At 43.6% G+C, this 72,089-nt stretch overlaps 1 protein-coding gene across 1 annotated transcript; it reads left to right on the forward strand.

The window, feature by feature from the left end:
- The first annotated feature begins 14,415 nt into the window (after nucleotides 1–14,415).
- Nucleotides 14,416–48,858, forward strand: LOC146178926 (uncharacterized). The gene is made up of 10 exons (XM_084580072.1): nucleotides 14,416–14,522; nucleotides 26,901–26,992; nucleotides 31,478–31,663; nucleotides 35,384–35,606; nucleotides 37,483–37,639; nucleotides 39,076–39,188; nucleotides 40,707–40,836; nucleotides 42,239–42,442; nucleotides 45,916–46,038; nucleotides 48,669–48,858. Exons 1-10 carry the CDS (start codon nucleotides 14,416–14,418, stop codon nucleotides 48,855–48,857), a joined length of 1,524 nt encoding a protein of 507 aa, XP_084436198.1. The 3' UTR covers nucleotide 48,858.
- Nucleotides 48,859–72,089: the final 23,231 nt, after the last annotated feature.

The raw sequence follows: 72,089 nt of genomic DNA on the forward strand, positions 1-72,089 counted from the left end.
CATAAAATGAGTTTTGTAGGGTTGTATTTTAGCAACTCTGTTATTTATTCTTTATGTAAATGATCATATCACTACCACACAGCACAGTAGAAGTTTTCAATATACAGATGAATCCCTCCTAATTACTCACCATCATAACCATGAAAAAGCCATCTCGGATCTCCAACACAACATACACAGGTCATGAAATGACTTCATTATAGCTTAATGCTAACAGCGCAAAAACCAAGTTTATATGTTTTTATATTGCTTATAAGTAAATCCCTGTTAAACTTGTTTTTCTAAACTTACCTGCCTGTGATAATCGCACTTCTTCCTCTATAGAATCTGAGTTATCTATTAAATAGCTCGTGATTCATCTGGATGATGATGTGTCCTGGAATACGTATTTAGCACATGTATGCACAGAGCTACGTAAGGTAGCATGCTTGTTATAGTCTATTAACTATTTTTGTCCCCTGCAAATCAGTAAACATTTTGTCAATGCACGAGCTTACAGTATGCGATATGGTATATACCTGCTTTCACCACTGTGCAAGTATCTGGCGTGATAAAATTAACAGTATTTTAAAACGTTTATTGAAATCTCTGTTATGGCATGTCTTTGCCGCATACAAGGCGGCTGTTCACCTCCCTCACCGGACACCCCCTAAAACTACTAGCATTAGGGGTCCATAACACTGTAACGGACCTCGTGGAAGCTCATCTCATCTCTCAGTACGAGCGCCTCGCCCACATCACCACGGGACCTCATGTACTCGACATGGTGGGAATAGGCTTCGGAGCGACCGTCGCTAACAAGGCCCAGCTTCCACCTCGCATCCACAGTAACCTCATCGTTACCCCTCTCCCTAAAAACATGCACCCAGTATCTGCTACGTCAACAGGTGATGACGTAGCAAAGCGCGGGATACCGCGGAATCTTGCGAAGACCAAGATACTTTGTTGGGCGAGTTGCTACATATTCATTATTAATTTAAACAGCGCGAACATGAAGACAAAGGACAAGATAAAAAAAACCAAAGTACAAGAGCTTGTACTGTGGCTTTTTTTTCTCTTGTCTTTTGTCTTCATGTTCGCGCTCTTTAAAATAATAATGAATATTACGAAGAATCGTGACGTTTCTCGTCGCCAGGCGGACAAGGTATAAGTCATTAGTCTTTACGCCTTAATATGAAAAGATGGGAGGCTCGAATACCGACAAAAATCGGCAGCCGCGCTTCCAAATATGCATGGCACCTCCTTGATATGAAATTTTGATGCCGATCGAGGGGCTGTCGCTGCACCCAGTTATATTTTGTTGCTCTCCTCTTCCTTCCTGGGCTGCTCGATTTCACTGGGACTCTATAGGCAAAAAGAACACGTAATTTGTTTACTAGGCCTTACAGCTGAGTTTGGGTTTATTTTATTCCCCATTACTTGCTAGAGCCTAGTGCCGCTGTTTTAACTTATCATTTTTCTCCCGTGGTCGCTCAACCGTGCTGGTAGCTTCGATCTTGCAGTTATCCAACACTAGCCTTCAGCTGGCGTTTCCCTCTAGTTGAAGATTTAAGACAACCTTTCCTTGGAAGACCATTTCTTTATATATATTATTACCTGGAAACTCGATGTATTTACAGTATATTTAAAACAGCCTCATCTGGCATAGCAGCGAGCAGCAACACTGAACCAGTCCCACTTCGTCGTCATCTCCTTGTCCCTTACGCGAGGCAAGAGAAGGAACCACTTCGTGGTCATTATCTTATAACAATATGGTCGCTGCTACGCACGTTGGTCCCCTAGTGAAATTCAATCCAGAGTAGTACAGACTAAACAATCTCTCACCCTTAAAGGTACAGAGCTCTCTCCGAGATATCACCCCATGCGAAGAACCGGTGTGGAAACGTCTTTTTTTCGCGTCAATAGATTCTTTGCTCAGGGAACTGTTGAAGCTGTTTTAGAGCACAGCTCTTTGGCGCCTGTTCCTGTATTCCACGGCGTCACCGTCGGCGTTGTCCTTCGTAATCATGTTCTGCGCATGCGCCCCCCACCGTGAAGGGCTGCCCGAGTGGAGCAGGAAAGCCTCAGCCGGTATCGCATGGTGCCGGCATAAAAGTGGATTCTGTCTACGACTCCGGTGAAATTTGATTCGTTCAACAGAACGGTGATTGTGTTCGCTGCAACACTGTCGCCCATACCGCCCGAGTCGAACCGCAGAGCCGCCGCCAATCCCCACTGCGAACCGCCTACCTGTATAAATAGTTTACTCTCTGCCAGTTATTTCTAAGCCATGAGTGAGGCAGAATGCGGCAGTCCTTGGTCTGCCGCTGCGCGCACAATTATTCCGCCTAGTGCCACCATCGCCTTTCCTGTTGTAGCGCAGGCCACAATGCGTTTAGATCAAAAACTGCTAGTGGAGGGTTTCTTGAAGACGGAATATATGTGAAAAATAAAAAGTTGTCAGTATTGGTACACACATGTCTTTCTCGAATTCGTTGCCTCAGTCTATCGAAAAGCTGAAAACGTTGATGAGGTGAGCTCAAATTTCCCATTAGTAAGCAACGTAATCGTCGGCAATTTTCTGGCTTTCTGACAGTTTTCCTTTTTTTCGCTTTTTCTTATACGCCCCTCTTCCATTTTACGTAACGCAGGGTAGCCAACTGGAAACCCTGTTTGTTAACTGCTATGCATTACCACTGCCTTGTCGTTTTTCACGTATGCTGGTAGCCCGTGGAAAGTGTTACACTTTTAGAGGTGAGAATTTTTTTAGTTTGCAGTATAGAGCAGCACAGTGGGTGCTTTCATCAGTAAAGTCTTCTTGTTCTCTGTGTGTAGTGGAGGTGAAGACGAAAATGTTTCTGAAACAGTGTACTTTTCACTCCTTTCACTTTTATTTTTGCGATGTACTTTTTCGAGGCCACGTCTAACTCAGCGGCTTAATTAGGACACTAGAAGACGCAGTGTGCGGCGCCAAAACTGCAACGCTATATTCCAACAATGCCGTTGGAATCGAATGCCGCCTAGAACCATCCGCATCTGTGAACTGCTGTGCCACACAGTGCTCCTAAAGCCAGCGAACTTGAGCCTTAACGACGGAAATGTGTTGTTGTTGTTTGGTGATACTGGCGAGGCGTGATTTCCTGTCGTTGTGACAGCCTACGCTTGTCGGGCATTGTTTCTGATATAAAGCGTTTGTGCCCGTTCGACCGTTGTAGTTGCAGATGTCGTAAATATCGCCTGCAGGTAACTTGATCTTTGCAACCCCACCCCCGTTGAATCCCTCCCTGCTGAACGTTGCTACCATAATGCATTTTCTTCACCTCGCAGAATTCTTTCCTCGGAAAAATATCAAATGCTGAAATAAGTACTGTTTTACTTACATGTATCTACCGGAGGTGGCGGAAATGTTAAAGGGGGCTCTGCAAAAAAGAGGGAACATCGTTTAATGAATTTTTTGGCCGAGAAAGCTTATTATACTGTCGAAAAAAACAATGAATCAATAAGGCCAGACCACAATCCACATTCTACTCGCTATAAGAAGTGTACACTGGTTGCAGGATCGCAAAAACTGTTTTAAAATTACCATTGGTACCGCTATGCTAAGGATGCTAAAATTCTATCACTGCCCTATCCGCTATTTGTTTCTATTCAGATTAGGCACGAACAATCAACCTGTTTATATTTTTTCTTTTGCCATCAAAACTGAAATATTGCAAAAACAGGAATTCCCAAGGGAGAAGTACGTAGAACACATCGCATAACATGTTGTTTCTGCCTGTCATAAGGAAATAAAATTTCAGCGGTAATTCTGGCCCTCATATATCCCATTTTTCGTCCTACTCTCCACAAAATATAATATAGTATTTTTCAGGAGTTGCAGCGTTTAGCATTCTGTAATAAGCATTAAATATTTGAATTCGAAGCTCTTAAAGTGGCTCGACATCCCAGACAACATCGATGTTTTAGCACTAGCTTATCCAAGAGTTCTCAAACAGTGCATAAGTGTGCTATGAGTAATATCGATGAGTATATTATTCATCATTCAATATTTACGGAAGGTGCGCCCACGAAAATGTGGCTGGAGTGTAGCGACAGTACAAGTTGCACCAACACGCGGCTCATTAACGTGCATGGAAAACATATAAAGCGTGTTGCGGTGGCGTTGTTTTCACCGACAATTTCCACTTCATTGATACCTCGTGATTAAATACACCAGAAAAGGGGCGCCATCTCACCAGTATCGTGGTCTTCCTCCATCTCTTGTTTATTGTCCAGGCGGCCTTGTTTGGCCTCTCCTGCAAACAGACCAGATGATTTAATAAGCCAGCGCGATGTCCACGAACTAGTCAATTAAGTAATTTTTCTTGGTTACTTCAGAAGACGACAGTGCTCACTTACATCTTCCATTATTCTAAAAGTTTCTGGATGAGGCACTTTGCCTTTCTCCATCCGTTGATCAGAAACGGAAAGAATATACCTGTATACATACATTCCTAGACCGCCTCCAACATACTTCCAAAAGGTGCTCAACATATATTTTGTTGCGACCACCGTGTAAAATACATTATGTGAACGTATTTGTACGGAGCCAAGAGGCTGACGAAACACATGAGTGTCGTACGGTGCTTGCTTCGAATTCGGACGCTTTCATTAAGAATTTCATCAGCAGGAGTTCGAAGGGAACAAAATGTAGCGCACCAAGACAAGGACAAAGAAAGAAGACACACACATCACTGTGTGTGTCTTCTTTCTCTTTCCTTGTCTAGGTGCGCTACATTTTCTTCCCTTCGATCATGTACTAACAAGCCCAAGTATCTACCCTTAGGAGTTCTAAATTTGTAAGAAACGTTCCGCACATTAAGTTTCGTCTTCATTAAAGGAACATCGTTTTTTACCACTGTACTTTTTTACGCAGAAAAGAGGAGGCATATTAAATTTTGATGAATCGGAGAATGGAACTTCAAATATATTTTTTGAAAATATTTCAGCGTTACATTTGGCCTCATTCTAGAAATGTAAGCTCTCTTTATGGACGGTGGATATGTGTTGAAGGCACTCGACTGCTGAATACAACGGCAGAAGAAAAAATCGCGGATGCGGCGGCCACTTTTCGGCTTAAACGAAACATTGGCAGGGGTTACCTCTGTGAAACCGATTACAGTGCGACAGAGTGGGAAGCCGAAGTTTTAGCAGTACATATGGCACTACCAAAGAGCAGCTACCTCAAATGACAGTGGTTCAAACATTGCCACCGGGATGATCTCTGCGAAAATGGCCTGTGTGATCGTGGACGAGCGACATTTTGGGGCGGCCGCCTCAAATGGCTTAAGTTTTACAACCTTAAACCTTGTTATAGCGAGCGAAAGCACGCGCAGTGGTGGATGAGTAGTTAAGACGCTCTATTGGTCCTCAGTGCTTTACTTCGAACACGACCGGTTCCACTCGGCTTCAATATTTTAGTCTGAGAACACATGAGAACAGGCAGTCACTGTTCAGTCATAGGCTCCATCTCTCTCTTTATATATATATTTGCTGGCGAACATAAAGGACCCCTCGAGGAGATGAGTTTTGCATTTTCTGTCATAACGTTTATGGTCCTAAAAAGATTCTGGCTATCAGTGCTGCAGTGGTATAGACCTCATGAAATTACGACCATTAGGATTCTTTGCCGGACACTACACGGGCGCCTTTCTACCGCCATTGAAAAGCGACCGCCGCCATCGGAGAGTATTTCGCAACCTAGAAATCAGCAGTCGTGCGCCCTAACCATATAGCCACCGTTCCAGCGAAGGGTGTCCAGTAGCTGGGCGATTTTCGAAAACCGCGCATCACACTAACTCCAGCTTGTCCACTTCACTCCGTGGCCGCTTGCTTTCCTGCATTCTCTCTCCTAGACCACACTACCCTGACATAACAAAAAGAATTAGCTGCAGGTTTGATTGTACCAGCTTCCTAACATGTGAAATCTATAGTCCCCCATAACATTACCAGGCTTACCGCCAGCAGTAAATGTGCGAAGGTGCACGAAGGGGATGCTAGGCATGCATACGATACGCCGGATGTTACCTAGACCTGACGAAGCAACGGAAGAAACGTTTTTGAAGGTTGCATGCGACGACTCTGTTAGCAACATAGCGTGGAGTGGGCTTAGCTACTACTTTTCTCGGAAACAGTAGCTACAGCACCTCCTTTAGCCATTCGCAATAGATTCATGCTGCAGAATGGCGCTCGCTACATTTTATCCAATAATACAACGTGGTTAAGATTGAGGTAGTTCGCTATATAGTAATTTCAATCGAAGTGTCAGCAGCATTTTCTTCGCCAGCAGCTGAGAACAAAGCAAGTGCCACTGAGTTTGCGTTATCACGCTATGTACGAATAGCAACACGCCCGAAGAGATCGGTTTGAAGTCCTCACCTAATGGTTGATCGACGAGGTTAAATACAGAGGAGGATTAAGGAGCGAACAGTGCGAATTTTCTACTGCTTCTGTGCCTAAATGAGACATAAACCTATTTATTACCCTTTGTATCAGCAGCGCGCACACAATCAGAAGAAAAAAAAAGAAGAAGAAAGGAGATCTTTTTTCCTGATTGTGTGCGCGCTGCTGATACAAATGGATCACAACCAACTGGCATGGTAGTAGGTTTTATTTATTACTTGTCGGATAGTTATTCTGTTATCAGTCAGTCTGCGTTACGGCTCACATTAGGTGCACAAATACTTCAAAAAGAGAAAGAACTGCTTGAGCAGCCCGGTAGAAAACAGCAAAGGGAGGCGGATGCATGTACTAGCAGCTGAAATTTTACTCAGGAACGAAACGTATATATGGTTAACAGTATGGTTAACACAAAGGAGGGGAAGCCGAAGCGTTGCTGCAGGATCTTGAAGACACAGGGTAGCCACTTAAAACGAGATAATTATTCAAAGAATCCAAACGAGCCGGATCAATGTGGAAACTAAATGCTTAATGGGTCAGTACTAGTTTTGAGTTTCATGAAGCCCTGAGCTTCAGTTATAAGCTTAGCTGTGGAAGTCTTTTTCTTAATCTTCATCTTCTTACGTGTCTATTCGATGTATTATAGATAATGCAGCAATGCCTCGACTCTTCTTTATGTTAACATATATACATTTCTCACTGAAATGCAATTTATTTATTAACGCCGTGGTAAATTTGGTTTAAATCTCTGTTCTTGGCACTGTTTTGTCTAGACATGTAGCCCCAACTAGCAAAAGTGTTGCTGTTGCGATAGTGTCTGTTTTATTCATGAGTTTAAGCTGGCTTTGTGGCGTTGTCCAGAAAGCACAGTTGCGCATATGCGCTTTACACAGTTGGGTGCATGCGAAAGCCATGCTTTCAGAGTGAACATCAGCATTTCATGATCTCTTGTAGTGGTCGTAGGAAGAATACCTTTCGCGTGACAATTTTTAAGGTACCATTTTAAGGCTCAATCGCAAATAATAAAATGAAACGCACAGTCTCGTATTCTATTTGCGACTTCTGTCACTGCAGGAATTTCTCACACGTGTATAAAAGCCTCAGGTACTTCGCCCATTTGTGCTCAATTCAAATAAAAGAGGTCGGTTAGGGTATACACGACGTGATTGGCAAATTGAAAGCAACAACGTCATATTAATGTTCAGCGAGGAAAAAGTTTGTAACCCATTTGCAACAAGTACAGCTGCCTCGGTTCTCACTCAGAATTTCTCAGCAGTTCTGTTATTGGTGCTACTAGCACGCGCGCATAGCATCCGTGCATCAACGTTCACTTTCTGTTGAGGAGCAGAAGCCTTATAATTGAGGCTGTCATTGATACATAAAGAAGGGGATGGATTTATTTGCTTGATAAACGAGGCAGTGGAAGAAAAAAAATGATGTACACCGTCAGACTGGCTGCAGCCCAAATGCTTGCGTCCCAGCCTAGTTCTTCAATTCATCCGTGGTTTTGTGCCAGAACAATGATTACCTATCGACACAATCACAGCACGGAACATTCCCAAATTGTAGTCGAATATAGAGCACAATTCTGAAAATATAAGTCATACATTTTCTCTGAGTCAGGTTATGAATTTATCGCCATAAAGAATCAAGTTAAGCATTTTCATCCCGGCACAAAATTTCACAAGTGGTTGCTGTTTTCCGGCTGCAGACATCTAGATTGCTTACATTGCTGCAAATATTCTTAACTTACGTGTTTCGGTTAGCTAATTATTTTATGTAATGTTGCACTCTGCCATCTAGAGCTTCACACAATTAGGTTTGTGTACATTATAAAGCGAAAATTCATGCATCCTTTAATTTATGCCCCGGCCCTGTAACGGCCTTAAGCAAAAGGCAATCAGTATGTATAACTTTAATATAAAAGTGCAGGAACGTTTTCCCTCAGCTGTCCCCCTCATTGCGTGATCACGCGGCATTTCGCTCGTTTAGCACCACATTAAGATCACCACCCACAGAATGGCTCCAAAGCACTGGTGAACGCTAAAAAGGTAAGCTACAAGAAAAAAAATATGTATGCTCGAAAGTGAGATTCAAACTGTAGCTAATTTGGCAAAGACCCCCATGTGACATGGGTACATTGCTGTCTCGAATTTCGCCCTCGGCATGCCGCCGACTTTTTATACTCTGCGTTGCATTATATTTATTCTGAAATTATCTCACTTGCGTATGTTCAAGTTGACCTATAAGAGTTATGACAGAAAAGCGCATTCTTCTAGCTTTTCCTTGTTATACTGACTGTGGATTTTTCATGTACGGCAATAGCGATCGAAACTTTAGCTCTTTCAAACGTCATTTCTTGTTTCGACAATGAGTGTTTTCTTTTTTTTTTGCCTAAAACAACAGAGAAAATTTGGCAGTTCCCCAGCGTGATATAGTGGTTTATTTTTCTCAAGGATGTGAAACATACGGTATTAACTTCAAAGTATGAGAATAATAATAGCGAGATCGAAAGGCACCCAACTTATCAAGTAGTCCCCGGATGGATCGTATTCCTACTATATAGATTACATTTATGAGAGGCCGTTACCTTAGCGATGAGACTACGGGGAGCTTGCGGTCAAAGCGATTCCCCATTCAAACTCCAAGTCGCGTGTAGAGGCAATGCGACATATTTTCGGTATAGCACGAGACGATTTCTCGTTTGATAAGGAAATATTTGCCACACATTTCTTGCTACTGAATCGTGACAACCAGCGCGTATAATATTGTGCCCAGTTTATCCAGATGACGCTGGAAATGCGGCGCAAGCCCCGTCATTCAGACTGAACCGATTGCATTGTGTGCTAATTCGATTTCCAATACTATTGTGATAAGGCAATGCACAAAGAAACCAGCCGGAGGTTAAATGCAAGAGAAGCATTCGCTCATATCGCGGACTAGCGTCTATAGTTTAGGCGCTTTAGAGTGCTGCCCAAACAGCACAAAGCATCGCCTCATCATTGAAGTCTGCTGGAAACGTACTGCTCCCATCGAGGGCAGTGCATTGTCAACACAAGTCCAATGTAAGGCCCATAGGTACTGCACCGCAGATTTGTGCAGCAATGTCTATTCATTGCCAACTAAGGAAAGGAAGTGAAGGAAGTCGGAAAAAATGTAGGAGGATACCTCACCTGATTGCAGCACGGAGAGCGTGATGGCGGCAGCGGCGATGAGAGAAAGGACCACGAGCAAAGCCGCGGTGCAAAACCTCGTTGGGCTGAGAGGAAGGCAAGAAACCACAATCTAAAGCAAAGCTGATTATTTATTCCAAAGCATTAACTTGCTCTGTAGGTGAGGCGAAATCAAGGACGCTAAAGTTAAAGTTAAATTGGTTCACAGGAAGGGAAAGGCGCAGTAACTGTCACACTTGCTCTGTGGACACCCGAACCGCGCCGTAAGGGAAGGGAGGAAGGTGGGAATGAAAGTGTAAAGAGAGAAAGAGAAAACATTTTCTGTAGCACTGCGATGTCAGCGCACGTTAAAGATCCCCAGGTGGTCGAAATTACTCCGTAGCCCTCCACTACGGCCCCCCTTTCTCTCTATCCACTTTCACTCCCACCTTCATCCCTTCCCTTACGGCGCGGTTCAGGTGTCCACAGAGCAAGTGTGACAGATACTGCTCCTTTCCCTTCCTATGAACCAACCAACCAACCAACAACCAAAATCTGCAGTGAAGAAATGAGAAAGCCTCAGCTTTGCTTCAGCTCAAGGTACATCGCGCACCCCTTGTCGAACACAACTAGCATACCGTTGGACACAACAAAGATCACCGGCATTCTGTAATCTGTTTACAGGAGAGGAAAGGCGTATTATTTGACACGCTCGGAATCTCGCTAACTCAAGCCGCGCGCAGGAAAGGACAGGTAGAATACCTGTTACACTTGTCATGTGGACACCCGATGCGGGATTTTCACCATGAGCTTAGACCTTAATAGTTAGTTCCCTGAAAGGGAAAAGCGCAGGTCACACTTGTGTCTGTGGACGTCTAAACTCTTTTGGGGGTGCCATCGAGTACAGACGCAGGCGACCAGCTTTTCGCATAACGGCCCCGTCCTCGTCGTCTCGTCTTTGTCCCCGTCTTTTTGCACTGACTTTTGCGGAGTTCAGGTTTCGCTTTAAACGTAAAGCCGCGACAGTGTGTGCGAACCGCAGTGCAGTGTAAAAGACGTGCATACAAAGAATATTTGGCGGATCACCCCCCCCCCCCCCCCCCGCGCTTGTTATTGGAGGCCGTGGCCGTGTGCGGTGCGATCTCGCCGTACATTAAAGGACATCAGGCGGTCGAAATTTCCGGAGCCTTCCTCCAGAGCCAGAGTCGATTAAGGCTTCAAACATCATCAGGTAATTAGTTTCAAAGAAAGAAATCTAATAATAGCCGCGAGTGAAAAGAATAAATTTATAAGCATGTGGCGGCAGCACCATTGCTTTCGCATTCTCCAGATGCCGTTCCTACAGTGACCTCAAAGTTTTAAGGTGAAAGTCTTAAATCGCTCATAGGTGTCCATCCACCGTAGGCAGGAGACCAGGCAGTAGGTGACTATGGCATTGGTTCTAGGAATAGCAGGGGGGAGTTACTAGTTGAGTTTTCAGAGCGAAATAACTTAAGAATCATGAATATCTTCTTCGGCAAACGGAAGAACCGAAAATGGACATGGAAAGGTCCTAACGGGGAGACTAAAAATGAAATTGACTTCATAATGTGTTCAACCCCCGCCATTGTGCAAGATGTAGAGGTAATCGGGGAAGTGCGATGCAGCGACCACAGGATGGTGAGGTCCCGAATTAGCCTAAATCTGAAGAAGGAACGCAACAGATTAGTAAGAAACAAACCCATCAACGAATTAGTGGTGAGGGGCAGGGCAGAAGAATTCAGGATCTCACTACAGAATAGATATTCAGCTCTAACCGAGGATGACGACATTACCCTAGAAGCAATAAACAATAATTTCAGAGATATTATTACTGAGTGTGCGGTAGAAGTAGGCGGTAGGATAGTTAGAGAGGATACCGGTAAGCTGTCTAAGGAGACGAAAGATTTGATTAAGAAACGCCAGAGTATGAAAGCTTCCAATCCAACAGACCAGATCGAATTGGCCGTGATATCAAAGCTAATCATAAGCGCAAGGTGGCTGATATAAGGAAGTATAACATGGAGAAAATTGAGCATGCTGTAAAGAACGGGGGAAGCCTTAAAGCGGTAAAGCAGAAATTGGGCATAGGCAAAAACCAGATGTATGCGATAAGGGAAAAGGCGAGCAACGTCATCAGGAATATGGACAAGATAGTCAAAGTAGCCGAGGAGTTCTATACAGATCTCTACAGCAGCCAAAGTAGTCAGGACCGTAACGAGATTGGCGGCAGGGAGAAACAGTCAGACGTTCCACCAGTGATGAAGGACGAGGTCAAGAAAGCATTAGAAAGTATGAAAAGGGGGAAATCAGCTGGAGAGGATCGGATAACTACAGATTTGCTAAAAGACGGGGGGATATCGTGCTAGAAAAACTGGCCACCCTGTATACGCAGTGCCTGGTGTTATCGATGGTACAGGAACCATGGAAGAATGCAAACATTATCCTCATTCATAAGAAAGGGGACTCTAAGGACCTTAAAAATTACAGACAAATCAGCTTACTGTCTGTTACGTATAAGGTATTTACTAAGGTAATCGCTAATAGAATCAGGACAACCTTAGACTGCAATCATGCAAAGGATCAAGCAGGTTTTCGGAAACGGTACTCTACTATCGTTCATATCCATACCATCAATCCGGTGATAGAAAAATGCTCGGAATATAACCAGCCCTTACACATAGCATTCATCGATTACGAAAAAGAATTTGACTCTGTAGAAACCTCGGCGGTGAGGCAGAAATTGCGAATTCAGGGGGTTGGCGAGCCGTACGTGAAAGTTTTAAAATATACATATAGTGGCTGCACAGCAACCGTAGTTCTGCATAAAGCAAGTAACAAAATTCCCATAAAGAAAGGTGTTAGGCAAGGAGACACAATCTCCCCAGTACTATTCACAGCTTGTTTAGAGGAAGTATTCAGAGACTTGGAATGGGAGCAGTTAGGGATAAGGGTAGATGGAGAATACCTAACTAATCTGCGATTTGCTGATGACATTGCCTTGCTAAGCAACTCAGGGGATGAACTGCAAATAATGATTGACGACCTAGACAGGAAAAGTAGAAAGGTAGGCTTGAAAATCATTATGTAAAAGACTAAGGTAATGTTCAACAGCCTCGGGAAGGAACAGCAGTTTACATTAGGTAGCGAAGTACTGGAAGTAGCAGGCGATTATTTCTACTTAGGACAGGTAGTAACCGCAGATCCGGACCATGAAGAGGAAATAACAAGAAGAACAAGATTGGGATGGAGCGCATTTGGCAAGCACTCGCAGATTATGACTAGCAGCTTACCGGTATCGTTCAAAAGGAAAGTATACAACAGTTGCATCTTACCTGTACTCACCTATGGGGCTGAAACGTGGTGGATAACCAAGAGAGTTCTACTTAAGTTGAGGAGAGCCCAGTGGGCTATGGAACGAAAAATGGTAGGGGTAACATTAAGAGATAGGAAGCGTGCAGAGTGGGTCAGAGAAATAACTCAAGTTACCGACATTCTGGTGGAAATTAAGAAGAAATGGGCGTGGGCAGGACATGTAGTGCGAAGAGAGGATTACCGATGGTCGCTTAGGGTAACAAACTGGATTCCAAGAGAAGGAAAGCGTAGCAGGGGGCGGCAGAAAGTTAGGTGGGCGGATGAGGTTAAGAAGTTCGCGGGGGTCAAGTGGATGCAGCTAGCATAGATCCGGCGTTAAGGGGAGAAAGATGGGAGAGGTCTTCGCCCTGCCGTGGGTATAGGCAGGCTGATGATGATGATGATGATGATGATGATGATGATTTTACTAACACAAAATCAATTAAAATCACACAAAACGCTAACGCTCTCTACATCAGCTATTCCCATATGACACGTCGTGATCAAGCAGCATAGGACGGGCTTCATTAAACTAAAATTCAAACATACATAACAAAGGCTCTAGTCTTGAGAGACTCGGGAGGTTTCGCAGCAGCTTTCTGAATTGCAAAGAACCTGACCACACTTTCCCGAAAATAAATTCGGGCAGGTCGTGCATCATCTTCATCACAGTGGTAAGCAGCCATTCTTGAGCGCCATATACAGTCGAGGCCCAAGAGCATAACTAAATTAAATGATAGCCCAATCATCACTTTCTACAGATAAGTACCTTGACCCGTACGGTATCTGGTACGGGCCAAGCGGAAAATCTTTCATTAACGTTTTTCGTAATACATCACAAAAATAAACCCCTTCTATACAGGAAATAACAAGAAGAATACGATTGGGATGGAGCGCATTTGGCAAGCACTCGCAGATTATGACTAGCAGCTTACCGGTATCGCTCAAGAGGAAAGTATACAACAGTTGCATCTTGCCTGTACTCACCTATGGGGCTGAAACGTGGAGGCTAACCAAGAGAGTTCTACTTAAGTTGAGGACAACCCAGAGGGCTATGGAACGAAAAATGGTAGGGGTAACATTAAGAGATAGAAAGCGTGCAGAGTGGGTCAGAGAAATAACTCAAGTTACCGACATTCTAGTAGAAATTAAGAAGAAGAAATGGACATGGGCAGGACATGTAGTGCGAAGAGAGTATAACCGATGGTCGCTGAGGGTAGCAAACTGGATTCCAAGGGAAAGAAAGCGCAGCAGGGGGCGGCAGAAATTTAGATGGGCGGATGAGATTAAGAAGTTCGCAGGGGTAAAGTGGATGCAGCTAGCACAGAACCGGGTTAAGTGGAGAAATATGGGAGTGGGTATAATCAGGCTGATGATGCTGCTGCTTATGATGATGATGATGATGATGATGATGATGATGATGATACAGTAAACAAAACGTGGTCTAATACGTGATAGCGCGAACCACGTCATAATGCTCCTTGTCTACCATGAGAATGATAGCAGTGATGGCAATGACCCTGCATTATTTGATAAAGACAGTGGTGACAGTGGCGATGATAATGATGGTGAATTTAGTTGGTAAGTATAACGAGAACAAACGGACTGCACCCAGTTCAGCAGCAACGCTCAGGTTTTCGCATTTCTGCAGTGTACATTCCACAGTGCTGTCGGAATATTTATTTCGAAAATTCCCTGAGATGGGTTTGCTAAAAAGACTACCAACCCAAGTGTGTTCGTGGTTTGAAATCCTGAAGTAAATATTATCCGGTGATTTTTTAGTTGTTTCAAATTCTTTATACAATAAAGATCAATTCGTTTATTTACTTTAAGCTTGCCCTGTCTGACTGTGACCGCCAATGACTAGTATTTACTACCGATTAGATTTTGTGTGATGGATATTTGGATTGAATAGAGAAGACTATTTCCGATGAACTCTATTGTAATTTTCTGAACTGAAATAAGAAGTTGCAAACTCCATAATTCACTATTAGTTGTTTGCCTCCAATGTTGTTGCACGCGTCAGAGCACAATGATGGTGTTTTGCATGCCTGAAGGACACGGTTAGACTGCCTGGGTTTCTAGGTATAAACTCTAAGGTGTACATTCTTCTCCTTGATCTGTGTTTACTATTCTTTACTGATATAACGTATACAAAAGTTTTTTTTTTTTCTACCTAAAGCTCCTTTTCATAGCTCTCTGCTTTCTGACATATACACAAGCGCGGCCATAAGGCTACAAAGGAAAGCTATACAGCTTGCTCAGAAACTTCCTATTTGAAGAAAAATTAGTCCTGATCCAGGGATAGAGCACGGGGGCACCGTCTACCCGGGCAGTCGCTCTACCAACTGAGCTAACCAGGGCGGTCAGCAGAGTACATGGTAAGGCGAGAGCGAATTGATCAATAACTCGAAGTTGGAACAGTGTTGATCGAATATTTAGGGGAAATCCCCAAGGTAACAAAGATTTGTAATAAGCAAGTAATTACTCAGTGACATCCTACCAAGAGCAACAATACGACTACAGAGAAAAGCTATACAGCTTTCTTAGAAATTCGTAGTTAAAAAAAATTTCCTGATCCGGAGATCGAACACGGGACTACCGTCTACCCGGGGCAGTGGCTGTAACATGCAACACTACATTTTGTAACGTTTCCCTCTCATCCCTCTCACTCTCCATGTGCCCATTTGATAAGGCTGTATCTATCTCGTGTCTTCAGAGCCACCATTATGAAGCGGTATCTCGCTACATCGCAGTTTACAGGATTTAGTCCTTAAACAGCAAATGTGTATATGGTTGTTCAACTAATATCTTGTCATCGTTCTGAACTGAATTCGTACTGCGTGACTCTTGGCGGGAACCCGTTGGCGATCCGAATCATCTACAACAGATATATCCCATAGGCCTATTCTCGCTGAATGATTTCTTTTATGGGGGCCTGCTTCGGATCGAGTTGTTCTCTAATCTCGCGACATTTTGTCGCCTCTATTCTTACTTCTCCATATTCCGTTCTCCCTCTCCTAATAAAACCACTAATTGTTTCTGTTTTCTCCCTCCGCTTCAACTGCCCAGAAAACCCTTCGCCTCAGATTTAGGTTTTGAAGCCTCAATCAATTTCTTTTCTCTTTTCCCAAATATAAAATTCTCACATTGCACACATATTCCTAAGCCAGCTGTTCTGAGGAATATTTTCTCTATCCACATAAACATATTTACATATTTTTATAAACAAACATATACAAGTGTAAGCATATTGTAGGCACTGTGCGTGCACGTCATCTTCATCTCTACATATTCATCATCATCGGTCATCGCGCCGGAGAGACGTCGTGTGAATGAAACGCTGCTAGTTTGTAGCTGCTGCTTCGGCTGGGCTGGCAATAGAAAAGTGAACATGTCGGTTCTTCTTCCTGTCTCACGTGCAATATAGAGATTAAAAATGGTGTTAGAGAAGTTGACTAAGGCCCGTTGTTATGCCATCACAATAAATTTGCATTAACACGTTGGAATATTGATCGCAAACAAAGCCGCCGCCCTGAAAACTGTACGAATATGCGTGCATCAGCGATACATTGCGCAGTGGGATGGTGCCAACTGTTTTCACGCAGTGGGATTCCCGCACGCTATTGCACTCAATAGGTATCGGCTTTATTGGTTGCCAGTACTTTGTCAGAGCCTTTTTGCCTTACTTGGCGCGGCGAAAGCTTAGACTACACTTATTCTCAGTGCTATTACCACTGTCTGGAGTTACGCAACGACTCAACATGCTCAGTGCATGGTGACGAAGACAAGTTCACTTGTCGAAACGTCGTCTCGACTTGCGAACTGAGGCTTTCCCATTACCTTTGTTCAGTGCTCTTTCTTACCATGCCTATAAACGTCATCCATGAATATTAGTCATTTCAGAGCACATATTAGCAGCAAGGGGGTTGTTACTTCTGCTTAAGCTTTTTTTTTATGGTCACCGCTAAAAATCGAGGGTATAGTTAACTATAGTTACGCTCTTATAAGAGAGTGGCCAGTACAGATGCCTTCGTGCTATAAGCCATAACGTTCCCAACGCAAGATGTGACCAAGTTCAAGAACATCGTTTATCGAGCGCTTACCTTTCAGTTAGGCCCCTAGAGAAAAAAAAAGAAAAAGCTTTCAGTAGTGATCAGCGGAAAGCGATTATTATGCAAGTCTCAAAATTGCACGAATTCTAGGCTCAGTTTTGCAAAGTGGAAACGTGTCATCTGCGGCATCGTGCCCTTGCTTTGATTCATGAACATTCGCTTAGCGCTGAATGTGTTCGACAGAAACATGTCTTCTAGTATTGCTCGGAGACCAGCATAGAAGAAATTGAATTCCAGTACTCAAAAACGGCCTTTACATGTCAACACTTATTTTTACATTTTTCGTCCTAATTCTACATTCTCCAAACTGTCGGGAGTGGAAATGGCGCAAACTTTTGACACGTATTACTTACGCTGTCTTCTCAGACTGAAAAGGCACTGAAGCCTGTGAAGTGCCATAGTCCGTTGTAAAGGACGCTTCTTTCGTTGTCTTCCCAGTCTGAAAAGGATCTGCAATAGAGAGTAAGAAACATCTAAAATACGCACATCATATTTCCTTGACTTCCATACCGTTATTTCTCTCTGCTGGTAATTTATTGACGTGCTGCACTTTCACAGCAAAAGTCGAGACCTTTAATTACGTATGCGAAGGAGCTCTCTGTGTTAAGAAAACGATCTTTTATTATATATTCTTTTCTTCTAGGTCTAATTCAAGATATTCGACGACCACGTGACTTAGGCCCAAGGGCGTTCATAGTGTGTGACTCCGGACAAAGTGAGATGGTCGTACAAATTGTGGAATTCGACTCCGTTAATAGCCCATATCAAGCTCTGGCACATACGCATCAAGCCACCACAGTAAGCAAAACTTCACGAATTTTATGACACTGACAATTTTGTGACACTTATCAACCTTGGGAAAGAAAGGACGCACTCGGTCTGGAATGTTTTCGGAGAGCTCTATGTACGAGGCGGAAACCGATCCAGTTCTCGAAAATATTTAAGAATAAAATTATGGCTGGTAAAGCCGTATTTGTATACTGATTGTGACCAATTTATTTTGCATGGCTGAACCCGGAACATTACGAAAATAGTGTCTATGCGGGACCTGTGTCAGTCCTCTGAATGAAACATCCATACTACACAACCAGGTCTAGCGATGTGTTCGTGAGCGCAGTTTGTGGTGTCCTCAAACAGCGCCTTGTCAAGACAGTAACGGTATGTTTACAGTGAAACTCTATGAAAAGAAGTACCGCAAACTCAAGAATGAGATGAAGAGAAAACTTGTGTGCAATACCTGTTCTAATCCTGAAGGAATACACTTAACCCACTTCCTGTCTGGCAAGAGCTTGATATGGTTAATTGGGGCACTTTCGTTCTGGATACATCTCCAGCCCTCTGCATTGAGCCATCAGGTTCGATACCGTTACTTTCTCAGCGCACGACATTCTTGTTCTTAGTTCAATAGCGCAGGGTAATTTTGTGCATTTGCACGGTAGCTATAACGTTCTCTGTTGCAGCCTAGACTTTCTTGCTGCCGCACCTAATCGAGAATACTCGGAGGCTGCGATAATTTGGAAATGTTGCAGATTACCTTTTTTCACATCGTCAGTACCGGAAACTTAACAAATACGAATTCGTTACGGAGACTTCCAGTTCCGCCTGAAAGCGTCAAAGCTTACAAGCATTAGTAGTTCCAAACTGCAGAATAAATTGCTGAGCGCTCCGTGAAATCTAAACTGTAGAAAAGAGACAACTTTAGGGCAAGGGTGGCTTTGACACAGCTAGATACACACCCGCCACTTCGCAGTGCATGGTACCTAGGAAGAAAGATATAGGCAGCGTAAATTTTGTAGCCGAAAGGAAATCACCTCTCTAGCAATTGCACTATATTGGTTTGTGACGTTTCCCGATAACGGAAGGACAGATCCTTGTTTAGTTTGCCTAAAAACCCTCTCGCGCGGACAGAAAAATCCGCGCAATGCCTAGATGTCCTAGAACAGCTGTACCTGCTGTTATCACTAAGTATACGCCGCACATGCACGGCTCGATACACGCACAAAAAAGCCTGTCTGCAAATCGCGTCTGCTCAGGCAACCCCATACTGTATGTCTAGATACAATGACACTAATTCGAAGGTTATGACTAGTAAGACCATTCTGTTCGAGAGAACTGTGCGGCTGCGGTCATGTTTTCATCCCTGCCTACGGACGCGAGCGAATAAAAGATTGAGGCATATTTATACCTTTAGTCTCCCAGCTCAAACCGGTGCTGGGTGTCCCGGTCTCCATGCTTGCTTCTTCTACTTCTTCCTTTGTACCTTTCGGCTCGACACGCGCGTCACGTTGTGTTGCAGCATATATTCGTCAACAATACTCATCAGAGAACGGTAGACAGCCTAATGTTTGTTGGGAAAGATAATGAAGGAATGTAGTTAGATTTCATTCACTTTCACTTTATTTTTCACCACTCATGTACACATTTTAAAAAATACATGTGGCGAGGAAAGCGGGAAAAAAGCTGCTTGCGATGCAGCTTGACTGGCCCCGCCTCCCCTTAGAGTTGGCAAGCAGCAAAGTACCAGGTCAAGAACATAAACGGTTCAATGCACGTTCAAGACATGGGGAAATATAGAAACAAAGGAAGACAAACAAGACTGTTATGAAGCGGGATGAAAGGGAACAGACGTTTTCTTTAACCAAGCATTGCATGCAAACCATTCTTCGACAATAGAAGACGTTGTTCTAATGTGAGGTTAAACTTAAATCAGTGCGCGCGGAAGACTAGCTTGCAGTATATGTAGACTATAGTCAGTACGAGGGAAAGGTACGTGCCAGATTTCACGAAACCGTGGGGAGCGAGACGAAGTGTCTTCATTCAAGTTGGCTGTGTTACTTAAGTTTCTAATGTTCTTGCATAGTTCATGAATATATGACGCTAGAAGCTGATATTCATGAGCAGATCTATTTTTATAACCTTGTCTTTATTTAGATCAAACTGGACTGTGAGCACTATATATGGCAAATTTGCTAGGGCGCGCAGGACATTCTTCTGCAAAATCTGCAATTTATGCAGCGATTGTTTTGTGCCGTTCCTTCAACTGAACACGAAGTTTCCACGTTACAACTTACTTTCAAATGACATTTACTGGAAACTAGTATATAATTGTATTCAGAAGGATAAGTAAAGAGAATTATTTTTGAACAAACACAGAGTGTTATGTAAGTTAAGTTCGAAAACTTTCGAACCAGAGCAAGGCACCCGTGTGCTGCGCTATGTCGTTGCACGTTAGAACCTCCCGATGGTCGAAATTTCCAAAGCCTTCAACTATGGCGTCTCTCATAGTCTGACCCGCTTCGGAACGCTAAATCCCATGAACCAAATAAACCAAAAGTCCATTTCCGTGATATTCTTTGCCACAGGACGATATCCTCTATTATAGTGACGAAGTGTGGTGAAAGCAAATGCGACGAAGGAACTTTCGCTAAGCTTTATAGCCTGGACTGTTCCAAATTCACTCACGTTTGCCGCTACTCCGCCGGGCTTCAGCAGGGGGATGGTTCGCTCCACGGTACACACATTTAGTAACACGCCTCTGTAAGGATTGCTGCCTGCTAGGTGCGCCGATTCCGCACTCTCCCCCCTTCAGTTCCTTACTGAGTCCGGAATAATCGTTTTTCTTTCTGACCATTGCGGTCCTAATATATATACACATATATTAGGACCCCATTGGTCAGAAAGAAAAACTATATATATATATATATATATATATATATATATATATATATATATATATATATATATATATATATATATATATATATATATATATATATATATATATATATATATCCGCCTCATTACACTTTGTGGAGGTGCCACATTTTCCCATCCTGGATCTCCGCAGTCACACCGTAACCAGCTCTGTCACTATGACTGGTCCCCGTCTCAACCAGACCTGCTTGCACCCAGCACCTCCACCAAGTGCATGAGGCGGATTAAGCCATTCGCACTAGAGTAGGTTTACTAAGTCGTTGCTGCTGACAAAGCCGGTATTTCTCCGAGCGGGTGCGAGCTTCTTCGTCTTCGCCCCTTTGTCGTCTTCTTCATCTTCCCGTTTTCCTCTTCTCGCAAATAAAACTATTCGTCCTACAATATTGTCGCATAAATGAGCAGGGTCAGACTCCAGAAACCGCGTGAGCTCAGTCTTGGAGCTAGCGCACTTCTTCGTTCTCTCACACCTCGGCGCGTCTTCGTCGTCAGCGCATGCTACATTAGCCACCCCATTCGAAAAGCATCGGCTCGATGATAAATTGAAGTGGGGGCAGAATAGTTTAGTCAGTGTTGTCTGGCACGAAAGGGCTTCAACCGGACCACGTGCACCACTTCAGAACCCTTGGGGCGACGGGGTTCTGCTTCCTCATTTGACACGACTTCATAGTCCAGATCACCAAAGCGTCGAAGAACGCGGTAGGGACCGAAATAACGGTGCAAAGGTTTTTCACTGAGTCTTAGTCGTCGAATAGGGTACCAAACCCAGACAAGGTCACCTAGAAGATAATTTTCAGCGCACTGCCGCAGGTTGTAGCGTTCAGCATCTCGGCCTTGCTGCTCCTGAATTCGCACTCGGGCAAGTTGGCGGGCCTCTTGGCACGCTGTAGAAAAGAAGCTACATCGTCATTTGGAATTTCGTGTATATGAGGCAGCATGGCGTCGAGCGCGGTCGTCACTTCTTGTCCCTAAACTAGGCTGAACGGAGTCATGTTGGTCGTTTCTTGAACGGCGGTATACCGAAGGGAAAGATGTGCTCAAACGAGTTAAAAACATGACTGTTGCACCGGGCGTAAAAACATTCTTTTTTAAATTGCATACAGGAACCCTCCCATTCAAAACATGGATGGAAGAAAAGGGCCTTTTTGTACCTTGAGGCTCAAACTGTCTACTATGTAGGAAACCTGAAACAGTTGAGCACGTGTTCCTGGATTGTTGGGATGCGGTGTTTTACTGGGATGTGTTACAAAGGACACTTAAAAAAGACCTGCCATTGACGCCACGTGGAATTCGGTACTTGACAACTGTTAATGATGATTTTCAGTATGACCTCAACATGCTATTGGGCCTTCACGGTATTTGGAGGAGTAGGATGAAGTTCGATTTGCGGATGGAGACTAATTCTTTTTTATGAGGAGTCGCACACCTCTTAAACAGTGCTAGAGAACGGCGGCACTTTGGCGAGGGGGCTGCGCAGCTGGCCTTGGCTGTGACGTCACGGCATACGGCTTACGCAAAGCTCCGCTCTGACCCTCGCAGTGAAGCTTTTCGCTTTAAAACACAGGTCTCGGCGCGGTGGTGGAGTGGTTAATATGCCTGACTACTGTGCTCGAGTACACACGGGTTCAATCCCAACCGAGGGCGGCTGCGTTTCGATGAAGGCGAAACGAAGCGTTGTCCGCGTGCTGTGCAGTGTGAGGGCATGTTAAAGATTCCTACATTGTCTAAATTTCTGCGGAGCCCTCCAATAACAGTAACCCCTTTTCTCTGCCCGCTTTCACTCCGAGCGCCCTCTCTTCCCTTACGGCGCACTTCAGGTTTCCCCATAGCAAGTGTGACAGATACTGCGCCTTTCTTTTCCTGTAACCCAATTATGAAGCCAGTAGCAGGCCCGTGCATTTTCTTTTCCTTCTTCCTACAGCCACAACAACACTAAACCTAGTAATGTTGGCAACTTAGACTTAGTACATGCAGTGCGGTGTTTGAAGGGCACAGGGTGGCTGATCCTGGCCCAGATGGGGCTGGCACAGATTAAGTCCCCGCCGCTTGCGGCGGGGGCTAGTCTGCCACCGACTTTTTATCTGTTTTAGGCCGTCATTTCACCCGCCACTGCTTCGGTGGTGGACGACGGCTGTTCTTGCGGCGCGCGTCTTTCTCTCCTTCTTCTTTTTCTTTCTTCTGTACTTTCTCTTCAGTCCGCACGGGGCAGAGGAGGTGGCTCAGCTACAAAGCCAGTAGCAGGCCCGTGCGTTTTCTTTTCCTTCTTCCTACCGCCACAACAGCAACGCCGGGGTAGTGCAATGTTAAGAGGCCCGACTACTGTGCTGGAGGTCCCGGGTTCGAACCTGACCTCGGCGGCTGCGAAGCTGAAGTATCCACATTACAAGCACGATGCCTAACTGAGTACATAAAAACTAATCAGTTACTGCATGTGCACCTCTGTACTTGAGCCATCTACACTTATCGAAAAGGTATAGATAGTTCCATGGAAGAAAAAGAAGGCCTTGTGAGCTTAGCGATACATTTAGATGCTGGGAGAAGAAGAAGAATAAGAAGCTGGTAAAGGCGCATCTGGTGCAATGATTCTTTGCTATCTACAGCCGAATACCAGCATCTCATATACTCATGGAAAGTTCGAGCATGTAAATCACGGCAGTGTGAGGTAACGATGCCTCTCCTGAGATGCCGGATTCCTCACCTAAATCTTTATTTATGTAGATGCAGGATCAGCCCCACAAACCTTTGTGAGGCTTGCGGTGAAACTGAAAACATTGATCACTTCCTTCTCGCTTGCCGAAGGTTTTCACATCAGAGGAGGGTGCATTTAGAAACTCCAATTGCACGCTTGGGATTTACGTTGTCGGTCCCGCTTCTACTCCCCTTCGGTGCGAGTGCGAAAGGATTTGCGTTGCCTCAAATTTGTCAGTACTTGCGTAACTACATCACAGCTACGGACAGATTCCCTTGCTAATTACATTCCAAATTTACAAAACTCCAAATTTTTACTTCATATTTTTTCATTCAATAACTTTTGTGATCTTAAAACTTATTTTTTTGTTTACTTGTCAATTGCGTTATTACACTAATTGAGTTTGTGTAGGACATTTGGCAGTCCACACTGAACCCTGGCCAATCCCCCTTCGTGGGTATGTGCCAAATATCAAGGAAGAAGAAGAATCTGGTGCGTTAATCGGCTGTTTGTTCCTTCATAGCAAGAAAGAGGAGGACGAAAAGGCAAATTCTGTCCGCAATCTGGTTGTCCCGCAATAAGTAAGTTTCACCACTCTTTGAGTTGGGTCCTGCGCCCTTCAGCTCACTGTCGATTTTTTTAATGGTTGTAATTGTGCTAGGCTATTCAACTCCCGCTAGTTTCTTTTGTTGATCCTGTAGAATGCAAAGCACTTTCAAACGAAATGCTTTCGAGGCTTTTTATAAGGTGTCCTTTTATGCTTTCATTTGGTTAAGCGATTAGCGCAAAGGAGCTTTTCCTTTTTGAAAATATAAAGTTGCGTCGCATTTACGTTTTATCTTGAATCTTATTATAACCTCTGCCTTGGTTGGTATTTCTAAATATGGGAAATCTAGACTGTCACCTATGCTTAAACACCTCGATTATATCATACCAGAGTATATCAACCCAGTGCTGCGTATATAAGCTAACAGCGGCGGCCAGTCCACCGGCAGTTGTTGGAAGCGGAAGCAGTATTAACGCCTGCTTTGGATCGAGGCTATAATAAACATTAAGTGCAGCAAATTCAAATTTAGTGGTTTAAAATGTTTGCTTTCCACTCGTTCCATGTTGGTCAAAATGCTCATCGCGTCCTCCGTCAGAAAGCAGCAGTTCTTTCTTATCATCGTACCTCTTTGCAATGTGGTCCCTAGATTTCGTTGGGGATATGCTCATACATTGTTCGGTCGAGGCTCGAGAGAAGATGAGCCAGACAGCATGACAGGAAAGGTAAGAGATCGTGCATCTTCAGCTGAAATATGAGTCTGTTCGTTTTCTGCTCTCCTTCTCGAAGAAGACAAAATGATTTCTACCACATATGCCTTTACCTGGAGACGTTGCCAGGGTCAACTGCTTAATGAAATGGCGATAAGCGCCACGCCGGGGTGGCGCAGTGGTCACAGCGCTCGACTACTGCTCCAAAGGACGCGAGATCGAGTCCCGGCCTCGGCGGCCGCTTTTCGATGGTGGCGAAAAGCAAGGCGCCCGTGTGCTGTGCGATGTAGTGCACGTTAAAGAACACCAGGTGGTCGAAATTTCCGGAGTCCTCCACTACGTCGTCTCTCATAGGCTTCAGAGAAGCGTCCGCTGGATTCGACTCCAATATAATTTGCAGCGAAAGAGACAAAAAAGAAGAGGACGAAGCCTGTTTCTGCTGTCATTAGCACCATCATATAGTTGCAGTTTTAGGTCATTATGTGCTAACGAATCCCCGACGGACAGAAAACAGTACTTCATTCCACCTATTCAAGCTTGTTCATTCGCATAGATTTAACCGGCCTTATCCACCATCATCTGCCTCATTGCCGCTAGTCAGATGAGCATATTCGCAACTTCCAAAGATATCAAATATGATGATTAAGCAGCTTTGAAGACAACAGAGCAGGCGGCGCAATTATTTGGTAGCTACTTTAAACGTCTATCCTGCCTGACCAATAAGTTGTCCGCCAAAGATGGGTGCAATAGTCACCCGCTTGGGAGATGCAGTATTGTGTCTGAATTAGAAAGTAGGCGTATAATCGGTGGTATAAATACCACAACGACAAAATAATACTTTAAATAGAAACACATTGTTATTGAAATGCACTCTTTGTGAATATAGAAATAAGCTATTGAATAAAATATCAGTTTAATTTTTCCGAAATAGTGAAACGGAATAACGGCGAATCTCCCACAACAATGAAGGTTTACACAGAAGTTCTCTACGTGCGTGCGTACACGCCGTTGTGACAGCGGCTCACTGGGCATTAAATACCTGATAAATTGACCCATTTTTATTCAAGGATCTGAATAAATTATCGAAGTAAATTTTGGTGTCACCGACAGTCTATCCTAAAACCTATTCAGACATGAACGTGGTCTCGACAGGTGCTTTTGACTGAATGCGAGCTAAGAAAATTGAATGCTGCACTCAAACTCTTTTGGAACGATCATTTAATCGAACAGCCAATGACACTCGACCCTTTCGACGCACATAGTGTACATGAGAGGAGGTTCTGTACAGCTGTTAGCCACTTCCCCGTCTTATGCAGCAACGCGCATTAGTTACCTTGACATGAAATTTTATTTGTTGCCCAGAAAGGACGGCAGGGGTTTGCGAATGCTCTCAAAAGCCAAGGAAATGAGGACGACTTAATATTATTAGCCTTCACTTTAATCGCTATGATGATGCAGTAGCCATCCGAAGATTAAGGTGAAGGCAAATGCTCTATAAATGACCCGTGCCTTTTATTTCCTTTGAATGCGCTACGGGCATGACACGAAAATGTGAGGCTTGAATAACAGCACAGAAATGGGCATACAAGCGATATAGAGACCTACCGGTATGTTGAAACGTTATTCATGTAGTGTTCATATTTTGTTCCTTCTTCAGCACCAATGGCGACAGATCAGATCCCTGGGGTTCCAGCTGAATATTTTACCACCGAATTTGACAAAGAACAAACAGGCAAGTTTATACAGCATTTTGCACTATAAACTTCAAAAGTCTTGAACATTTTCGGTAATTCTAAAATAGAGGCTAAACTTTAAATTTCATTCACTCTTTTATCTCAAGCAAGGACATCGCTTTTTTCAACTGCTGGTAGGTATGGCAGGGCCCACACTGGCGACGTCAGTGAAGCTAGATCAGCATTTCACATCCCTTGCACGTTTATTTGTTTTACTTCCAGCCTCTGAAGAACCGAAACAGGCGTAAGTACAGTGAACACGATGTAATAATAACAACCATGGGCTATGCTGATCATAACCAGAGCATACGGTATAAAAATGAAACTCGCCCGCACGACGTGCAGAATAGTAGTTTTCTTCCACCTAATAGAAGCCATAGTGCACGCTCTTGATGCAGCAGTAAAAGTCGTTTGTGCACCGCGTATAAATGACACAAAGGCCTACCTTTCGTTTCAGCAGTTCCGCGTGGCATTCTACATGGGTAATGTACGTTGGCCTTCTAGTCGTGATGGCTCTTTTTCTTCTCTCTGCCATGGCAATGGCAAGCGGTACGTCCACTCGGTATGACTTTATCGCATTTGGGTCCATACTCTTAGACAGTTTTGCATCAAAGACACGCAAGGATTTTCTCTTTAACGGTGGATGCTTATATCATCTCAATATAGCACTTGGAATGATTGACGGTCTGTACAAGAGAGATCAGCTGCCGGGGTGGCGCAGTGGTTACGGCGCTCGACTACTGTTCCCAAGGATGCGGGATCGAATCCCGGCCTCGGCGGCCGCTTTTTGATGGAGGCGAAAAGCAAAGCACCCGTGCGCTGTGCGATGTCAGTGCACGTTAAAAACCCCAGGTGGTCGAAATTTCCAGAGTCTTCCACTGCGGCGTCTCTCATAGCCCGAGTTGCTTTCGGACAATACAGCCCACAAACCAAACAAGAGAGGTCGCTCCAGATGGCCTGCTTAGCGGCTCTAAGCGGTCGATATTGTAACTTATTGGTATCAGAAGTGTTACATGATAGAAACAAAGGCGAGACTCCAGTTCACCCCAGCAACGCCAAAGCTTTCACATTGCAACAATAAAAACCTCAAGTCCCGGAAATTACTGACGCGCCCTTCTTGTTGGCGTTGAGTCTTTTGTTTGTGCATTTACATAAATAATCATCGTTGATTAGCTATGTCATCGGTAGCACGTTGATACAACCCAAATTTCACTCAAAATTATAGGCTTTCAGAAAATTCTATGCACAAATATATGAGTACCTTAATGTAGCTGCACTTCGCGTTCTTTAAAACCTAAGGTAACATATCTTTAAAATTAAGCGGGTAACTTTGTTAATGGTCTTAACCAAACACTTACTAGTTTTGATGGTTTGGTTTGGTTTGTGGGGTTTAACGTCCCAAAGCGACTAAGGCTATGAGAGACGTAGTAGTGGAACACTCCGGAAATTTCGACTACCTGGGGTTCTTTAACGTGCACTGACATCGCACAGCACACGGACACCACTCCGTTTCGCCTCCATCGAAACGCAGCCGCCAAGGTCGGGTTCGAACCCGGGTACTCCATTCAATAGAGCGCGTGGTCCGGCCGCAAAAAGGATAAGGATGTCGGTATAACTCAAGGCGATTTGATCACCGCGACAACACCAGGTCAGATAAAACTGTCAAGGATTTCATTTTGCTTATCCTGATCACTGAGTAAGCTAGTGCTTTCAGGAGTAAGGCACACTGTTGTTGTTGTATCTGTAGGAAGAAGGAAAAGAAAATAGACTGGCCTGCTACTGGCTCTGCAGCTGAGCCACCTCCGCTGCTTTGTACCGACAAAAGAGCAAATAGAGAAGAAAGAAAAGGAAGAGGGAGAGAAAGACGCGCGCCCTAACAGCAGCCGTCGTCCACCACCGAAGCAGTGGAGGGTGCAATGATGACCTACAAAAAATAAAACTTAGGCGGCTAGCTAGCCCCCGCCGCAAGCGGCGTTGATCTACCGTTCCAGCCCCCTAGGGCTAGGAACTGTCACCCTTCACAGTGTTCTATAAGCAGATGTCGCAGCCTAAACAAACGCACTAGCTTTAGCAATGTGGCACGCAAGGAAAACCGGGGAAACGTAAGCTGTGGGTATGATGGATGGCGAAGAAAATCATAGAACCTGGGTTAGGAAGAATATAACACTAGAGTTAATAACAATAAAGCTTTGCTGCGTTGTGTTGCACTTTTTAGTACAAAGTAGCTATGCACGGAGACGCGGACTTTTCTCTCTACGTAGATGTCTAGATATGCAATAGAATTGTGTGCTAGCGTATACCCCTTGTTGACTCGAAAAGACGTCGCCGTCGCCAAGACACAGAATTAAAAAAAGCGTGCCTGGAAAACTCTTGTGACGCCGGCTACGGGAGGCCACCCATCGCAACTGTACCGAGATCTGTTACGTCGCTGGCAAGGGAGATGGTGCCTGTGCGTTCCGAGTATCCAAAGCGTCTTTCTCTTTACAGACCGCGTCTGTGCAAATTTTTCAACTGGGAGGCACCACAGAGTACAAAAAGTCCCTCTCGGAACAGGTCACCTCCAAGGCGGAGCTTCAGTAGCCCCATAAATTGTTTATCTTTTAGGAAAATATGAACTGCACAACTGCGACTTACTATAAATATTTCATGATTGGCTAAAAAAGGGAGAACTTACGAGGCATTTTTTGTTTAATTCAATTCAATTCTTTATTTTCTTTCATGGAAAAGGGAAGCTGAGGCAAAAGGCTGACTTGCCAGACAAAGGCCTGAGCACCCATATGCAGTTGATCGGACAGTAACAAAAGAGTGAATGAATGGGGCCTTTAATTCAAGTAAGGGATGGCTCTCGCGAGTTGGAAGAGAAAAGAATTGCATTTGCACATGTCAGTTCAGAAGGGTGAAAAAATCCATATATGGTTTATAACACGAGGATGAAGCAAAGCAACCAATAACATTGTACAGCAATCACTTGTCGTCATAGTTAGCGTATCAAAGTCAAATATTAATAAAATCAGTTGTGAGACAAAGAAGCGAAATTCGCAGGACACACTCGAAAGCTTTAAGGAAATCGTTTGTGAAAATTTATGGAAATTGAAGATCACTATTTATCAATACTGAATGGTTTTTTCATTGAACCGTTTTATTGAAGAATTGAACAGAAGAGGTAAATTTAAATTAAGAACTATAGGAACTTGATATCATAGTGTCTGTTTACCATTATTAGACCGGATTTTAGGAACTAGTTTCCTTTGCGTTCTGAATTGGGACGTTGTGGAAGAATTGTTGGCTATATAAGCGTAAAACTGGCTTTTATGAATGTGTTGAAACAGTCGAAACAAATATGTCTGATCTGCCTTAAGGATACTATGCTCAATGAATAGAAGCTGTGTTGCTAAATTCTGTGGTCGGCCGTGATACTCCTCAATTGCTCTCAGTGCTTTCTTTTGTAGCTTAATTACTTTTTATGATTACCGAATGTTGCAGTTCCCCAGACTAGAATACAGTAACAGATTCTCGAATAAAAGGTGCATAATATATTGATATCTTTAGCCATGTAGGAATGATGTTACCTTATCGCTAAAGGCAACTAACTACTCTGCTCAAGCTAGACATAAGTTCCGAAATACGAGTATTCGAAGACAGTGTCTCGTTAGACCAGACACCCGTAAATATATGGCTAGCTACTCTTTCAATCACAGTATTAAAGTAACGAAGGTTAACTTCATGGCGCTCTATGGTATTAATATGTCTCAACACAATGTACAGAGTTTTTGAAAGATTCAATGATAGTTTATTAGCTTGTAACCAGAAGTGAAGATTATTCAGGTATGCATTAACATTAACTTCTCGATCACTGTAAAAAATTGTATAATCAGCGTACATTACCATGTCATTTGAATCTCTTATATTGGATAGATCATTAATGTAGGTAAAGTAAGAGGGAGCCGAGAACTGAGCACTGTGGCACAGCTTGCGTGATAGCTAGCTTCTCCGACTTATTAAATGTAATACGGACATACTGAAAACGGTTAGCTAAATAACTAGAAAGCAGTGCTTAGTATAAGCCACGAACACCAATGCCTCATTTGAGCCGCAACGAAATTTCATAGGAGCCAAGCCAATGATGCCTCAAGCCATGTAACTCATTTTATTCTGCTTATTTGTCTATTTCCGAACTTAAATCGCTCATCTTCAATCCGCGTATATAGCATACCTGATTGCGATTATAGGTGTGATCATTAGTGGAGATATGGATGACTCGTAACAACGGTTTCATGTGGATCTGAAAAAAGACATCAAATATTAAATTGGCGCAGTTTATTTGAGTATTGTACACTTGTTCATGAGATTTTCTTTTATAGTAATAATGACGGCTTTTTTCTTTGCGATCCCAGTGCAGAGGTTCTTGATTCCGCTACTGCTGCCTTAGTCTTTATTTTAATGCTACAGGTATGACAATTCAAATTCCCATTTTTCACCACGTACTTCTATCTGAGCAACGCTATTTGGATTTCTTCCGACTTTCTTTTCTTTTCCACCGTCGTGCGCTCGCCGCTTCGCATATCAGACAGGTCGGCTTGGCACTAGAGCAGCAAAAGCCTCAGCTTGAACACATGAGCATAGAGCCTGCATTTCGCTTTAGGTTCCTGTATAAGCAATGTAAATTACAAGCTTCTACACGCATGCAATTGCGCCGAACAAAACAGCGTAAAGAACATTTTACGCTATTCAAATGTAGAGTGTGGGACCTACCGCTCGCAGACGAAACGCTTGAAGAGTGCCTTCCAACATTTTGGTATTCCTTACATTTCATTTGTATATATCTGTAAAGACTCCTTAGAGTGCTAAGAGTAGTGTTGATTGCCATACATACTTAGGTCAACCTGTACCACCTTTAACTATATCGCCATGGAAGGAGAGAAACTATTACTTCGTGTCTATTCAGCTCGTTTCATTTTGGAGATTGTTTTGAAAAGAACTGCGGTGTGTAGGATAATTATAAGATTTAGGTATATTCTTCTTTAAATTTCGCAGCTTTTCACTACCAATTGCCTCTGAGCACGGCTGAGGCGTATGTAACCACTACGCAGCCAAATTACCGGCCAGCGAAACTGCAGAAAACACCCTTGGCAACGCGCACTGCTGCTTTGGAACCGGAGGAAGCTACGACTGCCGCTTCGACAGAACTGATGCCTGCGGCAACGAAGTCAGTCAGGGAACGTAAGTACGCGGCGCCTTACTGCGATGCTGCTGTGCTCGAGAAAACGTATTACTGATAACACATTACAGGCACTTTACACTTCAGTGTTTTCTTTTAGCGAAAAATGCCTTGAGCAAGCGCAAAAACTGGCCTGCAGTGCAGAGTAAGGCCCATGAGTTCGACATTGAAAGATGTTTCAACCTCAATTATCTTCAGTGAGGATTATTAGAGACAAGGCTTCTGTGGGTTGTTCTCAGTTTTTATGGTGTGCAAGGACTTCGAGCAATGCATACATACATACATACATACATACATACATACATACATACATACATACATACATACATACATACATACATACATACATACATACATACATACATACATACATACATACATACATACATACATACATACATACATACATACATACATACATACATACATACATACATACATACATACATACATACATACATACATACATACATACATACATACATACATACATACATACATACATACATACATACATACATACATACATACATACATACATACATACATACATACATACACAAACGTTTGTTAATAATAATAATAATAATAATATATATGTATTTCGGTTTCAAAATCACATGGACTGAGGAACTGTATGAAACGCTGTAGAGAAAGAAAAACTTCGCATTCCCCTTGTGTAGCTTTTCCTAGCAAGGCCATAGCTGGTACCGCAGAGTGAGTATTTTTGGAAAATTTAACGCGGAAGCGTTTAATGGCTCATACTGTCGGCATTCGTTCAATCACACTAAAGCTGTCAATCAAGTGACGTAATGATGAAGTCATTAGAAAAAACATAACCCCTGTCTCAACCGGCAATCGAACCTCAATTACTTGGATCCCGAGACGAGTGATTAACCAACTGCGCCACGCCCGGTATCGTGAAACGCGCCTTATAAGTCTCCTGGTCTACCATGAGGAAGATACCTTGCATCCCCAGCCAAGTGCTTTCACCAACTGCGCCACGCTTGTGATCGTGAAACAAACACCATAATTCACCTTGTTTACCGTGAGAAAGATAGTAGCGATTACAATCGCGCTGCAAGTAGTGATAATGACAATGTTGAATTTACGAATGATAATGCCGGTGCATTTAGTTGATAATGACAATGAGAGCAACCATGATGCACCGTGTACACTAGCATCGCTCAGTCCTTCGCCTTTCTAAAGTGTAGATTCTAAAGCGATTTAAGAATTTTTCTCTTCTTGCCATGCGTTCGCTGTAGGGATCCAGCAAATGTGAGATTGTACGGTGGACCGTCGCGCCTGTCACGTGGGGCTCCTTTCAGCAATGAGCGCCCTGTGCTTTCGACGCCACTACGCTGTGACGAAGAGTCCGAATTTTGGTTTAATTCTGAAACTATACACAGTGCATTTTGTTCTCCTAAAGTGATCGCGTTAAAGCATCATTACCCAGAAAATTCTTAGTTCTCATCTGTGTCGGTGTCGTAATCAGTGTTATTTTTGAACGAATAATAACGAGCATCTGCCTGATGACATCGCCGGACACTGATTCATCGATAGGTTGTGCACCTTAAAGAGATCCCATAGTGTCAGAAGGACCTGCTACGTCAAGCTGTTCATTAGAGGCGTGAAGGTGGAGTAAGAATTAACCTTTCTGTGCTGCTGCATTCCGAGTGGGCCACGTTACACTTAGGCATGTTCATATGGCCTCGTTAAAGCCACGTTCTACATCTCGGGTGGTAGCCTATGCTATCATGTCGCGTATCATAAAGGCGGAGCGTACGTGTCCACCATAATTTTATTGTGTCTATAACGTATCGGCAGATAGCGTTAAAAGTGCCGCTCTCTCCAGATCGGTTCAGCTTCAGCACTGTTAACGAAAACTGACGGGTATGCATCTGGCAGGTAGTAGGTTGTAGCTGGCAACGTCAGCCAATGATTGGCCGCAAGATTGCCTGACGTTATGTCATGTGGTCACATGACATGGCTGATTTGGCTGATGCTCTCAAATTAGGCCTTTCATTTCAGATGAGAAGCTGAGATCAAAATCAACAATCCAGTAACCTTTAAGTCTGAGTCAGACATGTTGCCTCTAGGTCAAGCAGGCAGGTTCGTGCTGATTGGCTAAGCATGGTATTTACAACTATGTCGGATGACCTTATGCATGCAAATCTATTATGGACTGTATATCGTAAATATTACATGAGTAAAAAATAATTGCTAATTGGGCGCTATCGCTTCATACCATTATAGACTAAGCTAAAGCGTTATTCTTACCAGTATATACCAAGTTACCAACAAGCCAGGTTAAAGAACCACTTTGGTGGATATTTCGGAAGTCTAAGAAAGTTGTTGTATCAAACCAAACCAGTAATAGATCAACTTAATAATGTTTCATGCTCTTCAGTGCACTGAAACATTATTAAATTGATCTATGAAACGCGATGACATAACCGGTTACTAAAATTTCTAGACACAGCAACATGAAAGGGCAAGCAACTTTGAGACGCCCTCTGAGTCATCTAGAGCTAGAAACAGCTACTTCGCTAATTCAGTGGAGCGTAACTATATTCAATACGCTTCAAAATTGTCGCTGCAGGCAATTCTCTCCAATATTATTTCAAAACATATTTTCGCTTCTCATCTACCGAGGTGTTTAGGTTGCATTAACAAGCCAATTATTCTGTTCAGAACAGAAAATGTTTTGCATCTTGGTTCATCGTTAACAAAGCAAAGCGCTAAAAAACGACAAAGGAGGAGATGAGGATGGGACAAGCGCTTCTGTTCATTTCCAATATTATTGATTTTGAATTATTGCATCCCTGAGTGCCATGATGTCAATTAGGATTCCTGTATTTGAAAACTAAGACAAAAATTAACGTCTTTCAGCTCTAGCTAATAGTTTTCTGTTGTGCGCTGAGATATGTTCCAAAACGCGGTTATCTTACATCCGCTGTTAAAGAAAGCAAAAAAAAAATGGGCAGGAAATGCCTTGCGTGGGGCTTTTTGTCTACAGTCATTTTAACTTCAGCATGCTCAGGAAAACCTCCCCTGTAACTCAGCAACAATTATATGCAAAATATTTCGGATTATATTCCAGGGCAAATGTGTACTGCTCGAAAAGAAGTACCGTGGCTTACTAATCATATGATGCTATCAGACATCTTCACCTTAAGAACACACGGAACGTTGTTCGGCTGGTATGAGGCCTCTCTCGTTTTTGAAGTTCTAAATTCGTTCACTTGTTATCAAGTGTAAAAAATTATTCAAGCTTTAAATTTCTGAATGCGACCGGTTGGTGGAGCACGTATCCCGCCGACTACATTCTTTGTTGCTATTTTTATATTCTATTCTGCATGTAATTATTTTCCCTTTTAGGACCGCCTGCAGTTTCACAATAATAGTATCCTTAGCTGATAGCTTTCTTAAACAGTGAGCTTCCTTTTTAAAATGGATTAAACGTTGTTAATAGTTTATTGTTAAAAGAGGTATGATGCTGAATTTATGTTCAGCTGTTGATGACGCACCAGAAAATTACAAGACATAGAATAAAAAATCATCCCTTTTTTTTTAAGCCCTTCCAGCCGCTATCATCATCTGTCCGCTTATTGTTATTCCTATCAAACTGTAATGAGATGCGTTTCGTTTTACGAATTGTGTAATCTTTGCGCTCAGAAGCCATCCCGCTAACTCGTTTTGGGAAAATCAACCGGACACAGGACGCGCGCCTCTTCGTGGCTCCCTCGTGTGTACCGTGGGCGTTAAAGTGAACCGGAGCCTCCGGCTGCCCGACGACGGCCTGTGCCACTTCATCATCTTCGACTCCCTGCAGCGCGATGGCGCCAACGACCTGGGCGGACCTTTCGAGGAAAACTTCCGCCACTTTATGCAGTACGCCGCCGAGCAGGAGACGACTGAATACGGCGTGGGATTCGACTACAAGTGAGCTGGCGTAACCAGGTTTCACGTTTTCTACTTTCTTTCATTAAAACGATGGAACATTACAGTGCGAACGCCTATCCTGTGCAAATGGCACCTCAAGCTCCAAGCTTTAAGTTTTCCCTCAGGCTGTCTTTTTGTTTCCCAAGACTAGGAATGCTCGATATAACAGACTATAAAGCACATGTTACAGCCCTTTTTCTTACAATTCTGGTCATTTCTAATATTATTTATTTCTAGTTATTTCATCCTCGAGTGCTATCCACGCACTCCTATCCATGTTAACAAACTTGCTTATATCACTCTAATACACCTTAGAATTGAATAGGCCGCGACTATTCGGGACCCTGATCACGTCTACGGTATCGCCAACATTGAATCCTTGCAGAGCGGTGCTGTGCGTTTTATATTTTCAGACTACTCACTTTTCACAAGCGTTAGTGCATAAACACAACATGCTGAATGGGATGATTTAACATGTCGTCGTAAACACACTCGGTTAACACTTTTCCATAAGATTTATCACCATCCATTACTGCACAGGGATTTGTTTGTCACCTCATGTCATACTTCCACGACTTGATCATGCCTTGAACGTTAAATGCACAAAGTGTCATTTATCGTCTTATACCAATTCATTCATTCCTTGCACTATCATTGAATGGAATAACTTGCAATCGCACATCGCTACAGAAATTGACAAAAAAATTTCAGGAACTACTTCGCTGTGACGGAAATGTGTAAATATTTTGCTGTTGTTTTTCTTTCTCTCTTTTGATGTCATGCTTAATATTTAGTTATTGTTTGTTGTTGTATTTGTTGTTGATAATTGTATCCTGTTTATTACAATTGTATCACTGCCTCCCCCTATGTAGTAACCTCATTGTGAGGGCGATTAGGAGTAACATAAATAAATAAATAAATTCAATTCTGTCCTGTATAGCCCTCTATTAGCGGACCTAAATGTGTAAAATGAAACGTTAAAAGGTTTCGAAATTTATAACACCTGGGCCAAAATTTGAAATTATTACACGATTTCTGCAGCGAAATACATTCGTGAATGTCTGCAGATTCTCAGTTTTTGCCTGCCATCTTATGCGCTAACCAATTGTTTACGGTTTTGGTGAATTTATGTTACGCCTTAAAGAAAACTAGCTGCAACAAAACCAGCACATGCGAAAACCCAGTAGCGTCCGGTGCCACCATTTGTAATGCATATCTCTGATTTGTCAGCGTGGCACATGACGTCACGAGAGTAACTGAGCGAATCGGAAGGTTGGCTGGTAGTTGGCAGGTGCGCTGTCTGCGCGACATGGCCGACCGTGAGAACGGGCTCGAAAAAGTTGGCAACTGTGCTAGTTTATGTACCGTCTTTGGAAAAAGTAACAAGGATGTGTGTTTCGCCTCTCAGTCGGGTAGTAGAGACTTCGTACCACTTATGAAGCATTAAATCTATGGAACGTAAAAAGAATTCTCGTCCTCACTTCTCAACAAGGTGTTATCCTTTGGCAATCTATGCTCGGCTTAGAATACAAACTAGAAGCAAAACATGCAGCCTGGTTACTTTTGGCAAAGACGATACAAATACGTCTAGGCATCTTCACATAGCCTGTTGGAATAAAGCCAGAATAAGCCGCTCGCGTTTCTGCCGTAGCCGGAATTTCATGCGAACGTAAAAAGCGGCCATGACAGAATGCCAGTAAATATGGAGTATAGGTTACTGCTCAGCCTCGAGTCGCAAGAAGCAGAGAGAGAAGACAAGTAGTAAGTCGAGTGGAAATGAAACTGTAATGCTTTCTCATAATCAAGAAGGTATCAATTCTTACCGTATTAGGTAACCCTTATTTTTTCGTTTTTCGTTTCTTTCAATGTCTCGCAGTGCCTTTGAAGAGATGGATGATATTCTTTCTGATTCTTCTGCCAAGGCGCATCTCGACAGCCTGTGGGACAAGAGAATATTTCACTTCGGATATATCAACACCCCATTCTCAGATTTTTCACACGATAAATTTACTCAGCTCATGGAGATCCTCAAGGCAAGTGTCTTCGGCGCAGTTGTAATTTTTACCTGCCTAAACTCTACTGAAAATTGGGGCCTGAAATAATTTCGCCTTGCTTAACTTTTTTTTATTTTGTGTAGTCACCTCAGTTTCGATCGCGGTTCTTGCTTATTTGGCAATCACATACGTTTGCTACTTCACTGTTGAACTTCACCTTTTGGAGAGGATTATACCTTAAATTTATTGCGCGACATTCGATTGTCCTACAAATATTGCTTGCTTAGGCGAAAGCTGTCTCCTTAGCTTCAGCATGCTTTGGTGTAATGCACGTTTTTTTATAGCAATGAAACGCTAAACAATCAGTACTATTCGGCACTTCCTTTCACTTTGATAAGCATTTATTGATACCTAGGAACCAATGTTTGGGAACCGCAATGATTAGCAGTCCGTTCAGGCCAGGAAAAATGTACAGCTGCGGACGTAAGTAAACGGAGCACGCTTTTTCGTTCAAATTAAAATAACGCCATCAGCACTGGAGATAACAAAACAACATTTGTCCATGCGAAAGGGCACTGGCGTCTACTACCGGTTCGTACATAACACGACTGCCAGTTTCAATTATGCAAAGCGGTAAAAACTTTAGAAGCAAATAGCGTGCTCTGTGTACTTTTATCCGGTGGGGTACATTTGTATCTTCTTATCCTTATGTAGTTTCGCTATGGCCGTTGCTTGTGAACGTTGCGCTCATTTTCAGTCGAAAGATCGAACTGAGATGAGGTGCAGAATCCTGAAAGCACGCTGAATAACAAAGCTCGAACAAAAATGGCGTCATCAGTATCTAAGGGAACAAAATGTAGCGCACCAAGACAAGGACAAAGAAGACACACACAGCGCTAACTTCCAACTAATGTTTATTCAAGGAAGAAAGCATGGTTTTATGCCACCGCGTATCACATGCGCCAAAAGAACATGCGCTAGCAAGTCATATCAGCCAGATGCGCAATCTCCTTTGGCAACAACGCGACAGAAGGGAACTTATACAATCATCTTTCAAAAGAGTAATCCATTTAGCTTCAACTATTTCACGCGTTAACCGTTTTTTGTGCACTTTTAAAACCATACTTTTTTTGAGGAGAGGAATACAATTGCAAACACGGCAATGAGCCGACAAACCTTTACCACACCTGTTACTGACATCCCGGCCATGCTCACGAAGCCTATCATTGAGGCATCTGCCCGTTTGACCAATATATTGCTTGCCACAGGTTAGGGGTATTTGATAGACTACATTTTGGATGCAATTAACAAATTTTTCTTTATGTTTCTATGTACAGTCTATCACCTTCTTGGCTTCTGACGAAGTTTTAGTGCATAGCTGACTCAACTTCGATCATTTTGTTCCCTTCGATCATGTACCAACAAGCCCAAGTATCTACCCTTCTGAATCAGTATCTACTTCGGTTACTCCCCAGACCGTGTCCACCATGATGAGTGACAAGAGTGGTATCGACCGTCCGTCCTATACCATCCTTGTGGCAGCCATGCACAGCGATCTGTGGATAAAGCATGCCACGCACGTGTTCAGGTGGGTCCAGACTCTGCCCCAGGGCATAAAATAAATACCACTCGAAACCATTCACAAGTGGAAATGTGAAAAAAAAAGGAGCTGGAAGTCGAGACAACTTTCTTCTACGAATCTTCGTGATTACATGCATAGTAAGATTTCCACTTTTTACAAACTTCAAACGCTCGCATATGTAAGGCCAGATCTAGGGTTAAAGCTTCGTGGGAAGGTTGGTCACAAACAGTAGAAGAGCGACATGACAACAGGACGCAAGGAGAAGGCACAACAGAGGCGCTGACTCACAGCACTTGTTTTTATTCAGAGAATTTGTCTTCAGCTACCTTCCTGACTAGGCAAGCAGAAAAGATGCCTTTGTTTCGGGGCCCTTTCCCCTAATAGCCTGTGCAAGCCATTTGTTCTTACATTATCACTGAATAACTTTCAATTTGTGCGAGATTTCCTCCTCTTTGCAAAATATCTGCGACGCAACGATCGCAAGCTTTCTAAATGGTGTAATACTATTTCGCTTCCCATTGAAAATTCATCTGCTAGTCATGTTGTAGGGTGGTTTGCGCCATAGTTACGAACAATTGAAATAGCACCTACAATCGTATGCCGTATGAAATGACGCGCCCCACTACACAACATGCGGATCGCCAATAATTCCATTTGTTAAACTGCAAAGAAAATCATGAAATATCATGTCATACCATTTTTTTGCTTACAGTAACTAGCTTAAAGCGACTTATCGTTGACAATGTCTACGGCGCACTGTACATTCAACAACTTAGCTTTACAAGTCACATATATATATCGGTGTTAGACAACATTCGCCGTAAGCTTCTTCCTGAGCGGAATCTGCATCGTCTATAGTCAGGCCATTTGGCGCGTTATAAGATTTCATGCCATTCTACCTCAAATCAGTTTCTTTTCAATCAACAATACATGCACACCCGTGAGCAAAAGTGGTAACTCCACGCGAACCGCAACGATTGCATAATTTTCGGTATAAAAAAATGTGCCACACAAAATTGCTTGGAGAAGATGGCAAGTATATCAAGGAGGGTACATATTACATATATCAGAAATAACTGCTTGTCTGTCGGAAACATCTGGCGGGCAGTTTTCTCGCAGCGCATGCAGTATGTTACTTTTGCTCACGACTGTTCGTTAGTAGCGGCCAATCTCAATGAGCGTTCAATGTGTGTCGATACGACCCGCGATACATTAGTGATATGGGCGGAGTCTGTCTTCGGACTCCATCTTACATTTTGTGTCGATACCACCCGCGATGCATTACTGGTGCGGGCGGAGTCTATCTTTGGACTCCATCTTACATTCTGTGTGTCGATACCGGTGACTTTTTCGCCTCTGCCTAACTGACTTCCACAGCCTACATTTTACAGCCAAGACGATCCTCTCTGACAAGGCTCGTTGGTAGCTAGTACAAATTATACTGTTTGATAAGTCCTATCTAAGCGCCTACCATAGAACTAGACTTTTGAAACGTGAGGGATACTAATCTCCTGCGTTGTCCAGGGATACCTTCGAGCCCGACGCTGTCGTGTTGGTCGGCCACTTGTCTGGTCGTGACAGCGAGTCCGACAGCTGCGAAATACTGCCACCAACAACTCTGCAACGCTACACTCGGCACGCATCTCCGAGCCTTGTAAGGACCCCGTGAAGTAAAAGTAGAGCTAAATATCTTATTAGAAACTGATTTGTACTCAAATGTCTCTGCGTACTGACATAAACGGCATAGAAAACAAAGCAACCTCATAAAGCTTCTCACTTTTAATCTATGAACGCGAATATTCACGAAACGTTGAGCCCTAAGAATCGAATGCCATTAAGTGCGCTAAAATCATTGTTTTTTAAACCCTTTTTTGCATAATTGGGAAAGAGTTGCCATCGTTACACATTAGAGCCTTCTCACCAGTGTTGTTTCATGACGCTGTACCACCCTGCAATCCTGATGCATGGCGAGCTACAATTATTTCTTAACTTCCATTATTTTATTCCCGAAGGTTCGAAATTTTTTACAATGGCAGTCCTGAGAAAATTGGCACCTAGGTTTTCGCCCTTACGTTAAGCTTTTCGGTTACTTTATCAAACTAAAAATAAGCAAGAACGTTCCGTGCAACACACTGTAGGCGTAGTTTTAAAGATGCTGTGATAAGGACAACAACGAAATTTCACTTCCGACTTCAAATTACAGAATATGTAATCTTTGCCATCTCAATTTATCTGTGAAATTGGAGTTTCGTTCCGTATTATTGCGCTGTGTATGAATCCTAAAATTTCCCACTTCGTGATCGCAGTCAAACATATTTCTACCATCAGGCAGCGTTCCGTGCGTGAAGTCACTGGATGCCCTGCAGTCTGTATTCGCTCCCCAATGACTGGAGGACACAATACTGGGCCTGATTTTGCGTTTTCTTAACTCTAATGACCCTAACTGGGACTTAGCGGCCAGTATATCCAATCAGTGCGCAGCACACGATGGTTTTTTAGCTTTGTCCTGACACCACATGTTAGGAAACGCATACATTCCGTTTCAGATTACATACTTTATTCTCTCGTGAAACATTTAAATAGGTGTTTTGGAAATAGATTTTTATACCAGAGAGAGATGGGAGTATTCTTAAGAACTCAAGTGTTAGAAAGCCCTGCGTTGACCTTTATCTGGACTCGCAGTCCATTGCTGCTGCTGCATCTATGACGCGGTTTTTTTAGCTCAGCGCTTAAGGACACAGTGAGATGCTCAAAGATTCACTGCACCCTATCGGTCTTGTATGGCTGTCGGAGCGAATGCAGCATTTTATTTGCCACCTTTTCAGCGCAGGCAGTGCGGCACGGTAATCTCCGTCTATGTGTCCCAGAATCTCGCGAGACTAATTTTCTCAACCATAAAATTTTAAAATATTTCCACCGTTTTACATGGCGTTCATACAAATGACCAAGAGAGTAATGCCCAGGGAAGAGCAGTGCAACTACTGATTGTGCAAATGGAGGAAGACCTGCAGGAAAACGCCCATATTCTAGCAGTTGTTTCTTCCCGGCTTATGCAGACGGACGCCCACATGACGGCCTTCAAGCTGGACTCCAGAGGCATTCAGTCTGCACTGTTCGTCTCCGTCCCCATGTTTGGCCGCTGGTATAAGCCTCGCTACCAAAACCGGGAGGTGCGCGCACGAAGCGGGTCGCATAGTGGCTTCGGATTTCTGCAAAAGTGCAGACATGACTCGAGCGAGGCCCTCGGAAGCCCGGTCCAGGTGTGGCTCTTTCCTTCTGATTCCAATTGTAGCTTTCCTTCTGAACTGCAGCAAAAAAGCACGACGAGCAATGCAATTTAAGTACGCAAAGAGCTTTTTTTTTGCAAGAGCAGAGAGAAGGTTACTCTGCAGTTTTTATGGCAAAGCATAGCATCAGGGGGAGGCCGGCTGCAGTATGCCAGCGCCTGAACTGCTTTGCAGGCGCAATTATTGGGGAGAAGGACACCCGGACTGGCCTAAAATTCGGGCATTAAAGTGAAATAGTTTTAAGATCGAGATAATAATAATACTTTCGATAAATTAAACCGATCTAGTCTTGTTGACAGCCACGTTAACTCGATAGCTAAATGTTTTGCATTCTTATATTGGAATTCATTACTAATGCAAATTATCACTATTCTTCATCAATAACTAGCCGAACAAAATTTGCACGAAGTTTTGTTCGTCACAGCAAATTATATGTGAAGAGTTTTCACTGTAAGTCCATTGTGACAACAGATATTTCTCTACAACATCAGAAATTTTGTACTTGAAGAAGAAAGCAACTGCAGAACCAAAGACTACAAAAATTCTGGAGAAAATGTAAAGAATAAAAAACTAACTACCGAAGTATGCAAATATCTCTCGTTTTATCATAAGCCTACACAATGTTTTGCCCAATTTTGGACACGCTTCTGTGCTATTTTGCGACTAGGCCCTGGTAACTGAAAAACAGTCTGAATGCAGAAGCTTTTAGTATGTTATAAAAGGCGTTTCATATGTTTTCAGTATGATGTCTGTTGCGTAGTTTTTCTCTACTGCATAAAGCAAAGTTAGAGCAATGAAAAATCCGCCATATGAAAAAAATCCTAAGCAAATTCCCCGAGACTCGCAGCAAAGAATAATTTGTCTTTCTCTGGAGTGGAGATTTACGTATGGTATTGGGAAAGCATGTCCGCCAGCTGCTGCCACGTGTACGGATTAGTATTTCATAGATACGACAAAATAATATGTAGTTTTGTCACAAAAGTCATATTTGTCAGTAGGTCTGTAGTACTGTTCTGTAGTTCAGTAGTTTTCAGTATATTTCTGTTGTCTGTAGTTCTGTAGCACTTTTCTGTTGTAACTACAGAAATTTCTGATTTTAATTACTACAGCACGCTGTGTTGCCACAACAGGTTTTCCGTCAAACACCGCACAGAAATTCTGTCGTAACAACAGAACATTTCCTGTAGTTTTTTCCGACTGGGATATATTTTCAAAACGAGGATAATGGGGCATTTTCTCAAAGGAAGTCTGAATGAACATAACCCATCTCACACATTTTCTGTCTAGAGGAGGAGTTGAAGGTATAACCTCGGATGGCTTCATAATACATATATTTATTTATATATATATATATATATATACACACATTCCTGTATGCTTCGCTGTGAAAGATTGGGTTCGGTTTATTTTCTGTAGATGCATTCTATCACAATTGCGCTTGTACTATGCTGCTAAAGCTGCCTATGAATCAAGCACTAAATAATAACTTAAGTCCGGCACCCATTCTATATAACTGGCTTAGGCGCACTAAATTTGTCGAGATCTTTAGATAGTTTCTGCACCTGCGCTAGAGCTGTTCCAAAGTTATGTGCTGAACTTCGAAACGCAGAAATGTCAATGCTAAACTTTCACACCAGCATTATAATCAAACCAATCGGGCTCTCATCCCATTCTGCCCAACTCCCAGCCGCAACGGCAGCTTTTCAGTACAGGCGAAAAGAAAGGCGCCCTCTACTGTGAGTAGAAAATTCGCACTAACAATTGCCCCAAGTTGTCATCTACTATTACAACTCGGACATCTTGAGTCGCTTTTCCACGATAAAGACGACGCGTACTGGAAGCTGCTTGTTGGTGATATACCCCGTACTTTCCATTGAGCTTTACTAAAACAAACATTTGCAGCCTCTACATTTCTTGTTGATGCAGACGCCATGAAGGTGTAGATGGCCTGTTATGCTTCCTGTTATACTCCTGGCGACCATGCAGCTTTCATTTGTTTATAGAAGTGCCCTACCAAAGTATATCAGGACGAAAATGCGGTTTAGGAAGGCACCTCTGGATGCCTTTTTCGCACCGTTCCCACGAAACTTAGTTAATGTGAACTATTAATATATCGCTATTTCACGAAACCAATAAGCTAACAAACTCACTGCAACTCCACAATCAGAGTAATTCTCGCGTGAAGTTGGAGACTCGTTCGCAAGTACGTCCTTGACCAATGGCTAGGAGTAGTTATTGTCTGAAATGCTGTCTGCTCATGACATTTTTCGGAGCAGCACGTTACCGCCAGTTTAGTAGGTGAATTACTTGTGCATTATGAATTCCGTCTGCAACTAATATAGTCTAAGCCTAAGTAAACGTTGCTCATTTCCTATTTCGCAATTGTAACGGCCGAGATGAAAAAACGTAGTTTTTCACATTGTATAATCATTACAAAGAATTGGTTTTATGCCAGATTAATCTGCATGGCGTGAGTTCAAAACGGCTTAAAGAGCAAAATGATTTCATATAAAGTAATATTTGCGTCTTAGCATTAGGTTCATAAGAGCATCATACATTATTTCACATGTTCCTCACAGAAGGACCCATATTGCATTCATATCGCAGTTTAATCTACTTGGTGCGCGAAAAGCTCAAAGAAAATTATTGATGATTATCAAAAGACAAGACCATTCTCATGGCAACTCTAAATATTCTCAGAAAGGGAAGTGATGGCCCGGAAATCCGGCCCGAAAATCTGGCCCCTATTTCGAGGCTGGCATGATTTCTGCAGCCAGTAATGATGCAATGACCACATGCACCGTTTAACTGAAATATTGTAGAGAACGCATGCGATTATTGCTTCGTATTAAATGAGGAATATTTTCATTGATACTTGCGGATTAAATGGACTTGTTAACGAGTTGAGTTATTTGAAAACGGAGGCAAGTCTTCAAAGAAGCTTACTCATCCTTATCACTTGCTGAGACAAATTTGTTGTCACTTTCTCAAGTGGAGTTCTGTAATAATTAACAGAATGTTACCTGATTGTCCATAATATTTACCTTCCACAATTAAAAATAGAAGATTAGGTAAAACAACAATCAGCAATCCCGCAGTTTTCTCTGGAAAAAGGCAATTGTGGCCCCTTAAAAACTTCGGTTATTTTCACCTTGGGCAGCCGTTACAATTGACAGTTGTGTGAAAAAATTTAAACTGCTTCCTGTAAACTCAATGCTGCTCACCAAAACGAAACTTATAAGACAATATACAATACCTATGCAAGATTGTTCCTACTGCAAGATATATTAATGTAAGACAGCATGCATACTACTACCGACAACAAAGCATAAAGCCTTTTGCATCTAACGGTTAAATACGGACAACTTACCATTCTCGAATAGGATGGCAATGGATGAAATATTTGTATTTTCGCTAACCAACCTTCAGCGCGTCTAACTGCGCAGGTCTGCCGCGACCCGGCGTACACTGTGGCCCAGCACAAGACAGAACCCCAAGGCGCAGTGGCGTACAACAAGCAGGCAGGAAAACTACTTGCCTACGAAAGTGCGGCATCCCTACTGCATAAGGTAATAGATTAAATTTTTCATGTCCGCATTGCTTGATTATATGTAATCTTAGACACTCTCGTCGTAGTGTTATGTTTTATTTCATGCATTGTAGTTACATTGGAGGTAGCCATGCGATATGCCGCCACAGGAAGGCAATTTCTAAGCATGCAATGCTTGTCCAAGCCCCGTAATCGGCGCCAGTGCTAACAGCTAACACGGAAGCGAACCTGTATTATTTCTTCGACACTTGCAGTGGAATTGCTGGTGACTACATTCTGTGGTGTCTCCAGAGTAGCACACGGGTAAGCAACAGTGTCTCTAGAATGTTCCGCGGATTAGCGGGCCGCGAAAGTCATTAGAGAGATTTAGCACACCGTGATCCGCCACCGCGAGTTCCATTGCGAATGCCCAGATCACTTTCATGCCGATAGATGGCGCCACATACTTGATGTCGGCACATCGACCTGGCGCATCGGAACCAATCAGCTTGTGCGCCCCACCCACGAGCGGTAGAGGGTCACGGTGGCGGATCGTGGATCAAGGTATGCTAAATCTCTCTATTGTATCCTCAAGACATTACGCCATCAAGGAGCTGCAACCTCTCGACGGCGGGTTTTTGCTAGGCGGGCGTGCATACGCAGTATTTTAAGGAGGGTGAAGCGGCGAATAGTGGCAGTGTCTGTTGCTTTCCTTCTGAAATTACAAGTGCCGTAATTCTAGGCAATGTGCATAGCGTCGAAGTCGCAGCAAAATAAGTGTGATCACCGGTAGGCTGCCTTTTGAAGTGTGGCACGAGGCTGAGGTATGTAGGGTGGAGTCTGTGTGTTTTCAGGGCTTTTGAAGAGGAGATAGGAAAATAAAATAAGAATTTCATGGGGCCGGAGTAAGTCAACCCTATATCCTTTAAATACATGTGTTGTAGCACAAGGGCTCAATGTCGTACTGTCCACGAGAGAGCCATTTTCATAGCTGCGTTCGGGTCAACATCGGTGGAACATCCATCGTACCCTTGGAGATGCAATAGAAGCCAATTGCATTTCTATAAAGCCATTATGATGGGCACACTATCGGCCGCTACGTTGGCTTTGTTGCGGCGTAAGGTGCGGCTGCACTGCTCTATCACGGTTGAGTAGGCACGACCATGTGCGACCAATTAGTTATTTAGTCTTCGATACCGACCCATCGTCGGATGGTATTCTTGTGAATTAGTGTGACAGGAAATATCGCCGCAATATATACAGGAGCGGGTAAGAGAACATATCCAGACTGGTGCATATCGGAGAGGGCAATTTTCTACATTACATTGTGCGCGAACATGAATAATGAATTATGTGTATGAGCCAACTGATACAGGTAAACAACGTTTGTACTACGGCAGTGCTCTATTTAATAAACTCGTCCAAAGCAGTACCGTAGTGAATATTGCGAATTATTTGTCCGAATTTGATGGGCCGCAATTCATATGCTACCTGAGGGGTAGCCACACGAGGTCGGAATAAAAATGCGTGTTTGGTCAGCTTGCAGCTCTTTTTAACAGCTATATTGTAAACCTTGTACCATTTATACATAACTCTCTACTCTATTTTTCATTTGTGCCAAGAAGGTAAAGTACCGCTTCAACGCGGAGCTCTGGATATTTGAGTAAATCTTCTAAAAATGAAACTTTCGCGTTCACGAACAGCAAGATGCAAACTACGTCACAACCGGACCGGTTGTGACGTAGTTAGAAACGTCGAGCCTCATGGGAAGGCATTGAGGGGAAGGTTGAAGTACACGGAATTTAGTTATCGGGTTCTCTACACAGATCGCAGCGGAATAAAGAGAACAAAGTGCAAGGCGACCTTGGCCATTTTTAAGTTCAGCAGGCTACCAACCAGTGACATACATTACCGAAATCATGTGGGTTACATAATACCTGATATTATTGATATAGGAAAGTACAAAAGGCTGTTTTATGATAGTATTCAACACTGTACGATACTAACTAATTAGCTATTCAGCACTTAGTTTCCTTCCTACATTCCACTTTTATGAGCGGAAAAGAAATGAGGTATGGTAAACCTACACAAACACTCGGACTGTAGTCGGCTGCCGGACGCCAGATTTTAGAAAAACAATACGACCAGTTTAACTCAGTTATTCACGGAATAGCGCAAAGCAGCAGGACGTTTCGACAGGATTGTGTTTGCTGTGCCTTAATTAATAAACGTTATTTTGCTGCTTTGATCAGGCGGCCATGCTTCCAGACCGCACACATTGCATATGCTTCACACAGATGACCTTCTTAAAGCAATGTTCTTTATTGGCGATGGCGCTGGATACGAATCTCTCGTTGCAACAGAGTTTGCCAAACACAATTGCGTGGAGAGTGAATCAGGCCAACAAGAGGTGGTCGTGTTTGTGACCATACAGCTGATTGTCATGAAAGAAAGGCGCGGTATCTGGAATCGGCTCCAGACATTGGGGTTTGGGGAGAATGAGGATAGTAGTGCTGCAGCACTAAACGTCTGCCTCTGATGCTATAGAAACTGCCGCTATACACGCTAATGGACAGAAACATGTTACTTTTTAGAACATATCGCATATAGTATGCCCAGGTTGCACATTACTCAAGTTATGTTGTAATGCTTATTCCGATTTATTTGCAGTTGTGCGTTGCAAGGACCAACGCGAGTGCAGTGAACTACGGTCTAGCTGCGTTCAACGTGGAGTACGAAGATAGCACAGACCACTGCGGCCAGGGTAGCTTCTCCCGCTTGCGGGCTATGAAGGATTTGCTGAATTCTTTCACCAACAAAAATTTATCAGCGGCAACTATGGAGGACTGCACATCATAATGCACCCACCTAAGGATTGATACGCATAAAACAGAATAAAATTTAAAAAATAAGCTATGCTCTTTGGTTCTTTGGTCTCTACTGGAAATTAATCAAGGTGTAACACTGTCTGTAGTACTTTAGAAAAACATTCAACGCAGCTAGCAACTAGATTTAAGTGACATCTTCCAAAAAATCTATTTTATATTTCTTAGCAGATTCTTTAACAAAGCAGAATCCTCCGAGTAAGTGTCGCCGCTTTCTTCATATCTTTAAGCCGTTTCCCCAAGTATTGCGTAATTTAACATGGCATTGCTACAATCTCTTTACAATTACCAGTTGCATTAAAGCACTGAAGTTTTCTTTAATGAATTCTTTTTACTCTATCATATATCAGGACAGGCTTATTTATTAAAGAACTTGCGTCCATTTATGACTACAGTTTACAGTATTCACTGAGCACAAAAACAAAATGGCAGCCGTAGCAAACGGTGGCCACTTTACATCTTTACACAAAGAAATGTTCAAATGGTGCATCAGTTTTAACGCCATTCAAGGCTTCCAATGACTTTGCGACAAAATGGAACCACGCGGTGCTACACGACATTCTACAAACATCCTCAAATGCGTCGGTATTCTTTTGCAGGGTTGTAACGGCGTGGGCGGTCCTGCCACTGTATTTTCTGTTTCCACCGACACCGGTCTCAACGCTGGCGCTAGACTTAAACGCCAGCAGCAGGATTCAACCTTAGCCGCGGAGGTTCCAGCCCCCTTTCTCAGTCCGGGGTGCCAGGAGCGTGGAGTAGGAAGCCTCCTAAATCGGTGAAAAATAGTTTAAATCAATCAATGAATCAACCTGCCATACATTGGCGTAGTTCGACATAATTTTGGGTCAATTACGTTTGGATGGAGTTTTTTCGTAATCCTTCTGTAGATCGGCGACTGACCGAGAAATTCACGCTCATGTGGCGAAAACAAGCATATGGCTGTGCGTTCCTCGTCTGTGAATAAACGAAACGAAATGGCAAGTTTCACATATTCGCCTCTTGCCAGTGTGGAAGAGCATGTTCATAATACTTTATTCTCGGGAAAGGAAAAGTTACTGCGCCTGTCCTCTCCTGTGAACAAGTTATTATTGTTAAAATTTATTATTATTATTATTATTATTATTATTATTATTATTATTATTATTATTATTATTATTATTATTATTATTATTATTATTATTATTATTATTATTATTATTATTATTATTATTATTATTATTATTATTATTATTATTATTATTGGTGTGTGTTAAGGCCGGGGTTGGTCGAGTCCTCAATCCGGGACTCCTTTGGCTGATGCCGCTGCACGAGCACTAGGTAGTTGTAGCAAAGGTGACCAGACATTATCTGTTGATAACATCAATATATAGCCAACGGGAAGCGCCCGACTAGCAATGGGTTTCGAAAAGGGCGATTGCTACAACGCTAAATATGCAACATATAAACATTTAGATAGGTTCGAAGTATAGGCCAGACACCACAGTGCTAGAGTCCAGAGGTGGCGGCGTCCCGTCATTTCTTCGTCCCTGCCTTGAAGTTGCCGTTTGTTTCATATTAGCTGTCGTCGATTGCGAACTAGCCCGATCAGCCACAATCACTAGTTCGGTAGGCGTTTACTACATTATTGTCTCTAGGTGTAAACAAATAGGCGTGCAATTGACAAAAGTGAATAGGTTATTTAATACCAGTAAAGGGCTTTTGCGTTTCATTTCATGCAAAGAGGTTATTTCTTTCAACGCAGTGATGTAAACAAATACTGGAGTACAACATCATCATAGGTGTAATAACAAGGTTTATAACTACAATAATTGGTACATAGGCAGAGAAAGGCGCAGTATCTGTCACGCATTTTTGTGGGCACCTGCACCACACCATAAAGAAAGAATGGATTTATTTTGATTTATTTATAGGAAAGGAAAGGCGCAGTAACTGTCTCACTTGTTTTGTGTGGACACCGCAACCGCACCGTAAGGAAAGGGAGGGAGGTGGGAGTGAAAGTAGAAAGAGAGAAAGAGGAGCCGTAGTGGAGGGCTACGAAGTAATTTCGACCACCTGAGGAAGAATGGAAATTTGGAGTTGAAACGGAAAGAGAGAACGAGGAGGCATAGTGGAGGGCTGCGGAGCAATTTCGACCACCTGGTGGTCTTTAACGTGCGCTGAAGCGCATGAAGCGTATGATGAAGCGTATTTCTTTCACCCATCCCGGTATGAAATACTTGAGTGAGCTGCTCAAATGAGCAACCGGTGCTGACTCCAGATACAACAAAACAGAAAGAGTGTGGCAGAAAATTTTTTTTGACTGATGGCAGGGAAATTTTAATAGTGTAAGCCCAATTGCCATGAACTCTGCTAAAAGGATTGGTGTGTAATCCTAAACGCGCACCAAAACACTCCAGGAAAGAGACTGAAAAAATTCTAATTGATGCTTTCTGCGCAGTCACAGACGCCTTAGTGGCGATTACAGTGTGACCACGAAACCTTTCAAGCTTATCCGATAGGAGACTGGGCATTAGATTTCAAGGTAAGTACTTCAGGTTAGATGGAAATATAGAATCATAATTGATATCCACAATGGACGTTGAGTAACCAATAGGACATAAAAACGTAGGCCACGCCAATGCTTGCTACAATGTTCGACGTTAAACAACCAGGGGCATGCAGAACCTTGGCCACTGGTGAGTAAGAAAGAGGGCTGGGTTTGACACAAAAATAGGTATAGCCCACTCAGGCAGAAGCCTCAAATGGTGGTAAGAATGATTGGCAGTTAGAAGGCGGAAGCGGGAGTTAATGTTCGGAATTCGGGCCTACAAGTACATAACAGTGGTGTCTACTGACTGTGGAAGCCCTAGGCAGAGGCGCAGAGCATGGCGCTCTAAAAGCAGCAAAGGATGCAACTTATAATTTGGATAACCAGAAAAACGAATGAAAGCCGAATTCAAGAATCGGTCTCGAACAGGCTTTGTACAGAAGTAGAGTATCTCGATGCCTTCCAAATTTTCTGTTACTTATCCGTATCAGCCTACCAACTGCACGCTCTCCTTCCTTAACATTACATTGATATGAGGCCTCCAATCTATACTAGCATCATACGCAATGCCTAAATACTGCACAGATTCCACTTGAGGTATGACATCTGAGCGGTAGTGTAACGAAACATATAAGGCGGTTTTGGTTTTAAAAACCAGCACACTAATTTCGCATACATTTAAAACCAATTTAGTTTTGTCCAACCAGACCTGACATGCATTTAGGTAAGCCTGTAGTGAACGATAGAGGGCATGAATATCTTTTGCAGAGGCGATGAATGCTATATCGTCAGCATTTACACATACAGTGGCATCAGGATGAATCGGAATATCGCACATTAATATATTCAAAAAGAGTGGCGAGAGCACGGAGCCCTGGGGCGCTTTTCGTGTCTGTCCATAAGTGTCTGTAATTAATGAGCCATCAGTGCAAAAATCTCCTCCTCCTTTCAAACATTTGCTGATCCACAAATAAATGTAGACCGGGGAACGTATTATTGATAACTTGTTTAGTGGAATTGAATGTTCAATGCTGTCATAAGCCTTGACAATATCGAGCGTCACTGATGCTGATATGTCATTGTTCCACATAGCAAGTCGAATTCTGCTTCCTAAATCTACATGTGCAGACCATATTGAAAATCAATGGCGGGAGCTAATCTGGGTAGAACTCAAAGAATTGACCACTGAAATATGCTTTGAAAGACGGTCACGCAATTTTTTTTCTATCGTAGCAGTTTTGAAGTCAAATCTATCGGCTGACTGTTTTCAACATGAAATCCTTTCCTATGGACTTTCAGCAGTAATATACTTCTAGCCACTTTGCAGACTTGCGGCAGCCATGTATATTCTAATTTTTCGTTGACCAGATCGGGGAGCGCCAGAGTGAGCTGTTTTGCTAACTTGTGCATACCTACCGTAACCCCGTCCCAACCTGGAGCCGAGGATTGCATGGAAGAAATCACAGTTAGGGGTTCTGACCTTTCAACCTCAATATAACCTGAGAGGGAATTAGGGCGTGCAAACAAGCTATGCACTTCTCCTGGAAATGTAAGGCTAGCCCTTGTGCATTTTTCCAACTCATAGTCTAAGCAGGAAATGAGGGCGTGCAAAGGACCTCTGCACTGCTCCTGAAAACGTAATACTAGCCCTTCTGCAATTTTTCCAACTCATCTTTTACCTCCTGCTGAGACAACGCTACTGAACTTAACTGATAAACGGGTCAGCTCCTATTTCGTTCTACGAAACGATACAAGGCCTTCCTGTACTTCTTTGTGAAGATTTTAATGCCCCCCACACACTAAGGGGTTATCCTCAAATATTTAGTCCCGGCCGCCTACTCTACTCCATGGCCCAGCAAGCTCACCTCACTCTCATCAACACCCTCGGAGTACCCAATAGGCGGGCACATACTCCCAGCGCCAAACAACCCCTGACCTCACTGACTCTTCTAGTCCTATTTCACCTCAGTGCTCAGCCACTGCCGGTACACTTCTTAGTTACCTTTACATTCCATATCCGTCCCTCCGAATCCCCAACTGCAAGTAGCGCATTAGACATCACGAGTAGCATGCGCTTCGCTCTCTCGTTTCCTCGGCTTCCTTCACGTCCTGTGAGAAGTGGACTAACGCCCTTCTCCAAGCCACTTCATCCTCTACTTGCACGCAGACCGCAGCATATCTCACTTCTTGCCCCTACCCCTACCTCATCGGATCCCTATCTCATCAGTTGTGAGCCGGTTCTCCGGTTTGAAGGATGCTCAGGCCTGGCGAATGGCTCACATGGTGGCTTTTAAGAAATTCCTTTAATGCATATCATATATTTCATATCATATCTTCATATCTTCACACAGATCCAGCTAGCCGCACTTGCAACAGCTCTTCACGGTGTTTATAACGCTGCTCTCCGTCTTGCTATAACCACTTCCTCCGATAAGCTTTATGCCACCGGGCTCATTCATCCTTTTCGCAGTCTCCTTGCTCTTCATCGCGACCGGTAGGTGGCTCGCCTCTCTGGCACAGTTCATAGACTGAGGCTTCTCAACCAGGCTAATATTTCCATCATCCAGTCAGTCCCTCTGCAAACTCCTCCCCGCCGGAGGCTACTAAGCTCCGTAAACTTCCTCTTCCAGTCAATATACAGCCTGTCCTGCATGCTGGCCACCGACATGCTACTGACTCTATTCATTGTCCGCCCTTCAATGCCCATAGAGTCGCGTACACGGATGCCTCTTATGTGGCTCCTCGGGTGGCCTGAAGCCAGGTCCTTTTTCATTCTCGACTATCTACCCATATCACTCACAATAGCGGCCTCTTCCTTCACCCTCCGGATATTATCACGCTTTAGTCCTCTCCATCATTCATTCCATAAAAGTTTCCATTCTCTCCCAACCGTGCCTCAGTATATTACCTACACTGACTTCCAGGAGACTATCCGTGCCATTCAATCTAAAAAGTCACACCTGATCAGTCCACAGAGCTCGTGGCCGCACTTGTTTCGATGAAGCCCTGCCCCGTCTTCCTCCGATGGACTCCTGGACACTTGTGGATTGACGGCAATTACCTGGCTAACCAGCTCGCCCATGGAACTCGTAACCGGGCACCGTTCATCCCCTGGCTCAAGGCGTTTGAGGACAGCTCGAGACTCTCTCTTTGCGCCACCATCAGAGAATATTACAGTGCTGCTCCCTTAGACCGCAAGCTCTACCCCGAGCCTCAGCCTGATCGCTCAGTACGGGAGGCTCAACTCTTTCGACAGATACAGCTGGATACACTCATAACCAATGCACGGCAATATCTGAAAATTCCGCCACGATCCTTCCTGCTCCATCTGCCCTTCTCCTTACGCCTACCTTTCCCACTGCCTATTTTCATTCCCGGTTGCATTGAAATCTGGTATCTTTCCCTCTCCCTCCCATACTATCTGGATCTTGGTGGATTGGTTTGATGCTGAGGGCGAGGAATAACAGCGCCTACTCGTCCCATAGCCCATCAAGGCATTAGGCGCCCAAGTGCCGCGCTTCAATAATGTCTTCTACTACTTCTGTATGAAAACCACTGTATTTACGCGTGCGCATCGTGTTCACTGGTTTGTCGCCACCGGCACTGGGCAGTGCGTTTTCACAGCCAGTTTTGCTCCTGTGAAGTCCATATTCGCAGAAAACTGAAGTCCATATACGAAGAAACACAGTCCAAGCGTTGCATGAGAACCAAAATGCAAAACACTAGCTTCTTCAGAGCTAGCTTCTCAGTCCAGCTTCTATAGTCTAGCCTAGATTTCCAGAGCTTAAAGGTTCCGCTGCTTCACCTTAGAATTCGGTGGGAGATATTTAACTTAATGGAGAACATGTGTCTCTTATTTTCCAACGCTTTTCTGTGAATATATGCCGCTGCCATAGAAAATTATTTCACGCAAGCAATTATTTTCCCTCCTTAAAGAACACGGTTATAGTATCCAAGGTTGCACCCCCGGCGGTAGCTGCGGCGGCATCCCCATAATTATTCTTAGCTTTAGGAGCATGTGGCAGAAATGCAGCTCCGCCCGGCCGTAAATCAGCGTTGGGCTTAACTCTCGGTGTGTAAGGGCGTACCCGAGCCGGCGCCCCAAACGTCGTTCTAAACGGTCTCACAAGTCTCACGGAAGATGTCACTCCGGCTGTAGCGCTCCCTCACGGAGGGAGCGGGAGTTAGGCCGCGGCTGATAGCTATATACCGCCTCGCGAGCCGACGGCGCGAGTTGGGGCCCCTGTTTTTGCGGCAGATGGGATGACGTCACTCCGGCTGTAGCACCTCTCGTGGAAGGAGCGGGAGTTAGGCCGCGGTTGGTAGCTACCGCCTCGCGAGTTGACGGCGCGAGTTGGGGCCCCTGTTTTTGCGCAGCTGTGCTTGGCGGCGCGCCGAAGGTCATGCTAAAGGTCAATGGTAGCTACCGCCTCGCTACGCGAAGGGCTGAAAAGTGAAAGTAGTATTGCTTTCGCAATAAAAACCAATCTCCGTGCGTTTATCAACATGGCACTACTCCCGAATGATGGCGCCTATTTTATTTTGAACCAAACTTTATGCCTTGCTTATTTTACGCTACGAAGGTGTAGTACTAGGCCTCAAAACTCTTCCACTAGATGAGTATACATAACATAAGGTCGAGATAAAGGTTATGTGCAGTCTGTAATACAAAATTAATCGACTGAATTTCTCCTTTGCGCGCTTCCAGATCCAGTCCTATCTTCAGAGCAATGCAAACATCCCTGTACATATATCCGCGTTTTCTAGTGTACCGTGCAGCTTATTTCAGAAGCGTAACAGGCTATTTTGTGCTTCTTTATGCATTCTTGTTATGGTCATTTGTCGCCGCTCATGTGAATGTCAAATGGTTTCTAAACACAGTACCATTTGTGGACGCCGTGCGTGTACTTGGCATGCTGTTTGAGCCAAGCGCGGTCTTTCCCCGCATCTGGGAGGTATATAGTTATCTCGCGAGTAAAGCACGCCCTTTCTGACACAGAAAACAGGTTTTTTGAACGATTGGAGAGCAGTCGTCATCTCTGGTGCCAGGTAGTGGTTTTCAAAACGTTCGTGCTGAGAGTACGCTGGTTGAAGGCCAGTTCACATAAATGATCCAGGCTTGGCTTAAAACACAAATTAAATAATACTTGAACTCACGGCTGAAGTAGAACAAAATGGATGAAAATTTTGCAGTGCGACAAACACGGCACAAAATAACATAGGCTGCTGCGCACGTAAACGGCTTAAGTCGAATACAAGTTCTTCTTGGCGACAGAGATTGAGTAGGGCGGCTTACAGTAACGCTAAGCGAGAACAACCGTGATGGACTTGCACTGGCGTCTAATTTATCCTATCTGTGCAGCAGAACAAGAAGTTCGTTTCATAATATGACATTTATAACTGCATATTCGACTGAAATTCTGAGCATTAATATTGATAGTTGCGCTGTTGCAAATAAGTCTGTTTTTGTCACGTTTTGCAAAAGTTCCAATTCTTCAATTAAAACTCCTGAAAAACGGTTGTTTTCAACGCATTCAAAATTTTCTGAACTTTTACATCTCTAATGCTGGCGCGAATGCGTATGACAGGTTGCGGAATGCGACCTGGTTAAATCGGGCTTAAAGTGCTTCCATGCAATAGAGAAAAAAATGCTTGTGGTATTCTGTGTTAGACAAGTTGGCTACTCTCAAGCGCTTTTAGTAAGGTAACAACCGCCCAATTGTGGTTGTTTTTAGAATCTTTGTTTATGCTTTTCTTATCGGCTGTGGAAATGTGTCGGCAATAAAGAAAAAAGTTTATCTGCCGCAATAGAAAAGACTACTTACCTGGCCACTCAATACGTCTGTTCGAATCTTCTGAGGGCAAGTTTTTTCGAAATGTTTTTGCAATTCACATTCAAATAAATTATTATCGTTTTACCTGGTGCGTATTCCTTTTTAGTGTGCATTATGTGTTGTTTCTGGTTCCTAACAGCCACAAAACCAGCAGTGAACAGAGCCAGCAGGTGAAGGTATGACATCGGTACACTATTAAATCCTCTTCACTGTAATCATTTCCTACTTTCTGTGAGTGTATGTTTTCTTTTGGGTTACGTTCAGTCACCTGTCAGAAAATATTGCCGTTAACTCGCTGAGAGAGAAGCTGCGTGACCCTACCGTTGAGAGAATGGAATTAAGCATCCTGTAACGTTCTTTGCAATTTCGGTCACTTGTGATGTGCCCCTTGCTGCACATTAAGGCGAAAGCCTTCAAGGGCCCATGAATCTCCAGCGGGTCCGTGCGTTAGCGAGAAGTGTCTACGAGATTTCATGGAATACTGCGAAAAGCATTATTCAGAGTTGTTTCAAACAGAGGCTTTCGCCTCGTTGCACTTTAGTATTCTAAAATGCCCCCTACAATTCTGAAGGTCGACATTTGATCACATGGCTGATGTCACATCGCGCGATGGGAATAGCCATAACGTCAATATATGTATATATATAAAAAATGACAGCCCCTCAACCGGCCCGCGCATTTTCATTTCCTTCCCACAGTCGCAGAAACTTTCGGAGCCAGCTGGACGGACGAGGCGACGATGCAGTACTTATCGCGTGATGCCGATGCCAGTTAAATTGGGCTATGGGAGAGTTCTACTAATCGTAACCTTGCTGTAAAACTCGCTTAATGCAATGGTTAACTATGCTGAACATCTTCTAAGTGCAATAATTCTGAAGCGATAGCTTCACTACCCGATGTACAGCAAAGGTCTCCATGCACAGGAATATGACCTTCAAGAGAGGCAGTGGTCGAATTTCGAAACACTTGTGTTGGTATCGTGTCGCGCCATGTGGTAACAGAGGTCAAGGTCAAAGGTCGAAGCGATGAAATATGACATGGGCATATGGTTTGGTTTCACATAACTCATGTCACTTTGTTACTCAGTAGGTAAGAGGAGTGCAGGGGTGCCGCAGCCACAGATGCGTGCCTTGCAGTCACGTCCGGTGCGAAGAGAATGGTAGTTCCACGCTACTCATGCGCGCACGCGCGCCGCTGTAGAGAGACAACTAGGTGTAGCAGAAAAGCGTCTGCCGCCATTGTATGCGCAGCGCATGGAAGTGGTCCTACATATTCATAGACAGTGTAATTTTCTATCAAAACTCGCATCGCAAATACCCTAACCCCTGCAAAGGGTTGGGGAAAGCGAACGAGAGGCTGCTGCTGCGCCTCTTCACCAACATGATGCTGTGCCTGGCAGTACTTCAACATATTGACTCCCAATTCAATGGCCAGTGCCAGTACTGTCGGGAGGTGGCTGACGTCTACCACATAGTATGGGCCTGCCTACAGAACCTATCCCTTCCCCCGTCCCTAACCATTCCCGGAGAGGGTTGGGGGGCGACCCTGCTCGGCTGCTGCGACCTAAAAGCCCAAAGGGCCTTAACGCGGCGTGCGCGGGCGGTGCGAACCGCCAATGGGGTCTCTGATTAGGGAATTCACCCAGTATTGTAAGGCCGAGGCCCTTAGGGCTCTGCGCCAAACAAACCTGCTTCAAAACGTAAATAAATGTTTTTACCACAACCACCAGCAGCGCACGAAAGTGTGTTCTGCTTAGAACGCCGGTGCACTCTGATGCATTCAACTCAACTTTGGTTGTGTCTGATGCAACGCTTGACTGCCCGCAGCCGAAGGTTTTGCTCGACATTCGGTTCAGCAGTGTTGAACCCCTCATACTTTTGTAGCGAGAGCTACCCTACGCCAGCCGCTTCGCAAGGTCAGCATGGCTGAGCGCTGAGGGGTTGCACCACTGCTCTACCAGCTGTGCGCATGCGCAGATTGACGTCATACCCGCAGCTGGTGTGCGCGTCACGTAGTTATGGCTAATTCCTAACTAGTAAGTAACCACTAGTAACTAATGACTAACTAGTCACTAACTTGTACTCTTTATACATGACTCATGAACAACATTGTCATATCTAAAGACATAGATGGCTGTGGCATAACATAATGACGTCATCAACCATGACGACATCGCTGGTAATAACGTTATCATGACGTCACATCCAATAATGGCGTCACAACTGGTCATGACGTCCCCAGGCGATTTACGCATATACGAAGCTGACCCGCTGAGAGTCCGATCCAGGTGTCCGTGGGACGACTCTCATTTGGCACTTCCTCGAACACCGCACCACACAGAATACAGAAGCAGACGCAATAGAGAGTGCAGTGGAACAATTCAAATAGACTCCCTGCGCCACTAATGTATCGAGAACGGAAGGAAAGAGGAAAATTAAGGTGTACAAATGAATATTATGACAGGTTGCTAAAAGAGAATTAATAAAAATAGAAAGATTAGAAAATATATGAGAGGAGAAAGTGCGTGGTGGCTACCATAGTGCGCCCACGACCAAGGGAATGGACACGGTATCTGCGGGCGTTTATTGGCAGAAAAAAAAAATTCCCTTATTTTTTTTTCCCCTGCTTTTACCTTCACTACCCTGCTTTTCTTCTGCCTCTTAACTTCTTGCCTCCTCTTGTCTTGTTTCACTCTTCCAGTCGGTTGTCTTTATATCGATGTTCCTCTTCATATTGTGCGTTGTTTTCTCTAGGTGATGTTTCACTCTCCACTTCCGGTTGTCTTCTTTCAGATGATTCTTCTTCTCTTCATTTCATTTCGTTAAATATTATTCATTTATTTATTTATTTATTTATTGATACTGCAATCCCAGTGTTGGTTTCGTTGTTGTGTCCTGTTTATGCTGTTGGTGTAGGCATTGACACCTCTGAAACATGCTCATCTTTCACCAAAGGCCGCAGGGGCAACTTCTTGAACTGTAGCTACTCGTAGGATATCTCCAATATTATCTCAAACATTTCACTGATGGTCTGCGTTGTGTTTTCTGTTTGTAGTATTTCCGGTTTTCTTTTTACTAGATTTTTCTCTAGGGTATTGAATAATTTTCCTTTCATTATCTGTACTGGAAAGTCTTCTAAAAAGTGGTCAATGTTTATAGTTATTTGTTCACAAGGCTTCAGGTATTATTTCTTATATATAAATCTAGCCAGGTTAAATGGAATGCTTGGGATTGATAACAGTCAGTTACCAAATGTCCTGGAATACGTTTACCAATTTTAATGCAATGGTATGTGTATGCACTTTTCCCTGTTCTCCCCATATGATATTCCATTTTTCTAGTATTTACTTTTAGGCTTGTTTTGGTAAACTGCTTTGTGATGAAAATAACTATTTTTTGACATTTGTTCTAAGCGGTTTTTCCTAATTCGTCTTCTTTGTCATTACAATTATTGCCTCTATGGCCCTTGATGTATACTAATACTATTTTCGATCCCTTGTTCTTTATTAATTGTTGTTTTATTGCTTGAAAAAATGAATTGTCACTGTTGAGGTTAATAAGTCATCTCAGAGTTCTGAGACAATCTGTTAATATTAGATATTTTCTTCGTTTCATTTATTAATATACTGTACTGATTCCGTCATTGCTATTGTTTCGGCCATGAAGTTATTGCATTACTGGAGAGTTTATATTGTTTATACTCTATTAGGTTTCCTGATTTGTCAAATACTGCGAATGCTGCCCTATTTTTTATTTCGATGACATTTCCTTCTTAATGTTTCTTTTGTGCTTTAAGTTCAAATTTATGTTTCTCCGTTGGATTCTTATAAATTCTCATACATATTCTCATAAATTATACTTATCCCTTATTTGTCCTTTTGTTATTCTAAAGTTTCCCATGTGAGGCATTTTTTCCTTCTGCATAATTGAGTATACCTCATTCTCTTGTTCAATCCCTGATTTAACAGGAGGAATTCCTGCTAGAAGGCAACGTTTGGAGTAGTTTGGTAGGCTTTGATATTAAAGTTACTTGGATTCTTTGTATCACTCCAAACTTTATTTTTTTGTATGCTCTCCTGTCATATCACGCAGGGGAGGCATACACTATTTGCCTATAATTGCTTGAACGTATATTTTGCGCCATTATTTTTTTCTTTCATTATCTTCCTCACTCCTGTAAACTTGTTTAGGATTATGTTTAGGTTTGAACTTTATCTCGTGTACATTTTGAATATGGTGAAAATGACATTTTCCTATCAAATATTACTCCGAGAATTTTGAGCTCAGTTGCTACGTTGAGTATTGTCGTATCCATGTTTTAATTTGGTGGGTGCGTGCTATAGTCCTTACCAGTCGTAAGCACTTTTCATTTTGCAGGATTACATTTTAGGCTGTGCGTAATTCCATACTCATATAGTTTCTCTGCAATATGATTTGCTGTGGGTTCCAAATCTCTCCTTGATTTATATTTAACTGCAATAATAATGACGTCAGCACATGCTTACAAGTGCCTTTCTGGTGGTTTCTGATTAGTACTAGTAGTAGAAGACTTTATTGAAGAGCTACACTTACGCGCATAATACATTGATAGCCTGCTAGAAGAACTGCGCAGCCTGCTGTACCGTTCTTCCTTACCCTGAGCGCTAAACCAGTTCAGCCAGGTCCAGCCCAGATTATTAGAAGGCGTGTGAAAGAAACCGGATTGCAATTCAACCGGACAGGAAAATGGGCAGTGAGAAAGGTTGGCATAAGGGGAAGAGCAGTTGGAGCGAGACGGATCGCGGCGGAATTTATATAGATATAGCCGTGCAGATGTTATGAGTGTATTAAGCTATATCTGCCGAATGACGTGAGCCTCCCGTACGGAGAGATTAGGATGAGGGTCGGGGTAGAGCTTGCGGTCTAATCGAGAAGCATTGTAATATTCTTTTTTGGTGGCGCGGAGAGAGAGTCTTGACTTCCCCTCCAAGGGCCTGCGTCAGGGGATGAACGGTGCCTGATTAAGAGTTTCACGGGCGAGCTGGTTAGCAAGCTCATTTCTGTCCATCCCCGAGTGTCCTGAAATTCATCGGAAGAAGACGTAGCAGGGCTGCAGCGAAACAAGTACGACCTCGAGCTCAGCTCTGTGGATAGATGAGGAGTAAGGTTTTTAGATTGAATGGCACGGATAGCCACCTGGGACTCAGTGTAGATAATATACTGAGGCACAGGTGGGAGAGAATGGAAACTTTAAACGGCATGAATGATGGTGAGTACCTCCACCAAGATAATAATCAGAAGGTGAAACATGGGGCCGCTGGTGTGAGTACCACCGGTAGATAGACGAGAATGAAAGGCAACCTGGCTTCCAGACCAGCGAGGAGCCACATAACAGGCGTCTATGTAAACGACTACATGAATATTGAAAGGAGCATAGAGCATGTCGGCGGCCAGCATGCAGGATCAGTGACTTATTGGCTGGAAGAGGAAGTATACGGAGGTTAGTAGCCTTCGGCAGGGAAGTAGTTGGCGGAGGGACTGACTGGATGGGGGAAATCTTAGCCTGGTTGAGAAGTCAGCATCTATGAACTGTGTGGTAGAAGCGACGTACCTGTCGCTCGCGGTGAAAGGAAAGGAGACTGCAAAGAATATGAAAGAGCCCAGTGCCATAAAGCTTATCGGAGGAAGCGGCTATGGCAAGACAAAGAGCAGCTTTATAAGTGCGTGAAGAGATTTTGCAAGTGTGTCTAGCTTGCTCTGGGTGAATGAAAGGTATAGTATGGAGTAAAAGAATTTCTTAAGATCCAGAGTGTAAGCCAGTTCTCAGGCGTGAGCTTCCCTTAGGCCGGAGGACCGTCTCACAACTCGGCGAACTAAATGGGTGACAGACTCACAGGTCAAAACAGCCGCATGGAGAGCCTGAATATTATTTGTGGCATGCTGCATTATGCCAAGAACGCTACATTGAGAAAGTTTGAGAATAGGGGAGCTGCCCAAGGTAAGGGAGATCAGTGAGTTGGTGAGCTCTTTGATAGGCGATGTGAGTCAAAAGTAGGAGTTCTGACTTCTCGGGTGTGGGAGAAAGGGCCTTTAATGATCAAGAAAGGAAGAAATGATATTCAATGCCATCTGAATGGTTTCTTGAGCAAGGCCAAGAGATGCGCGCGAGCACCACAGTGTGGTGTCGTCGGCGTAAAAAAAGTGCTGAAGATTGAGAAGAGACGCTAACTGAACCGCGGGATGAGCCATGGCGATAATAAAAGCGAGGGTGAAAGAACGCCACCCTGCGGGGTATCGCGGGTGAGATGGTGGGGTGCAGAAGTAAAGTTCGATGCTCGTAGTTAGAAAGAAAAGCTCGAACATAGTGACACATGCGGGAGCCGCAGTCGGCGCTGGAAAAGCAGGCTGGAATATGGTCGTGGGAGACGCAATCGAAAGCCTTGCGGACATCGGCAGTGACCAGGGTATGAAGCTGAGATTTACCGCAGGTGACGAAAGTAGGCCGAAGTATGAGGAAACGGTGCTGTGCTGACACGTGGAGACGAAAACGACGGAGAGTATACGGAAGCGAGTTTCAAGCCTCCAAATGCCGACTAAGACAAGTGAGCACCATTCTTTCCATCGTCTTGCCCACACAGGAGTCCAGAGAAATGGGACTGACATTGAAACAGTCTGGTGGCTTACCAGGTTTAGGAATGAGACAAATAAGTGAGCAAGTCCAGGACGATGGCAAAGAACCTTCTTCCCAGGCGGTGTTATAGAGGTTTAGATTGCGCTCTTTTGCGCTATCGAGAAGACTGTGAAGAGCTGAGTAATTACATGTTTACCGGGAGCCGACCTAGTGGCGTTAGCAAAACGTGCACGTTTAAGCTCGCGCAGCGTAACAGGGGCATCGAGGTCATTGCTCGCACAGCCTACATAACTACGGTAGAAAACGGGACAGAGGCGTGAGAGATAAAGATCCCCAAAGAAAACCTCATCGGGAGACTTTGTGGCTAGAGAATTAGCGAGAGCCGGGGCAGGGGCAAGGGTGGTATGGAGGAAGGCTCTAGAAAACGATCCAGGTTGATTTTTGTAGAGCGCCGTTTCAAAATTGGGGTATAGGGTATTCAATCGAGAATCCTCAAGCGTAGCACAAAAGGATGAAACATATTTCAGTATTAAATTCGAATAGACAGGACTTAGTGGAGAACCTTATGGTAATCGAGTGCTTAAATGTTTCTCTATTGTTCCGTCTCAGTTTCCTATATGATTTTCCGATGTCTTAACATATTGCCAGTTCCTTTATTTGAAATGTTCGAGCATTTCAATATATTTTGTTTTTCTCCTACTATTGATTTATATTAATTAAAGGCATTTTTCATATCTAGCGAAATTACCATGCCGAGATGACCCAGTGTTGCTTGTGTAATTTTTTTAAATTTTTTAGGCCAGTTTTGGTCGATGTTCTGTGCTTAAATTCAATTGGTATTTCTCGAACAGATTATTTTTATGCAGGTAACAATAAATTCTGTCTTTAATGAGTTTTTCAGAACTTTCCCTAACATTGAGCTGATTGCTATGGCACAATATTTCTCGATTCTTTCCTTTTTTGGAAGTCTCCTTTTGGCATTAATACTTTTCTGGAAGCTCTCCATTTCCTATAAAAATATACGATCCCCAGTCAAGAATTAAATAACATGTCAAAGTATTCACTTTGTGATGTATGCAATTTTGGTACAAAGGTAGCAGTAATTTTGTCCGGACCTGGTATTACATTGGTTCTTAAATTTTTTGACTACCCTTTCGATTTCTCCTGCCACGAAATCTTTAGCGCCTGTCATGTTTCCATAGCTCTCTTCATTTGTTTCTTCTGTGGGATTTCCTTCCTCTCTTCCTTCATTCTCCTCTGCTTCAAACATCAGGTCCAAGATATACTTAATTTTTCATTTATTTACTGTAATTTATTTCCTTCTGGACTTCCCATTTAGTTATTTCTGTTTGAAGCTGTTGATTTATATCATTACATCAATCCAGCCTTTTGCTCTCGATGTATTAAAGGTTGACGGTGAATGGCTTTCGTTTATTAATACCAGACTGTTCCTAATTATGAATTCAAGTTCATCCTCACATTTGTTATCGTTTTCCTTGCTTCCCAATATTGTGTTTTTCGAATTAACGCCTCTTATTATGAAGACATTCTCTTGTTGAAATTTCACAATTTCTGGCCTAATTACGTTAATGAATGGGGTTATGTTGTCATTCGATGGAGAATAGCAGTCGATTATAATTAATATATTTATTCCCTTTAGTGACTCTAGCCATTATTATGTAACTGGTGACTTTGATTGGAAAGACTTGTATGTTCTCATCGTGAATAATATAGCGGTTTTCGGGTTATCTGTTGGTGCTATTATCTTGTGTTTAACTGGGAATGGTATTATCTGAATATTATAAAGCTGCTGTTTCTGGATTACTGAAATGTTATGATTGTTTTCCTCCTTAGAATTTTTAAGTGCTTGATTTGCTCTACATGCATGCGCTAAGTTAACGTATTATTTTGACAACACTATTGTCTTTTGTTTATTGCGGCTGTTGCCTAGCTGTTTGCACTCGTTGAGTTGTGCTGTTTGAATTACTCGGTGCTTGAGTGTTCTGGACCATGTTGCCCACGAGGTTTTTAGGAAAGTCTTGGAATTCTCCTTGTTTTCTCGTGTTTTTTCTTTGTGCACACAGGACAGGAGTAGGACAACATGGAATGGGGAAGTTTTTCTGCCCGCAGTGCTGCCTTGTGACAGACTGGGACGAATGATTGTAGCTCACAGAATCGGACATGGTGACCTTCCTGTCCGCAGTTGTGGCGTCTATGATCTTCCTGACAACCAAATGAGCCATGCTCATAGGTCGCACAATTCAAAAGTCGATTCACAATTATATGTTCACAGACCGGCGTTCTGAACAACACGGGGGTGAGTATCTATTGTCCCTTAGTTCTTGATAGCCCTCCTTGTTTACGGATACAATCACCGTAGTGTCGTTACGCCCTTGATATTTTTCTTTGATCTCTATGTTTTCAGGGGTGTACTTTAGATCGTTTTGGCGGATGAACCTCTCTGCGACTTCTTGTTAGCTCATGTGGACGTCCTTTTGGTTTCCTAACTTCCAAGCTTTTCAGTTTTTTTTTACCTACAATGTAGCCCTTCAGGAGGTCCGGAGAATCAGTCTGATGACGTGGCGACGACTCCCTCACTGCCAGGCTTTAGCGTAGTATCTTTGATCGTAAGATCCGTCAGATCAATCTCTCTCTTGCCAACGTACAGTATTTGTAAAAAGTATACGGCTCAAAAATTATTCTTCTAAGATCAGCAACGAGGCTCGTAAAGCCACTCTAGAGTTCGAAATCTCGTAGACGACAAATATCGCCCTAATTTTTCTCTAGCGTCTATTCATATTCCAGTATTGTTGCCAGCTTCGCGTTACAGTGCTTAGAAGCGAACCACTTGGGCCGTATCTTTTTGACAAAGACTGTGCTTTACCTTCCTTTTGTCCAAAGTGATCGATTACACTATCATTGCCATTATTTCTCGAGCTTGAGAGAGAGAAAACTTTATTGTCGGGAGTAGTCTGCGTTTCTTCCGCGTTAGTTAATGAAGGACCTTATTTGATGTGTAGTTCTTCAATCTGGCCTCTCAAAAATTGGTTTTAGTGAGGTGCTTCTAGCAGAAGTGCTTTACGTTTTGAGACCTCTGTCTGGATGAAGTCTAGTTAGTTTACTGTTGTTTCGTTGCCTTCGTATCTATTTGAGATCTTGCAAAGGGTTCTCATGATGGTCTGATCACTTTCTTTCTTGTCATGTTCTTGATGGTTTCTCTACATGGCATATGTGCTGGGTCTTCTTCTTTCATGTCGCTTGCACGGTTGCATTGCTCCATCTCGACATTCCAATTTGGCTCCCAGTCGCGAAAAACTACAGAACTGTGTCAAAAATACGACAAAGCCCCGCCGGGGTGGTGCAGTGGTAAGACGCCCGACTACTGTGCCGGAGTTCCCGGGATCGAATCCCGACCACGGCGGCTGCGTTTCGATGGAGGCGAAACGAAGAGGCGTCCGTGTGCTGTGCAATGTCAGCGCACGTTAAAGATCCCCAGGTGGTCGAAATTTCCGGAGTCCTCCACTACGGCGTCTCTCATAGCCTGAGTTGCTTTGGGACGTTAAACCCCACAAACCAAACCAAACCAAAAATACGACAAAATATTTTGTAGTTTTGTCGTAACCATCAGACTTTTTTGTAGTTCTATAGTACTTTTCTGGAGTTCTGTAGTTTTCCTGAAGTATATTTCTGTTGTTTGTAGTTCTGTAGCTGTTTTCTGTTGTAACTACAGAAATTTGTGATGTTACTAAAGAATGTTCTGTTGTCACAACAGGTTTCCCACCAAAAACCGCACAGAGGTTCTGTCGTACCATCAGAAACTTTTCTGTAGTTTTGTCCGACTGGGTAGGTGCTCGATTTGAGAACTCATCCAAGATTCCCTCGTTCCTCGAGTGATTTACCTGTTCTAAAGGACTGTCATATTCTCCTCTTAGTTCACTGGACCTCCCTTGTGGATTGTTTTTGAATCTATGTATCTGGTCTTCTTTTTCTTCTTCATTTGGAGTCGGGCGGTTTGTTGGATTTCGTTTGATTTCTCCTTTTCAGATTTTACCATCTTTGCTGGTTCCTTCGGTTCCTTGTGGGAGAAATTGTCTTCTTTTTTATTTCCTTTTTTCAATAAATATAACAAAATAAAAACAAAAACTCCACAGCCCTCCCCTACGGCATCTCTTTCTCTCTTTACAATTTTACTCATACTTTCCTCCCTCTCTTATAGCACGCTCCAGGTGTCCACAGAGGTGAGTGACAGACAGTTCGCCTTTACTTTCCTGTACAGGAGGAGGGAGTAAGAGGAGGAGAAAAGAGGAGAAAAGAAGGTCGGAAGGCAGAGATCTCCTGTACAGGAAAATACATGTTACTGTAGTGTGAAAATCGTGGAATCAAAAACGGAAAGGTGATGTTTCCTCATCCGCATTTTTTGTACTTGTCCACATAATTCTATTCGTGCCCCGCCGTGGTGGTGCAGTGGTAAGACGCCCGACTGCTGTGCCGGAGTATTCGTGTTCGATTCCGATTGCAGGCGGCTGCGTTTCGATGGAGGCGAGACGGAGAGGCCTGTTGTGCTGTGCGTTCTCGCGCACGTTAGATCCCCAGGTGGTCGAAATTATTCCATACCTCGCCACTATGGCTCCTCTATCTCTCTGTGCACTTCCACGCTCACCTTCTTCCCTCCATTACCTTACGGCGCAGTTCGGGCGTCCACAGAACAAGTGTGTGAGATCTGCGCCTTTTCTGTGAACTAATTATTATTATTCCTGCGCATGCTTTCGCATGTACAGAAAAAGAAGTTAGTGGCACGTGCTCTCTGCTCGCTCTTCGATTCTGCGCTTCCTCTGCCCTGTGGTTCTACTAGAAACTACGCTTCAGCGTCAGCCGCTGCCACGTTCAGAGGTCATCGTTCTAACTCACCTTTTATCGACTGCTGCTCATCGAGCACCAGGTCAGGAATTTTGCCGCACATATGCGGCCTGCCTTTGAGCGAAATTTTTTTCCTTGGCGTTCAGAACTACGGCGTTAGCCCTAACGCTCGGGATAGACGTAACGAGGCTTAGGCCCATTTTCCAGACTGCTTTGAGTGTACACTTATACTGACGTGAAACCTGAGCATTTGCTTGAACTGGTCGCTCCAAGTGGTTAGCTCTGAGCTACGGGGCTCGCTTTCAATCTGGTGCTGGCTGCAGTGTACGCGGTGACGCGTTTCATTACCTCGCTTTCGGAACTATGGTGGTGTAGGCTTACTACCTCCAGTAGCCTTCCGTGGAGATGCTGGTCAGTTATATCGCAGTCACATCTCAAATCCTGACGTTAAATGGACAAGCGAACTGAACAGCAACACCTAAACAACTCTACATTTAGGACTTAGAGTGAGTAGTAAAATGTATTCTCTAAATCGGGCTGAAATTTAAACCTGTTCCTTCAATTTCCGCGCCCTAGACAAACAGTTGTGCAAAGTCTTGTATGCGTTCTTGATCTCATTACTATTCATGATTTCCTTGCCCTTGAGGATTCACACTGATACGAGGTAGAAGCCACAAGTTCCTGTTTTAATGCGAGGGCGACACAGTTCCTCTCATAAAACAGCGCTACAGTGTCGGTGTCGTGAACTACAAATTACTACCCCTTATATGCCTGCAAAATCGGCAGGTTGGCGGAGTATCGGAAGTGAAGAGGCGAAATGACTTCCACATGCCAAGAGCTGCCACGCGGGTAGCTTCACTGAGATGGAGGATGAGAATTTAGTTATTACCTCTCTTTAATGGTCAGCGAATGTGTAAGCATGACATTGCATAATATCGGAGTAGCATATGGAACAGCACAAACTAAAGATTACCGTCGCGCCGTCTAGAAGAGTTTAGTTCACACGAGCTACACAAGTGTGTAAGCGAGCCGTTTATGGCTGTTTTGGATAAAGATGTCCGATTTTTATTCAACAAATGAAGCACAAGTTTTCGCCCTTCTTCCTGCTTTATCGGTGGCTGCCTCGCCTACTTTTAACCGGTGGTCTCCTTTGCTTGTTCTTCCTTTGCGTTTCGCAGATATCAATTTACCTGCTACGTTTTTCCTAATAAGCCTCAGATGCTAGATAATGCTCGTCCCATTTCCGTCGCATCTCTCGTACTGTATGAAGGTACAGTTCCTTTCGCCTTCAAAACAAAAATCCACTTCTTTGACCTCTCTATTGGACAAGATAAAGGGAACATAAACGTGCCGTCTGTTGGCCCTTGTGATTTTCACTGGCTGCAGTACTGGTTGTTGACTTCAGGGGGATAATATGCAAGGCCACATGTGCGCGTTGGTTTATAACTAATGTTTGATGAGACCGGGTCGCTTCTACCGTGTGCGTTGCGCGAAGCGGAATGATCTTAAGGCAACTATAATTTTTCTTGATGTTAAACCTTCATCTTTCTCAGAAACATTCGTCAAGAAAATAGGGGAAGGAAGATACGAAACTGCGCGTACCAAAGAAATTTTTGTGCATATCAGAGTAAACTTTCGGAGTGGGAATGCATTTGCATAGTGTCTCTCGCGAGGAAACAAATTCCGAAATATTAGAGCAGTCTGTCGCAAAGAAAATACTAGCATCATGTAGCCATATAGGGCGCTTGCATGAAGCTATGCTTGCTGGGTAATCCACCATGATGTTTTCGCTAACCGCAGACGGCAGGCAGCGCAGCCAGGCTACAGTGTACTATAAGGCTATTCTAGTTCACTATAGCTAGGCTGAATTGAGCAAGTGCCTTGTCGTTTTGCACGGTCCATCGAGCAAATATGTGGCTTTTCGAGCGTTGCCCTTACGTGCGTGCAATTATCGGCAGATTCCTGAGGAACGTACGCGTCGATGCCGTGCCCGAAAAATCGGGCACGCTAAGAAGAAATACAAAGCAGTGCGATGTAGGCCTGTTCAATAAAGGCCAGATCGACTGACTGCACTATGCAACTGGACCTGGCCGCCCGTCGACATCGCCGACTTTAATGATTTCTTGCTCTGGCAAGCACTTTGATACTTGCACGGATCGGCGTCGATCTTGTGTACGTGTGTTGGCCTGTGCGAGCCATCCGCATCGGCGAAGCTAGAGGAAACCCCTGCCTTCTCGCCCTCGTGCAAACATATTTTTTTGGAATCGTGAAGAACTCGCAGTCGGTCGGTCCGATCACGCCAGCATCGTCTACGAGCACTACGCGACATGCAGACGAGGCTGTGTGGCATTGTCGAGCTGTTTCGTCTATACTTCGTCTGCTGCCAATGACAACAACATGGCGGATTACCAAGCATGCATCACTTCATGCATTCTCTCTATAGTACAGTAAGAGACTAAACTGCCAGACGAGGATCCGACAAAGTCGTCACATACGGGCAATGGCGGGGATTACAGAGACTCATCGTAGCGGAGAAGTACTAGCATAGATATAGGTCGCTTTTCTGGGCCCCTCCTACGCAGGCGAAATTACTACACCTTGCATCAGCCTCTCCTCTGCTTGTACGCAGCGTGCGTATCACTACTCTTTCACTACGTGGAGTCATTTCAACCTCACCTTAAGAATAGGCTAACTTTTATGGATTCAACGTGCCAAAGATACTCAGGCTATGAGATTGGCCGTAGTGAAGGACTCCGGAAAATTCGGCCTTCTGTGTTTCTTTAATGTGCACTGACATCGCGCAGCACAAGTGCGCCTTGCTTTTCACCTCTGTTTGATTGATTGATTGAAAACATCTTTATTTATTCAGTATTCTCAGAACATGTGGGTGGGCCGCCTAGTCCGGTAGTCCATTGGCTGCTGCTGCTGCGCTGGCCCTCCCCACCAGCCAGTGCTGACGGTCAGGATCATCGCTGAGCAGAATAGCCTCCCACTGCTCCTCCGAGGGGTTGGGAATGGGGTCAACTAAGGGATTAAATTGGCATGCCCACACCATATGGTAGAGGTTAGCTACCTCTCCACAGTGTGGGCACTGCGGAGAGTATAGTGTAGGGTACCACAGGTGTAATTTAGCTGGTGATGGGTATGTGTTGGTTTGTAGTCTCCTAAGGATGTTCTCTTCTAACTTATTGAGGGATTTGTGTGGTGTTGGGTACTCCTTTCTGGCTGTTCTGTATGGCGCGAGATTGTCAGCATACACTGCTAAACCTATCAGGTCACGGCACCCTTCATGGTCATCAGGGGGAGACGCCCGGTATAGAAGAGCTCGGGCATGCCTGTGAGCGGCTTCGTTTCCTCCTGGTAGTTCCAGGTGACCGGG

Source organism: Amblyomma maculatum, chromosome 9, assembly GCF_055883805.1.
Source record: "Amblyomma maculatum isolate TAMU_Amacu chromosome 9, ASM5588380v1, whole genome shotgun sequence".
NCBI classification, from domain to species: Eukaryota; Metazoa; Arthropoda; class Arachnida; order Ixodida; family Ixodidae; genus Amblyomma; species Amblyomma maculatum.

Coding starts and splice junctions, on each gene's coding strand:
- LOC146178926 (XM_084580072.1), top strand. CDS start 14,416: ATGCTCCTTGTCTACCATGAGAATGATAGCAGTGATGGCAATGACCCT. Junction 35,607..37,482: donor GGCGTGGGATTCGACTACAA/GTGAGCTGGCGT, acceptor AATGTCTCGCAG/TGCCTTTGAAGAGATGGATG. Junction 40,837..42,238: donor GGCACGCATCTCCGAGCCTT/GTAAGGACCCCG, acceptor CGGCTTATGCAG/ACGGACGCCCACATGACGGC.